This window comes from Lissotriton vulgaris, chromosome 3_1, assembly GCF_964263255.1.
Source record: "Lissotriton vulgaris chromosome 3_1, aLisVul1.2, whole genome shotgun sequence".
NCBI classification, from domain to species: domain Eukaryota; kingdom Metazoa; phylum Chordata; class Amphibia; order Caudata; family Salamandridae; genus Lissotriton; species Lissotriton vulgaris.
Genome location: NC_141689.1, coordinates 615,116,199 through 615,188,287, shown reverse-complemented (window position 1 = coordinate 615,188,287; position 72,089 = coordinate 615,116,199). Strand labels below are relative to the sequence as shown.

General features: G+C 44.0%; 1 protein-coding gene across 2 annotated transcripts; it reads left to right on the top strand.

The window, feature by feature from the left end:
• The first annotated feature begins 25,274 nt into the window (after positions 1 to 25,274).
• On the top strand, positions 25,275 to 51,687 carry ARRDC3 (arrestin domain containing 3). 2 transcript variants are annotated; one of them, XM_086960911.1, is made up of 8 exons: positions 25,286 to 25,798; positions 30,196 to 30,277; positions 30,919 to 31,066; positions 32,981 to 33,083; positions 33,251 to 33,507; positions 35,303 to 35,465; positions 46,105 to 46,253; positions 48,968 to 51,687. In XM_086960911.1, exons 1-8 carry the CDS (start codon positions 25,519 to 25,521, stop codon positions 49,022 to 49,024), a joined length of 1,239 nt encoding a protein of 412 aa, XP_086817037.1. In that variant the 5' UTR covers positions 25,286 to 25,518; the 3' UTR covers positions 49,025 to 51,687. The 2 variants fall into 2 exon arrangements, with proteins under 2 accessions (XP_086817038.1, XP_086817037.1); XM_086960912.1 differs by lacking the exons at positions 30,196 to 30,277; positions 30,919 to 31,066 and having other exon boundaries at positions 25,275 to 25,798.
• Positions 51,688 to 72,089: the final 20,402 nt, after the last annotated feature.

Genomic DNA, 72,089 nt, shown 5'->3' with positions numbered 1-72,089 from the left:
CGTCATTCAAGCTGTGGCACAGGCTAAACTCAAGCATGCCAGCAAAGGCAAACTAGTAAGCCTTCTCCGATTGATGCTTTCACTTATGGCTTCTACTCAATAGCCTAGATCCTTCCACACAGTTAGTGATACGGATTTAAACGAGTAAGCCTGAATAATAAACAAGTATTTCCTTTTGAATTCTGCAACTCAACTGCGTCAGTTGCTTCTATAAAATGTCCCTGATTGTTGTGTCTAGGCCGGGGTCTCGATCTTGTGAAACATCTTGTCCTGATGATGGTATCATAGATTCATCTCAGCAGAGACCCAAATGTCAACACCTTAACCAATTTTCCTTTAGTTGTTGTTAAGATTAAATTCAGGAGGCTTTGTTCCTATGTGTAGGACAGTCACTACCTTGTTAATGTATGGGAAATGTGCCTCTGAGTACTGATGACTAGTGAAATGTCAGAGTTAAATAGTTATTGTTTGTGTCATGAATACCTTTGAAGAACCCCCCTCCCGCCCCATTTTTTAGGTTTTTGGAAACTCTTGTATCATTTTTATTTTTCAAATACAATATGATTGATCCAAGTAAAGACAACAGGTTGTTTTTGCTCTATTCTTTATCCTTGAATGTAATTGACTATTGTGGTTTTCATTTATTGTGGATGTGAGTAAGACACATTAAAGGTACTTATTTAGTTTATTTAAATGTACTTTCAAATAGATCTCTTGTTGGCATCATTAACTGAGACTTTACTCTACATCATTGCACTCTATGCCACTGTACTCTACTCTTCATCACTCTACTCTAAGCCACTCCACTTTACTCTTTGCATCCCTCCATGTCACTGCAGTTTATGCCACTACACTCTATGACACTGCTGTGCATCATTCTACTCTATGCCACTGCACTTGACACCACTGCACTTTATGCCACAACACTCTATTTTAGGCCACAACACTCTATGCCACTGCACTGTGCGTCACTCTACTCTACTTTGCACTACTCTGATCTATGCCACTGGTCTTTACGCCACTCTACTCTGCACTCACAGCACTCAAAGCTACTGCACTCTACACCACTTCACTCTACACCATGGGTACTCACAAACTTTCTCTCGGGGGCCAAATTTACAGTGTGGTTTGTGGCCGAGGGCCGCACCGGTGGCGGCAGGGGGAGGGAGGAGGTGGCTAAAGCAAAAAAGAATTGTGACCATGAGGTTGAACACAGGTCCCTGCAGCAGACACCTTTGTCCACTGAGCCACCAGACCCCGCATACACGCATATGTCTATCTGTCTGTCTGTCTCTATATCTATCTCTCTCTATATCTGTCTCTCTATATCTGTCTCTCTCTGTCTCCGTCCCTATGTCTCCGTCCCTCTGTCTCTGTCCCTCTGTTTCCCTCCCTCTGTCTCTCTCCCTGTCTCCCTCTCTCGGTATCCCTCCCCCTGTCTCCCTCCCTCCGTCTGTCTCCCTCCCTCTGTCTGTGTCCCTCTGTCGCTCTCTCTCTGTCTCCCTCTATCTGTCTCCCTCTCTCTGTCTCCCTCCCTCTGTCTCCGTCCCTCTGTTTCCGTCCCTCTGTCTCTGTCCCTCTGTCTCTGTCCCTCTGTTTCCCTCCCTCTGTCTCTCTCACGCAGCTGCACCCGAGTACTTCACAGGTTTTTAAAAGACCATTTACATGTTAATAAAGCTTTGTTGTATTTGACCTCTTAGCGCCCAGGCATCTCCACTCTGACAATCACTGGAATCACTGGAATCCCCCAGCCCCCACAGAGCAGAGTCTCTCAGAGTACAGGCTGCTGCAACCGGCAGTGTTTGCTAACACTATTTAAAAAAAAAAATGTTAAACACAGGTAGGATGTCTGCAAGGTCTGCAGGCCGCCAAGGAAGGCTTGCCGGGCCGCTGGTGGCCCGCAGGCCGTAATATGAGTACCTGTGCTCTACACTATGCCTTTGCACTGTATGCCACTGCAGTCTACTCTATGTAACTGCACTCTATGACACTGAACCCTATACCACTGCACTCCACACCATTCTAAGCTGCACCACTCCATGACATTGGACTTTATGCCACTGCACTCTATGACACTCTACTCTACGTGTTAGCGCCAATTCAGGAAAGACCTCGTAATCTGGTTCTTCGACTGAATTACAGTGCCAAGACAGATCAGCGGTACAAAAGGGGGTGGTGATGGACGGAGCATCTGAATCAATCAAACACTCACACCTATTCAAAAGATCAGGGTTTAATCCATCACCGTTCTTTAGCCCACTCTGCCACCCCAGTTCACACCCCAGTTCAGACATGGCTATATGCAAATCAGTCTGACCCTGTGCCTCATGGGAACAGTCCAGCCCGAACTGCCAAGCCATGTCGTCCCTGGACCGGAAAAAAGCTTCCGAGGACCGGTTTCTGGCATTCCAGCCGTCTTCAGCCCAGCTTGCTTGAATCCAGTGGCAAAGTGAGCAAGGGACTCACGTCTGAGCATACCCTGCCACACTTATGGCGGCCAAAAGCGGTACAAAAGGGGGTGGTGATGGACGGAGCATCCAGCTGTACTCAGCTTAGGGTCAATATCAGGGGTCAATGCCTCCTTCCCTGGTAAGGAAGGGTAAAGGCATACGACTCGAGTTTCTTACGTTTATCTTGCGTACCAAACCCGTGGATAGTTGTGTTGTTTATTCATATGTTTTTGGGGGAATGTATCCATGCTAGGTCTATAAACTTTTCCCTGAGGCCTTCTTCACCTAGTAGTTTTTCTTGATTATCAAAAGGAAACAGTGTAGAAAGCACAAAGCTACGGGTCGAATAAGCTGAGGGTGCGACCACGTGCCGAGACCCATGGAGGCACAGATGCTTTGAAAGACTAGCGATCCTCTGATAACCAAGACAAGGGCTCCACAGGACACTGGCTCCACTAGCGGAGGAGAGAAAGAGGGTGAAGCCCTCTGGTGGTAGCCATGGCCCGCTGAAGCATTGAAGCTATTCCACAAAATAGTGGCAGCCCCAGAAACACTTCTATGGGGCTGTGAGGACTTGCACCAGCAGGGACAATTAAACGGAGAAAAGAATGCAGCCGACTGGCAGATCCTCTTGGTGGACAGAAGCTGCAACGTATTAAGTGCACAATAGCAAACAGTCAGGAAAATCAATAATTGGCAATAATTAATTAACATTAGTACATATTAAGACATAGTGAGAAAGGTAGTTGATGTGACTTGGCAACTATGTACATGACCATATTGGCAATGGCTGTTAGATTGTAGCTTAACCCTTTATGCATTTTGGGTATTGTAGTCATTGACTGTTTATACCCATTTCTCTATGGTCTTTACATGACTGCTGCTTAAATAAAGCAAAGACAGGAATGCATAATCTGAAGCCCATGGTACTGACTTAGATGCTTCGTGTCCACCGTGAAAAATGTCACATTGGTTTATCGCTTCAGTGCGGGTCTATTAAGGAAATTAAGGGCTTAAACAAAATGTGTGTGTTGGATGATTTATTCTTATTTTAGAATGTTGTTTCAAGAGTCTTTTAATACTTAGGGCATCTGTAGCTTCTAGCATTGTCAGGGTATCAAAATGAGTTTCTGCCTAGGGTGCTCTGACCATGCTTGATCCTGCGGTTTCTCCTTGCACGATTGTAGATCTTCATAAGCGAACTACAAATTAATGTCTTTCCTTCCAGGGAAGAGAGTAGAAGTCTTATTTTCTTTGTGCGTTTGTCCTCACACGTATCTCTGCATATTTGTTCACCTTTGCAGTTATTCTGAGTACTTTCACTATCCTGTGGATCTCCACACTTCTCAGCACAAGCATTTGAATATACATTTTTATAGTTATTGCCTCAAAGAATTTTCAATTCTATTAAGGATATGGAGGCGAGGATTATACAAACTCATACTTTACAGCAAAAAACACCACTGCTAATAAAAACAACCATTTTACAATAAAAAAATCATTTCCCATGAACATCTTCTATGACATCATAATACCATACGCCTATCTGGCCCAATAAGATGTGTTTCCCCCCATAGCCCTTCCTCTTTCTTTGCAAGAGTCCAACGTTAACCATTGAGAACTACAGTGATTCTCCTCCTCTGAAGACCTCATTTGGGATCCGGTGATGGAACGTCGATCGTCATCTGCAAAGAATCCAGATTGAATTGATCTTAAACTTTAACCAGAATTTTGTGTTGCAGCACAATGTTCAGCAATGTTTTCTATCAGAGTCTGGGGTGAAAGAACATCATGTATGTAAGCCACAACATATCATACACATAAAACCTTGGGGGGTGACCATGTAACAATTCAACATAGACTTGCCGATTAAGTGGCATATGACAGAATATTATGTTTAAATACATACAGAATATACATGGGTGGGATAATCACCCCTGTGTCCTTAAAATAATTGGAATTTCTTTGATGCAATAGCTATAAAATGTTCTATTCTATATCAGGACCGTAGGCTTCGAATTATGCTTGTTTAAAGCAGACTCACAAGAATCAGTGCAACATCCACAATCAGTTTATAATATAACATTTTAAACATAGACTCAGCAACCATTCGGCCACCACCATGATATGGTCCAAACGGGAACCCAGATTAAAAGCGTTAAAGGACATAGCCCCCCTAACTGAACGTGCAACAAAATGAGAAGCATCAATTCCTGCTTCAGAAAGTAACCACCTAACCCATCTTGCCATGATGGCAGACTTTACCAGACCAAAAGGTTTCTGAAGAACAATAAGACCTTAACCACAACGAGAATTGTGCAATTCCCTGGTACAATCTTCATACGTTTTTAAACATCGCACAAAACAAAGCGTTTGATTATCTGGAACAGCATGATAACTTATACATCTACAATGGGTTTTGGTACGGTTAGAAATTCGGAAAAGAACTCCTGAAGGAGAAAATACTCTACCCATTAGATCCAGGGTCCTGACATCAGAAACCCACTGACAAGATATGAGGCATAATAATAATGTACGTTTTGCCGACAGTTGCTTCCTGGACCAATCCTCATTAGCTGGATAGGCCTTCAAAAACCTAAGACCAATGTCAACTTCCCATAAAGTTAAGTACTTTGCATCAAGTGAATACCTCGTAACAGCTTACAGGTCAAAGGATACCAACCCACTGAACGGCCTTCAACAGGATGATGACCAGCGGAATTAGCTGAGCAATAGTAGTTAATTGATCTATCTTTGAGACCCTCATCTGCTAATTGGGATAAGAAATTAATGATTAAAGGCAAATCCAGACCCCGTTCATCGCACCAGCAAACGCATCTCTTCCAGGCTGAAGCAAATCATTTGTGGGTTCCAGGAGTGAATGATTGTTTGAGATAGAAAGAAGAGACAGCATTTGTCAGCATCCTCCGAAACCCTCCAAGTGACTAATACCAGTTGATTGGATTAGACAAGAGGATGATGAGAGCTTGTGGGATCCATGAGAAGGTCCTCAAAGCTGGGAATCTGAATGGGAGCTTTACAGGACAACTCCAATAATAAAGGGAATCATGGCTGATGTCTCCACAGAGAGGAAATGAGAATCAATGCCCCCCTCTGTCCTCTCATTGCGATATTACACTGAGAATCATGGTGAGAGGGAGAAACAAGTAGTGGAGATTTCCTGGCCAGGGCTGCAGAAATGCATCCGAGCTCACTGCTAGAGGATCTAGTCTTCAGTTGAAGAAGGTTGGAAGTTGAGAAGTCAGGTGAAACACAAAGAGGTGCACTGAACAGGGGCTCCAGATCCGGCTGAGTTGGTGAAAAATGTGTTGATGTACTTGTCAATCTCTCGAGTCCCTTAGGAAGCGAGAATTCCAGTCCACTATTACATTTGTTCACCCTGGAATATATTCCACAATGACGGCGATCTTGTTCAGGATACAAAAATTCCAGAAATGTATGGCAATTTCTGCCAGTGGGTGGCATCTGGTTCCCCACAATCTGTTGCTATGCCTTACCACAGAGACATTGTCCATCCGCAGGCACATACAGCATTATGTCTTGCACAGGGACAGAGTCTGAATCGCAAACCAGTTGGCTAACAGCTCTAGGCAGTTGATGTGAAGCTTGAATTTGTCTGGAGACGACCAGCCCCCTGTGGAGATCAGACCAACACCCCCCCCAGCCCCAAAACCTGGTGTCAGACTCCATTACCACATCCAGTGTACTACCAAATGGTCCTGTCATTCCATGCTTCCCTGTGATGCAACCAGAAGGATATTTCCCATCTGACTTTCTCTGACAGACAAACCAGCTTCGAGTAGGAAAGGACCTTCTAAAGTGACAAATATTTATCCTTTGAAGGGCACAATAATGAGAGACCCCAGAAAATAGCCTGAATATTGGACACTCGAAGCCCCACAATCTTGGCCGGGGATCTCAAAAACACAGTCGAAGATGAGAGGGTTCACATTAATTCCCTCTTTATTGATGAAATCTTTAGGGCAGGAAGTCGAAGTAAAACCTGGACAGAGTCTATCTGTCTTCCCAAGACGTTCATCTGCTGAGATAGGAACAGGCAGGATTTGGGAATATTTATGAAGAAACCTCAGACCCTAATGCAATTGATTTGTCCATTGAAGGTGCTAAAGCACCACCTCGCGCTTCGTTTCCATTTTTTGAGGTCGTCTAGATAAATGATCATACGGGTGCCTCTTAGTCTGAGGGATTCCACCATGGGTTGCATCCATTTGGTTAAACACCAAGGGGAGGAGGAAATGCCGAATTGGATGTCTACAAGTTCGTACCATTTGTGATCCCAGAAAAACTGAAGAAAACACTGGTGTGGAGAAAAGATAGGAACTGTGAAACAGGCATCCTTCAGACAGAGTCTAACAAACCAATTGTTCTCTTGCAACAGATGCCTTAGCAATTGAGTGCCTTCCATCTTGAAGAAGTGGTAAACCACTCAAGAATTGAATTGTTTTAGGTTGAGAACTAGTCCGGAGCGTCCTCCCTTCTATTGCACCAGAAGAATTGTGCTGCCCGACCCCCTGGGATGGGGAGTCATATGCGCTATGGGTCCTTTGTGCAACACTCCAAAATCACCCTGTTGTAAAAACGTTTTCTTGTTGGGAAAAATACAGAGGAGGGGGCTTGTCTGTTTGGAACTGGATCCTGTACAAATCTATTTTGAACCTCTGCACCGAATCCAGAACCCAAAGCCTGTTTGGTAGACTTTGTCAATTGGATAGGAAGTGTCTTATTCTGCCCCTTAGAATCACTCCTGAATGAGGAATAATAGATACCTGAATAAAATTAGTCTCCTGAGTCTGATGATCCTCCACGACATCCAGCCCTGTTGAAACGTCTGCGTTCCTATCTTTGCCTTGTGGGTTAGAAAGTTTCCTGACTGTAGTTGTTGTTGTAGACACCTCTGCCTCTCGGGTTGAAAACCTTGGAATGAGGTCTAGGCAAATTCCCAGCCTACCGCTTGACCTCTGTAGCCCTGGCAAAAAGTGGAGTGTGAAACCTTTTTGAGTGACGTTTGAGCTTTGTCTATGGTGGAGTAGGTGGCAACAAACTTTCCCAGCTCCTTCACAAATCTGTCACCGAAACATGACCATAAGCCAATGGTCCGGCATCAGTGGTAGCCAGCTCTGTCAGTTTGGGATCTAAATGCATAAACAGAGATCAGCGCCTTTTGGAGGAAATTGCACAATTTGCATTCCCTATGAGACAAATAACTTGTTGTGCCCATTCCATCAGGACATCTATATCGACTGGGGAATTGGATTTGTTTGAGTGGACCACAGAGAACCAGAAATGTCTAACAATTTATCTTGACACCTCCTCCATGCTCGGTCAATGCCTTCTTTGAATACTGGGAATATTTATGCATGAAGACAGCCAAGCTCTGATCAATCTCTGGCATCTCAGCCACTTTGCCAGTGAAAGAAGGTTTTGGGCATTCAGTTTGCAGCTTTTTCCTGACCGCTTTTTAGTAAGCTAGACTGGATATAATCAGCCACTTCTGAGGAAATGTTCCATTCAGAAGGTTTGGGGTGAAATATTTTATCTGTATGATTGGGACTGAGGTTCCATATAATGTGTTTTACATTTGCGCTTTTTGGTGGATTAGAAAGCCTCATCCTGGGAAACATCAGATTTGGAAAAAATAGAGGAAACCTTATGTGGTTCCGTTTCTGAGGGGATTTTAGCAGAGGAAGTGCCAGGGTGGTCATTGGCCCCATAACCGTGGAATAAAAGTGTGTTGTTGGTCAATCTATGTAGTGCCTTCTTAAGTGGCCTTACAGATTCAGGATTCAGGAATACTGGAGTTCAATAAAACAGGAGGGACACCAGAGCCGTCTTGGCACATTTAATGGAGCGCATTGTACTTTAAGGGATGCTGGAACAGGTGCAGAGCCATGGCCAAAGCCATATTAACTGACTCCTGAATGGAGTTATCAATGGCTTTATTTTATTTTTTATTTATTTAATTTGTATAGCGCGTTATAACCACCGGGGTCTCTAAGCGCTGATTGTCCAAATTACCTAGTGGGGCTCAGCATATTACTTGATCTTAGCGGTGCACCTAGTGGCTGCTCCATGCTTGCTTAAACAAAACAGTTTTTAGCTTTTTTCTGAAGGTTAACAAATTGCGTTCCTTCCTTAGTTCTGGGGTCAGTTTGTTCCACAGAGCTGGGAGTGCTTTAGAAAAAGCACGTCCCCCCACCGTGGCCAATTTAAACCGGGATTGGGATAGGAGAGTAGCATCTGATGAACGTAAAGTCCTACTCAGCGTATAGAGGGATATTCGGGACTTCAGATATTTTGGTGCATTCCCGTACAGCGCCTTATGCACTATACACAGTCCTTTGAATGCTACTCTCTGCCGAATTGGGAGCCAATGAAGCTCCTGCATCAGAGGGGACGAGTGGGTCATCCTGGGTTTCTTGTAAATCAGCTTGGCTGCGTCGTTCATAACCCCCTGTAGCTTATCCAGCAGCCGCTGGGGTAGCCCTATGTACAGAGAGTTTCCATAATCCAGCCTGGCCAAGATTATAGCTGAAACCACATGTTTCAGGGTGGAAAATGATAGCAGTGCCGATATTTTTCTTAATTGCCGCATTAAGCCAATACAGGTACCCACTACAGTCGTGACCTGTTTTTCCATGGAAAGTTTTCCATCCATGTACAGACCCAGACTTTTAACTGCAACCGCTGGTTTCGGTGGTACACCCAGCTCTACAGGCCAGAATTTCTCGTTCCAGGGGTTGCCCGTGATGGAAATGGGCAACACTTCCGTCTTGTCCGGGTTAATTTTTAGGGAGTTTTTAGACATCCAATTAACCGTGGCTTTAAGTATGTCCTGTAGCCTGGTAGACGCTCCTGGACCTTCATCCAACCGGATGATAATCTGGGTGTCATCAGCGTAGTTATATACTAGGCAGTCCATCCTGTTCAGGAGTGCAATCAATGGCTGCAAATAGATGTTAAAGAGTAGGGGTGACAAAGCAGAGCCCTGTGGGACCCCGCAAGTAATAGGCGCGGAGGTGGAAAGCAGGTCCCCCAGCTGTACTCTTTGTGTCCTACCCTGCAGAAATGATGCAAGCCATGCCAGAGCTGTACCCCTGATACCAAAAGACCTCAACCGCGACAAGAGTTGTTCATGACACACGGTATCAAAGGCCGCGGAGAGATCTAGTAGTACCAGGGCGCTAGGTGTTTTTGTATCCGCCCGGCTCCTCAATTCATCCAGAATTGATAGCATGACTAGTTCCGTGCTATGGTTAGCACGGAACCCTGCCTGATTGGCCTCCAGCAGGTTGTTACTCTCTAGATGTTTTGAGAGCGATACCAACACATGCTGCTCAATTACCTTAGCCAGAAAAGGCAACTGGGAGATGGGACGAAAGTTCTTTAGACACTTTGTGTCCGAACCAGGTTTTTTTAATAAAGGGATCAGTCGAGCCTCTTTAAATGCTAGAGGGACCTGTCCTGTGTAGAGAGAAGTATTCAGTAGGTGCAAAACTTCTTCCTCGATGCCCGGTAGTGCTAGCTTGAATACTTCAGGCGGGCATGGATCCACCAATGAACCGGATTTAACTCGGTCCGTAATCCTGGCCAGTTCCTGCTTTACAATTGAAGGGAACTCGGCTAAAGGAGTGAGAACCGGCGGAACAGTGTGGTCGGGTGGGCTAGGACAATCGAGGGGTATAGTTGCAGCGATTTCTCCCAGAATATCGGATATCTTCTACAAGTTGTTCCTTTAGCCGGCAGATTAATGCCAGCCCGGTCACCTCCAGCTCCTATTCTGAACACTTGGCACAGGTTGTAAATAAAGAAACGCGCACATTTTAAAATTTTGCTGCCTAATCCACAAAGCTGTGTATCTTGTACTTGAAACAAAAATTGTCGATTTTTACACAAGCCCGAGCACATATATGGTGTTTATCCTGTCTACAATAAAGACTAGTACATTGCACACAACAGTTTAACAAGCTTAATTGTATATTTAATTTTTCTTTCTTCGGTTGATTCAGCCAACACGTGTTTCGTAATCCGAGATTAACCCACGGCTTCATCAGGACTGGAAAGACATTTATAAAACAGATCATAGTATCTTGCATCAGTTTACATTGGTAAATAAGTGGTAACCACATTTCATATCATATCAATGTACACCGGTAGGATGGAACTGTGGTGTAAAAGTGGAGATCCAAATCCTTTTCCATGTCACTATATGTCTAAAATTCAGATATTGATGAACATATAAAGTATTTGGAGAATGTGTACCATAACATGTGCTTATGTTCTAGTCGGGTACAGCTAGAGTCTTGGAAGATTTCATAGATTTCCTAAATGACAACACCTATAACGTACATTTTACACATCAGTCAAGTGACGAGGGTATCGACTACCTAGACAACACTTTGTATGTGGCGGAGCAACATATTTGGTCTGAGCTTTTTTGAAAAAAAAAAGCATCTAATTCAGTATTGCATGCGTCGAGTGCCCATTCACAAACACAGATTACAGCAATCCCATTTGGGGAAATGATTAGGGTGCAGCGTAAATGTAGCTTAGACTCTGACTTCGAGATAGAATTGAAGAACCTAGAAAAAAGGTTTACCAATAGGGGCTATTCCGGACAGATTCTAGCAAAAGCACAAAATAGGATTAGCAAAGTAAAATGTACTGATCTCCTACAGAACAGACAAAATTCAGAGAAGACCAGCATTAGGGATAGAAAACAGAAGCCTGCCATAGTGGCTCCTTTCAGTGCAGCTAGCTCTGATCTTCATAAGATTTTGCCAAACATTGGCATATTCTGAAGATGGATGAAAGATTGCGTAAGGCCATCACAGAAAAGCCAAATATCATACACAGTCGGGGGAAAACACTCAGACAAACCTTATGTCATACCTATCTGAGACCCAACCCAGTTAATACTTGGCTACCAGCGTTGCCGTCTGACTTCTACAAATGAGGGCAATGTAATATGTGTTGCTTAGTGAAAGACAAAATGACTGAGTTTCAATTCAAAACACAATTTTTTTCAAAATCAATGACTATCAATTGCAATTTGAAATGTGTGGTATACTGCATTGTGTGCTGTTGCTGCTGAAAGAATGGACCAAAGAGCATGCGCGGGCGATTAAAAATAGAAACACTGAATACTCCTTGGCAATACACTATAACAGCACGCACACAATTGAGGGACAAATGAAAATTAGTTTCCTTGACATTGAAACACTGTAGACCTCCAACAGGGGTGGGGACAGAAAACTACACCTTAGACAACTTGGGAGCAGGTGGCTCATTAGACTCAGGGTAGTGGACATGGGTCTGAATTTAGACAGGGAACTTCACACTTTCTTGCAGCAATAAGTCTGATTGGAGTTCAGTAGCTATCTGCATTTGAACTAAATGGTTGCTACGGCTCTTTTTTTTAATGCCTAAGGACATACTAACATCTCCAAAGGGGTAACAAGGACCCTATTGGGTAAAAAAGGGCCCACTGTAAGTCTTGAAAGATGTATTCTTATATGGTTCTACTGTCCTACTTGTGTGGGTTTTGGATATATATGCCAATGTTTGACAAGTGTTCTGTGTTTAATGTGATCCTCATCACTTAACAATGTTAAATGCTTTGAGAAATGTATATACGCAATTTATATATTATAGGGGACCTTCCGTTTCATGTATGACAAATGATCTGTGTTGTCTATGACCCCATCACCTAACAATGTTAAATGTCTTGAGAAATGTATATAGTTGATTTATTTCTAAACTATATGGGGACCTTTCGCTGGGCGGATTGTAATATGTGTCTTACCAAATTATATTCTGCAGGTACTATTGGACGATGATTGACCCGGGGACCTTGTATCAGGATTTTGTGTTGTAGTGTAGCCATGCTTAAATCTAGTGCTCCACTTTGGACATTAGAAAACAGTGTATCATTCATTGGGCGATGTAAACACTAAGTCAGGCATGTCTATTTTTACTACAAAGTGCACAAAACCGTATAAACTTATTTGTTGGGCCAGAGAATATGGGTGGATTTTCTGTCACCTCACGCTACATAGCAAATATGTGCAAAAGTTTTATGCCAACTTGCCTCGTTTACAATCTTTTGAGAGTAGAATATACTTCCTTTCATTCACTGGGTGTCTGTAGACTATAGTAACTTTCTTTCTACCCTAATATGTGTTTTTAGAGCAGGGATTTGGATACTTATTATCAATGGTTTTAACAACACTTTTCACAGTGTGCATATCACAATGATGTGCTCTATCCATTCTTGATGAATCATGTTTTGTACATCATTCAAACATGATACTCGGTTGGAGGTGACGCTCCGGCTCTGCTGCCTTATGTGTCATTCTTAAAGGTTCTAATTTGAACTCTGTTCAAGCTGTCTTACCGTATTCTATCATTCTAAGATGGCGCACATGTCAAGGGACGCAAGTTTCTCGCACCTTGTCTATGTCTATAGCCATGCCTATCAAATTTAAAATGCATGTCTCTTGGTGGTGTCTCGGTGCATCGAATCAGGACGCGAGCCGAGTCAACACCGTTAAAGGTAATTTGATAGATGAAGTTTGTTACCGTGCTTGTGACACTATGCAGCCTATTAAGGCCAGATGACCTGCATTTTTCATGTGTGTCTGCTATTAGTTTGCAGGCTTATCAAGGCTTGTCTTGTGGAATTGAGGTAGAGGGAGCGGATACATACCGGCTCCTATCGCTACAGGTAACATTTGTTTACATTAATAAATCTTGTGTTTTCTTCTTTTTTATGCACAGGTTCATTGCCCCTTTTTTTAGCATGTGTAGACCGATGGGGAAATACTGTCACCCTCACAGGAGCAAATGAATGAAACTCACCAGACATAGCAGGTTTGCTCAGAAACAGAGTGAAATGTATTTATTGGTACCAAATGCATGCATCATTGCTAATTAGCAAGGAAGAAGTAAGGTCTCCTGCCTTAGGGGCTCTCACACTGCTTCTTCTCAGAGTGGCTGGTTTCTGGGTGCTATATATGTTTAGTAATGCCATGTCAGCGGAACTAGAATAAGGCAACAAGCCAAATATGGCTAACATGAATGTGAAAGATCTGCAAGATGCCAAATATAAACAGGTGGATATGGGCAAAACAGAAAGGCTGACTCTGCACTGTGTAAGCGCCTTGCACAACCAGATTAAGAAATATCATGTATTCAGGACAAGCAAGGTGACCTCTAAGGAGGTACAGAATAGCTGTTGAAGCTTGTCCAGTCAAGGTCAGATAGGAAGCCCTTTGGAGCTCCAGGCCTCATGTTAGTATGATATATCTAACCATGATATCTTTTGAAGTGCATACACATGAATGTATATGGATATTCATATATATTTTGCAACATAGACTCCTCCTCTTATGATGCATAACCATGCTTGGATGTTGCTGTACTTAATCGGTGTTTTGATTTCTTTGTAGGGAAACTAGATTTTAACCCCATTCAGGACGGTTTGCACCCATAGGGAGCATAGCGGTGATAACATACTGAGGGAATAGGTTATTGCTATATAATTTGTATATAATGGCTACAGTAGCTGTTTTTCGCTAAATCTATTTACTTTGTAATTGACAGCTGCACTTTTTGTTGTTATTATATGTGTGCATCTGTTTAACCTAAGTAGTTCTGTAGAATTATCCATCACCCAAATGGACTAGTGCTGCGCATTTTTTAGGATTTCTTCGTTTTAATTATGCACTTTTCGGGTTTGAGACCCTTGTTTATAAGTTATTATTCACGGTCAGTCCATAGCTGGGTTAACTTTGGGATTTGACATGTTCGTCATACAATAAGTCCCTAACATTCTTATTAGACTGAGTGGTTACAGTAGGTTCTTTGACCAATGGGACAATTAGAGATTGATATTGGAGCATTCGGGTTGTCATCCCACATTACTGCTGACTTTCTTGCACAGATGACATGTTATATGTATACCATGTTTTATATCTGCATATTTACTAGGTTTTAAACCGCCAATGCGGTTAGGATCTTTTTCAAACACATTAACTTTGGAGTTACGACTCGCTCTGGAATTCCTGTTAGGTTAGCTGTAGTTTGTTACTGCACATTGCCAGCATAGCATGTTATGGAGATTGGCATTCTTAATCTTTATGTTGATCAAGGTCTTGGTGGTGGATCTTTTGGTGTCACACATTTTTTATGGGCATGTCACACTATAATAGGGCAACTATGTACAACTCTGCATTTATGCGCTCATTCTTTTCTATAATTAAAATCTCTAGTGGGGAACTATTAACACTGGGATTGTAGCACTTCCTTTTCTGGAAAATACAGCATCCGGGTATATACAACAGTGTTTTCCAGACTCGTGGTGCAAGATATTCTCCATCTTTTCTTGTCTTTATCACAGCGCTAGATTGGGTTGTTTTGGTAGCAAATGAGCACAAGTCCAATATGTTGGGCTTTTGTGCCAATTAAAGTTTTTAACTTTTGTCATTGGTATTTTCATATCACAAACTGTTTTAATGTATATTTAAATTGTTTGCAGCCTTGAAAAAGTCCTTTCGGATGAAACACGTTTCAAGGCTGCCTGTTTCTTATGTAAGGGGATTTTGACATGAAATTAATGATATACAGAAGGAAACAAAGATCGACTTATGGACTTCCTCTTTCTTACCATGATGGTTAATGCCTACTTTACAGATTTGGACTGATTTTCAATGTGCCTCAGCATTTGTGCAGATACCATATCATTGCTGGTGCAGAGTTGTGGTTGTAGTTACTAAAACCATTGTTAGTTCGAACACAAATGCTCATATCCATATCGTAATTGGTGTTACCATGTCATCATATCGAGTATGGGGTGCAGGTGCTCATATCAATTATTTTATGGTGCCAGTAAGCCCAGTTTAGAGGGCAAAGAAGTGAGAAGAGGCATACCTTTGTAGAAGAAGAGCGGTCAGTAAGCCTACAAAAATTTGTATAGGTATTACAGTTGCCATTGTAAGAACCTCTTCTATTGTATGCAGACAGTGTTGCATTTAATACGAGTATGTCCTACCGCTAAGCCGGTCATAATTCCGTCCTGGCCAGGAAGGCAGGGAAATATCAGGAAGTGTCAAATCTAAAGTCATTATATCCTCAGGCGAGATCTGAAGTATAAAGAATATGTGTGCTTGCTGTAATTAATAGTCATGATTAGCATGCAGTAATTAGCCAGCATGTGTAGAATGTATTTTTTTTAATTAATGTACAGAAATGTGCATCATAAATTATGAGTTCCAATATTTCGCAGGGTTTTGAGCTTGCACACTCCATTATAGTGTACCGCTATATCTCAGTCCAATAATGTCCTGTTTATCTCAGCTAAGTAGGGCAGATCTCTTTTATCTATATGTATTTGGTCTAAATTCTTTCATTTCCATAGTGTTGAACACACAATATGTGTACGTTCCCATCACCCCCGGCTTGTTTTTTATTATTATGGCAGACATCACATATCTATGTTTGTGGTTAAGAACATCTCATCTCATAGTGTGAACGGAACACACAATATTTGTAATCTCCCATCATCTCTGACTTTTATTGTACTACCTACTTATCACCATATACCCAGTAGACCATATAAATAAAAACACCTTTCAAGAAATCTTACTCGACATCCACGTGCAGTTGCATAGTGTCAGGGTCGAGGAGGGTCAAATATGCTATAGGAAATGCACTGTGAAGTAGAATGCATGTGTCAGAGAATAGTATCTAAAGTCTAGAAACAGTGGTTAACCCTCTTGATAGTCCGAAACCCACCTTTCATGCACAGATGTTTCCGTGTCTCACAACGGCTCCCAGTATGGCCGCTGTTTGAGTTATGAACCGGAAGACATCATCATATACATCCGGTTTGAACCGGCACTGGGGGAAGAAACCTGAAAGGGGAGGAGTGAAGGAGCAGCATTAACAGACAGCGGAAGGGTAAACAAAACAAGAGAGGTGCAGGGAAGGAGAGAATACCAGGTCAGGGTAAGAGGAGAGGGAGAAAATAAGTAATACCCCAATCACGTCAGGAGCAGCAGGTGGGTATTGATTACGTTTGAATCAATCTGTGCTTTGTCTGTGCTCTAAAGAAAGGAACAGAAGTGACACTTGGCATGCGCTGGCAATTTTGAGACTGCAAAGAAGAGTAACACTGAAGCCAACAAATGGTAAGGAATGGGCGGGCTCCAAGTCCTTTATTCTAAACAGTGTCTCACATGTAAGAGAAAATGCTGCGCATGAGCTATGGCAGGCTTGATCTAAAAAATTTCACGTTTCTAAATTGAGGCAGCTTTAAACTTGTAAGGAAAAGATTTGTGTTTTACAATGTGTTGTGTGCTGGTGCCGGGGTGCACACAGGCCCACGCTGGGGCTATTGGGCTAGCGCGGGGGTCGAAGCCCGCTAGCAGGCACACAATGACCACACCGGTGGTATAGTTGGAAGTGACGTGCCCCGAGCGGCCGCCTTCCATTTATTAACTCCCCGCAGGCCACGCCTGGCCTGCGGATGTGGTGGATGGCAGGAGGCAGCCACTAGACCGCCAACTATTACATCCCTATCCAACTCAGTTCTTTTGTCAAAACATTTTATCAACATAGTTATACAAAATCACATATCAACCTTCAGTCCAGTCTATGACTACGGTACTTGCGTGAGTCTCAGCTGGTGAGATCCAGGTCCTCAGCAGGCATAGTCTCTCAGTCGCTGGCTCGGGTGGAGGTTGGGCCTCAGGCTGTATCTTAGGGTGCCATTTCGCCATCCCGTTCCACTCCAGCCGGAGTCGTTGGGGCAAACCCCGCGTTGTGGTGAGGTGCTTAGCGCTGGGGTTTCCTCTACTGGGTCATTCACCGAGTTATCCACCCGTTCTTTAGGTTCGCTCGTGGCCACGGGACTTGGAGGACTGCTGGCAGTCTCCTGATGTTGTTCTTGTGGGACTTCTTTGAACCACAAGATATTTCGGGACACTTCCTCCGCTCCTCTGCGCGCCGTTACCATGGAGCCATGATTGGCGGTGACCGTCCAGGTGCCCGGCTCGTAGGCTGTTTGGAACTTCCCTCCTTGACGCCGGCTCTGTAGGATGACTGTCGCCCCTTGGCTAAAACTTTGCTGGGTGGCTCGGCGTCGAACACTTGCATCCTGGTTCTGTCGCACCCTCCTCTCTTGTACTTCCTCAACGTCCAGTTGAAGCGGTGACCATCCTGGACAGGTGGGGAGCAGGTCACGGCGGGGGCAATGGAGCATGAGGGCCCATGGGCTTCGCTGAGTGGTACAGTGAGGAGTGCTTCGGTACTCTCTCTAGAATTCATGGAGCCTCTGTTCAGAGTCTACTTACTCCACCACTGCTATACGGAACATTTTGTTCAGAGTTCGCATGAAGCGTTCGACGTCCCCTTTAGCTTGGGGCCATTGTGGGGTGATGCGGCGAAAGGGATATGCCTCGTTGTTGGAGGAATGTAGCAAACACGGCCCCTTGGAACGGGGGAACGTTGTCACTGCGTACTTCTTGAGGGAAACCAAACATAGCGAAGATTTTCTCTAATACTGGTCCGACATGGTTGAAGGCCGTCGACATGATGGGCTCTTCTACGGGATACTTGGAGTATGCATCTACGATGACAAGGGTGTTTTTCCCTCCTGGGAAGCTTCCAAAATCCACACTTACTTTGGACCATGGGACAGTGCAGGCTTCTTCAGTGATGATCGGGAGAGGTTTCTATGGGCCGCTTGTTAATTGGCACAATGAGCACCGTCTAACATATTCCTCTACCAATCCTTGAGCTCTGGGAACCGGACTTTCTCCTGCATCCGTGCCTTATTTATTTATTTATTTTATTTTAAGAATTTATAAAGCGCAACACTGTCACCATTTCAGGCATCCTGGCGCTGACAGAGTCTGAGGAGGGTGGGGGGTGAAACAGAAAAGGATGTGAAACAGAAAAAGGGCTTGGGCTAGCCCGGGAAGAGCCACGTTTTGACCTTTTTTCTAAAAGGTAGGAGTTCATCGATCTGTCTGATCTCGGTGGGAAGGGAGTTCCAGAGCCTGGCGGCGGCCTTCATCTTGGTTATGCCCAGGTGCCCTCCGTGGGCTAGTTGGACGGCCCATTGTTTGAGGCTCTGCAGGATCACCAGCCGGGGTACTCTCAGCAGGATACCACTGCCGGTGGCGCTCAGTTCATGACGGACCCACCGCATTTTTGTTAGGGTCTCGCGATCTTCCGGGGTCCACAAATTGGACTGGTGGAGGTAGTCCGTCCACGAACCTTGTTGTGGAAAAAAGACCCAAACACCAGCACCAGGGACGCCTTCAAAAACGCCACCTGCATACACCACCAACTGATCCGGAAGGCCAAGAAAACCGCATTCAAAGACCGACTAGACAACAACGCCCACAACAGCAAGGAATTATTCAACATCGTCAAAGAGTTCACCAACCCCACTGCCAACTCCAACAACATCACTCCCTCTCAAACCCTCTGCGACTCCCTAGCTTCGTTCTTCCACGACAAAATCGCCGACATCCACAACAGCTTCAACAACCAACCCGGAGACCATCCCACACAACCTTCTGCCATACCTTCACCCCCCTTGAACATCCTTAATGACTGGAACCCAATCTCCACTGAGGACACCATCCGCCTGATGAACTCCATCCGCTCAGGATCCCCCACAGACCCATGCCCTCACCACATCTTCAACAAAGCAGATTCCATCATAGCACCACACCTCCGACACGTCATCAACTGCTCTCTCATCTCCGCCACCTTCCCGGAAAGCTGGAAACACGCCGAACTCAGCGCCCTTCTGAAAAAACCCACAGCGGACCCCACTGAACTCAAAAACTACTGCCCCATCTCGCTCCTTCCATTCCCGGCCAAAGTCATCGAGAAAGCTGTAAACAACCAGCTCGCCGCCTTCCTCGAAACCAATAAATCCCTTGACTCCTCACAGTCCGGCTTCCGAGCCAAACATAGCACTGAGACCGCAATCATCGCAGCAACAGACGACATTCGAACTCTACTGGACAATGGAGACACAGTCGCCCTCATCCTCCTCGACCTCTCCGCGGCCTTTGACACAGTCTGTCAGAGCACCCTGTTACAACGCCTCAGTAACATCGGAATCCAAGGAAAAGCACTGGAATGGATCACCTCGTTCCTTGCCGGAAGAACTCAGAGAGTCCGCCTCCCACCATTCAAGTCAGAGGCCACTGAAGTCATTTGCGGCGTACCACAAGGATCTTCACTCAGCCCCACCCTCTTCAACGTATAAATGAGCCCCCTCGCGGCCATCGCACGCCAACACAACCTCAACATCATCTCCTACGCTGATGACACTCAACTGATCCTCTCACTCACCAAAGACCCCAACACCGCCAAAACCAACCTACATGAAGGAATGAAAGAAGTTGCCGAGTGGATGAAGCACAGCCGTCTGAAACTGAATTCAGACAAAACAGAAGTACTTATCTTAGGTACCTCCCCCTCCGCCTGGGACGACTCATGGTGGCCAGAGGCCCTTGGAAAAGCACCCATCCCGACGGACCACGCACGGAACTTGGGCGTCATCTTGGACTCCTCACTCTCGATGACCAGACAAGTCAACGCCGTTTCATCATCTTGCTTCAACATTCTTCGCATGCTCAAAAAAACTTTTCACTGGATCCCCACCTAAACGAGAAAAGCGGTCACCCACGCACTGGTTACAAGCCGCCTGGCCTACGGAAACACCCTATATGCCGGTACCACCGCAAAACTTCAGAGAAAACTCCAACGCATCCAGAACGCATCAGCAAGACTCATACTAGACATCCCGCGTAAAGACCACATTTCTGGCCACCTGAAAGACCTCCACTGGCTCCCCGTCAATAAGAGGATAACATTCCACCTCCTAACCCACGCACACAAAGCACTCTACGATCTTGGACCCGAATGCCTCAACACACGACTTTCCTTCTACACCCCCTCCCGCCAGCTCCGCTCTTCCAAACAAGCCCTTGCTGCTGTACCTCGCATCAACAAAACCACCATGGGAGGAAGATCCTTCTCCTACCTGGCGGCTAAATCCTGGAACTCACTTCCCATTCACCTTCGCCTCACTCAAAACCACCTAGCATTCAGAAAGCAACTTAAAACCTGGATATTTGACAAGTAATTCCCCACCCCTCCTCAAGCGCCTTGAGACCCTCTGGGTATGTAGCGCGCTATATAAATGACTTGACTTGACTTGACTCGTACCTCATCTAGGAACATGCTCTGGGGGCATGATGCTAGGGCTACCAGGTGGGCATATTCTTCGACATCTTTTTCTTCTTCCCGTTTCTCAGACTGAACTGGGTGTCGTGAGAGGAAATCTGCTGGGTTCTTGGAACCTGGATGGTACACCACCTCCATTTCATACGGTTGTAGCTGGACTGCCCAGCGTTCGATCCGCTGGGGCGGATGCGGTGTGGTTCCTTTGAAGAGGGGCACCAGTGGCTGATGGTCGGTGACCATTGTGAACGGATGGCCGTGGAGGTACAGATGGAAATGACTGCATGCCCACCTGATCACGAGCGCTTCGCACTCGATTTGGGCGTATCTTGCTTCTGTGGAGGTGAGCGATTTACTGGCGAACGGCATGGCGGCCCACTGGCCAGGCTCACGCGGATGTATGACGGTACAACGCCTACCGTCACAACGCATCCCTTTACACCGCATCCCTTACAACGCAAGTTGTTACCACGACTTGCGTTGGAGGCGCGGATTTCGAATAGTATAATTTACTATTCTAACACCAGTCCCCGTGGACCCTAGGGAAGGTGTTGGGATAGTAAATTTACTATTTTTAATCCTTTAGCGCCCTCCAGCGCAAGTCGTGGTAACGACTTTCGTTGTAATGGACGCGTTGTAAAGGTCACGCGTAGTAAAATCCGCGTGGTAAAGGATGTTTACCGGCTCACGCTCCTGGGCCAACACTGCACCTAATCCTACCCGGCTGGCAACGACCAACACCTCCGTCCGCTTCGCGGGATCGAAGTATGCGAGAGTGGCCTCTCCTAGGAGGGAGTCCTTTATTCCCTGGAATGCTTCTTCCTCCTTTGGGCCCCAGTGCCAGGGTGCGTCAGCTTTTGTGAGTGCCTGCAGCGGCTCGCTCAGGGTGGCCAGCCCTGGTATGAACTGCCCACAGTATGTGGCCATTACCAGGAAGCTCCGTACCTCCATCGGTGTCGTCGGTGCGGGGGCATCCTTGATGGCTTGCGACTTCCTCAGGTCTACCTGTATGCCTTCCTGGTTGAATACGTAGCCGTAGAACTCAAGGGAGAGCTAAAAGAATTGGCACTTGTTCTTATGTAGGGTGGCTCTGTGCTCGCTGAGGCATTTCATTGTGTCGGGGAGATGTTTGTGGTGGTCTGCGGCCGTTGCGGAGTGAATGAGGATATCATCACTCATGTTCAATACTCCTGGCAACCCCTATAGTAGTTCCCGTATTGTGTTTTGGAAAACCTCGGCTGCCGAGGAGATCCCAAAGTTCAAACGCTTGTACCTCCTGAGCCCTAGGTGGGTGCTGAAGGTGGTGATGAACCTGCTCTCCTCTGACAGGGGTAGTTGGTGATATCCTGCGTTCAAGTCAATTTTCGAGAACCACTTGGATCCGTTCATATCCGCAATGATGTTGTCCATTGTTGGTGTTAAGTGGCGTTCTCTTTTAATTGCTTTATTGGGCAGCCGCATATCGATGAACAGGCATATGGCTCCTGGCTGTTTGGGCTTTTACGCGATGACCATCGGGGATGCTCATGGCGTCGGTCCCGTTACCTTTTCAATGACCCCTTGTCCTTCTAAGGCTTCCAGCTCCTTTTCGACGAGTGGTCGCAGGTGGAAAGGAACTCTCCTGTGTGGCAGGGCAACCGGGGTGACCGACTTGTCAATGTGTAGCTTGATGGGGTCACACTTGATGCACCCAAGGCTTTTGAACAGCTCGGGGAATTGCCCAAGGAGTTCTTCTACCTGATATGCCTGGATCCACCTCGCGAAGGCGATTAGCTTCAGGTCTTCAGCAGTGTGGCTGCTCAGAAGGGTGTCTGCTTCCCTGTCGATGACGTGGATTGTGGCCATCGCCTCAAGGTCGTCTGCCTTGATAGGCACCGAGATTTTTCCTTTCAGCTGTAGGGGCGTGTCTGCTCCATATGCGTAGATCCTTGTTTTGGATGGTATCACTGGAGGGCGAGAGCGTAGACTTCGGTATTGTTGTAGGCCCATGACATTTACCGTTGCTCCTGTGTCGATAACTGCTTTCACTTCAGTTCCCGCGACCTGCACTATGCATGTGGGCTGTGGTCGGCGGCGTTGCTTGAGCTCCCTTGCAAAAGACACGATGTATACCTCTTCATCGTCCTTCTCTGAGGAGTCCTCAATGGTTGGTAGGTGCCTTGTGGGTCTTCTATGTGCGTGGTCAGATGGCGCGGTGTTTGTTACCGACAGCTGCCGAACGGCTCGCATTGGGGGCTTTTGCCCTCTGCCTTCTCAGTTTCTGTTACGCCTCCTACAGCAGATGCGAAATTGTTGGGTATTCCGCAATTGGTGCAGGTTTTCCCTTGGGCGGGACAGTCTTTAGCCGCATGCGGCTCGTGGCCACAGTATCCGCATCTTGACTTGGGGGCATCTCCTTTTGGCCCTCTGTACATATCTCCCCTGGGCTTAGTCCTTACGGCATCGGCTCGCTCTGTTTCGATGGAGACTGGCTTGGCATGGGGCTTGGTCAGGGCTTAGTACTTTTTGTTCGCCCTAGCTGCGGACAAGTCGTGTGATCTGGCCAGTATCAGTATGTCTTCCAGTGTGATTCTTGGTTTGCGCAGTATGAGGCCTCTCGGGGTCTTGTCGCGGCACCCCTGGATTAGCTGTCTCCTGATTTATTTGGGCTGGTCTTTATCTGTGCATGTGCTGGCCAGCTCCCGAAGCTGTGCCTAGAACGAGTCCATGGATTCTCCTTCCCTCTGGTGGGCTTGTCCGAGTTTGAAAACCTCAAAATCCGGGTTTAGTTGCGGGTCAAAATGGCCTTTTAGCGCCATCACTGCCACGTTGTAGTCGTTCGCAGCCCCTGTGTTGGGCAGGTGCTGGAAGAGTTTGAAGATTTCATCTCCGGCGTAGTGTAGTAGCAGGGACTTCTTTACCTCCTCATCTGTTTCCCTGGTCGCGACGAAGTAGTTGTTGAGGCGTTCTATCCATGTCCTCCACCGGGGGGAGGCTGAGGCGGGATCTTCCAGTTCACTGAAAGGAGTTCCCTGATGCTGCGTGCTGGAAGGGGACACGGGCAGGTGCAATGGCGTTGTTGTTGTCCACCATGGCACCTGGCAGTGAGTGTTCTGGAACGTTCTGGATGAATCAAAGACAAAATGGCGTCGGATGCTCCACGTGGTGCTGTGTCGCAGTGTTCTCCCGCTCCCTGGGCACTCCAGTACGTGACTCCCCACTATCTCCTTACTTTGCTTGCAGGCTGTCATGGTACACCGTCTGTGTAGTCCCTTTCTCTTTCTGTCTTTTTTTTTGAGTGGCCAATGCTTGATGTCTTTTCAGTTTTCCTTTTATCTTTTCCTTGCAGTGCCCGATGCTTGATGGGCAGCAGGAGGGGCGGGGCAGGGCAGCTAACATTGGCAGAGGCATGCAGTGCTGGTGAGGCCCCTCAACAGCTCAGGCGCCAGGCCAAAGATCAGAGACAGTGTAGAGAGGCAGGGTGTGAATCTCGCGGACAGCCCGACTTGGGCTCTGCAATTTGCCAGTAGCCGGTAATCCTCCTGGCAGCAGGTGGGGGGGCGCGTTACTGAAAACGCAGCTGCCGTAAATGCAGGGAGCGGCGCGTGTGAGCACTGCGGACACACAGCAGCTCTGGTTACTCGCGGTGCACCGCTGCGGTGCTGCGTACAGGAGACAGATGTTCTCCTGTACAGGGTGAAGTGCGAGCGAGGGTTGAGCCCCCTTCGCTCGTCGCCAGTGTTGTGTGCCGGTCCCGGGGTGCAGACAGGCCCACGCTGGGGTTATTGGGCTAGAGCGGGGTGGAAGCGCGCTAGCAGGCACACAATGGCCACACCGGTGGTATAGTCGGAAGTGGCGTGCCCAGAGCGGCCGCCTTCCATTTATTAACTCCCCGCGCGGCGACCACTAAACCAAAAATTATTACACAATGTATGAAAGACTGCATTTACTTTAGCTTGCTGCAGGCAATGCTTGTTTTAATATTGGGGAAAGAAACAGTATAAAAGTAGGCTCAGCAGACCAAACAAGGCCCACAAACAGCCAAACAACGGCCCCCAGACTTACTTATTATACTAGACCGATGGACACTGCTTGACTGCCCTATAGGCCTGTACAACCCTACCCACATACACTTAAGTGTGCACCCACCACCGATGAGCAATATGCATTGCAAGTGTAGAATTGCTGTCACATCTGCGTATAGTGTCCGCAGCTAGCATGGGGAACAAAAACCATCCATTTCCGGTTTGAACTTTCAAAGTATTTCTAGGCGTCACAAATATCGTACAGCTCTTGCCGATTATATAATGATCGACTGCGCACATTAATGTTGCTTGCAGCAAAATCAGGGTCCTGTCGTTTCTTGTGTGCTCCGAAAGGATAAGATTATAAACCTTTGGACGCAACAGTGTCCTCGATCAGCTGTTGCAGCTGTTGGCAATTGTCCCATTTAGCTCTGGACTGTAGCAGCAGGGAGAGTCCGCGCATGCGCAGACAGGTTGTTTTTCACAAAGCTGCCTCTTAAAGTGAGCTGGCAGCTCGAAGCCACCCTGTCTTTGTACAGAGACCGCAGAGCTGTGAGTAGCATGACAGCGGCGTCCAGTGCTGTGACTTTTTTACACGAAACCCCAATGAACTCGTTACAGGAGAAACACTGATCCCTGCCAGCATTTTTCCTGCAAGGCAAAGTAATTAATCAGTGCAATACGAGAGATCACATTTTTATATGAGATCTGAAACGTTTTTTCTTAATCTATTTTTCTAAGCTTTTGTTACAACCATGGTGCTGGGTAAGGTGAAGAGCTTGACCATAACATTTGACTGTCTAAATGACAGTAATGTCCCCGTCTTCTCCAGCGGGGACACCGTCTCAGGGAGGGTGAATCTCGAAGTGACTGGAGAAATAAGGGTCAAATCTCTGAAGATTCAAGGAAGGGGACACGTAAAAGTGCGCTGGACTGAATCACGGAATGCCGGATCCAACACTGCCTACACGCAAAATTACTCCGAAGAAGTAGAATATTTCAATCACAAAGATATCCTGATTGGGCACGAAAGAGGTAAGTGATAAAAGATGTGGAAATGTGCATTGCTCCTAACACCATTTTCCCCTCCGGTACTGGCACCTCTACATAAGCGCTTTAAAATGCACCGGATGGAGGGTGCACATCTCGTGCTTCTGCTGTTTTACGTCTCACTGCCAGTTGCAGGAATCTTAGCATAAAAATAAGAAACATTTGTGTCACACATATTTTAATATAAATTGCACTATGTGCAAAAACAGTATATGTGCATGTCCACGATTGCTTCATTGTTTAATAGTCTAAATGTGTTACTTTAAAGCAAGGGCATCTGACATGCGTAACTCACTACACGTGTTTTTTTTATGTTGCCTATAGTTTAAAACTGAAATGCGTATAAAATGTGAAATTACTCGCCCTTTATTCGGGGAGAGGGTAATCTTAAATACGGCTCACTCGACTTTGTAAAGTGCAATACACATGGTAATGGATCTATACATATGTATATTGCAACTTGCTGTGATTAAAGGTGCTGTTTTATAGATATTACGGCGGAGTACTTGCCGGTTCTAGACAATTACACTTGTGAACAGCCTCGTAGAGAGCTTATCTCGCTGTGGAGATATGGGGAAGTGAGACTCTTCTTGTTTTTCTCAAGTTTCTACCCTTTGTTAGAAGCGGTTCAATCCTGTTTGGGACCAGTGGTTGGTGTGCAGACTGGGGGTGGGGGCTGCTGCGCCTCTGCCTTACATTGGCTGGAAGCGTCATGTGTTGCTGACCTCTCCAGGAGTGTTCCATAAGACAGCGACATACAAGTTTTAAGTTGCATTTATTGATTTAATACTGATCAAAGTTACATTGTATGATTAATTCGTGTTTGCGAAGAACGAGGATTCCCATTTACTACAGTTTGATGATCGGAACGGAACTTTGTTTTCTTCTCGCGTGGTTTCTAATCAACCTAAATTGATTACTGGGTACATTCGGGGGATGGGATGGCTCTGGTTTGATTTCTTGCACTAACTATCGGCTCATCAAACTGGCACTGAAGGGTCGAGTTGTCTGCAACGTAGGGTTTTATTTCAACGTCACTGCTTCTCACACTATCTTTGCCCTGATCTCACCACGCGTTCTCCGCCCCTTCCTTCCTGTGGATTGGCGGAGCACATTTGTTTGTGCGTTGCCAAGGCGACGTTGAAATTTTGTCATTGGCTGACGCTGTTGCCAAGCCCGAGGTGGACAGGTTTTCTTACCCAACTCTTCTCAAGAATGAGCGCATAGCAGCTATTAATAGAATAACTATTGCCCACGTTTTGTCTGTTTAAGCGGCTCCTGGAATGATCCAGAGGATGTATAGGTTCTCAATAGGCGTGAATCCGCCGACAGATTGTGAGCACTGGAGTCAACTAGCCACGTTTTCCAATACACACTTTTCGTTGCAATCATAAGAAGTGGTATGCTTTAACGTTTCCCATTCTTAAGCGTATTATTCTATAATATTCATTAAAATAGTTATGGATTAAGAATTCATAACCAAATACGCTATTAATTGCAAACCACGCGTTTTTAGTCGTACGTCGACTATCACACCATAATTATTTAACGGAAACGGCGTTTTAGCGGCGCTGTTCATGCCTGATCTTAGAATGGATTCCATTCAATATCTATCCCGCCCTCGGGAAACGACATTGGTTAGGTTTGTACTATACCGCATCTCCGGAAGTAGGGGCCGGGGCGGTGCTTGGAGGCAAGTAGGCTAGGCTGTGCTTTTACGTCACGTTCTTTGCATATGAGGCGGTGCTGCTTGCTGCCTGGATCTGCTCTCACCGGTTTAGGCCGGTCCTCTCCTGCTCCAGTTCCAGCCTGTGCGTGATTGACGTCTCTGCAGCACTTGTTTACCACATTCTGCCCGAGACTCAGCCGAAAACTGCTGAGGTGGCATAGCAAATGAATAAGAACTTTAAAAAGGTCGTAAATACACGCTTTTTATTAGAAACTGAACAGCCCGTGATAATATACGAAATATATGTTTTTAAAATGTGCAAATAAAGGTCGCTCCCCAGGCTGTTATTAACTAATGGCAGAATTATTGACGTTATATCTGCCCGAATAAGTATGTTCATTCGTATAACCCCCTGTTGGTTTGTCATTTGATAAATCCTAACATAATCGAATTTCGATTATCTCCAATTGAACAAGCCCAGCGCCGCGCCTTTAAGACACCTTGACATCGGTACCTTCGAGGCCACGCTGTATGCGCTGTCGCTTTTGTTGACCCGTCTCGCTGTCTTTTACCAGGTAACCCTACTGGGAAATATTGTTTCCTGGCAAACATTCTTTTTGTCATAACTCGCCAAGTTATTCTAGCAAATCATTTACCGTGTTTTAAATCGAGTGCTACTAGTAAAATATGCTTAAACATGAACACACACGTATATCACGAAAAATCAAATCATACATTCGAACAGGATAAAATGGGACTGAAATACATAATTAAATATTTTGTTGTTTTATTTCAATGCAACTAGATCGCTCGCCATCCTGCCCACGCCTACAAGAGCCTTCGAGACCAGCCTCTGTAAGAAGGATGGGCAAGTTGTTTACTGCAAGTATTGGCCCCTCCCAAGCAGCCTCGGGCGATAAGTCTTCATTGGTTTAACAGAAACCTGGGGCAACGGTTACTGCTTAAGAAAATAGACATATTTGTTCGATGCAAAAATGATAGGCTACGAGTTGCAAATGTAAAACCGACCGTTGTTTTGATTTTGGGTTAGCCTCAATCTATCTGCAGCATATAGTCCTTGTGGTGTGGGGTAAGGAGAAGGGCGCTCGAAGGCGAAGGCACACGAACCACTAAGACACTACAAGGAATGCCGCGGAGTGGAAAGGATGAAACACTTGGGATACGGTTGAACAGTTTTACATGGTACCAACAACACCGCCTGCTGCAAACTCTCAAAACCGAGGCACACACATTGGCGTTTCTATGGTCGTGGGACTGGCGTTACACATGCCAGATATTGAAAAAGAAACGATGGGTATTTTTAAGAAAGCTAAAATAACTCCGTTTTTGTCCTGGAAAGTAAAACGTCTCCTGTTTATATCGTAAGTGTTCGCATTTATGACACGGGCAACAAACATTCATGGGACTGAGAAACGGTAAAGGGCAGCATGCTATCATGTAACTAAGGAACATTCATAGGGATACCTAGATTTCAGGTGACTGAAAAAATAGATGCATGCAGATTGTACCGAAACGTACATTTCGACTCGCCCTTTTTTGTTGCTGGATGCAACCCACCCTTGAATCCCTTTCACTCTGTCTAAAGCTAATTAGTGCCAATGGGATCACCTGTCCATTAGGCCTTCCTCACCCTTCAGGAGAATTCTCCAGCTTCTTTGATTTTTGAACACTGCAAATATCTGACTAATTTCTCTTTGGAGATTCAGTTCGGTCAGAGATATGACTTGATAAACTTGCCTCATGTGTAGGTTCAGGAAGTAGGCACACAAGGTCTGTTGATTATCATGGGGTTTAGAATGATAAACGGGCGTGCCCAGGCCATCAGCCACACGAGAGGAAGGATAAGTAGCTGTGAACTGTCGGGGCTTAAACCAGATGGCTGGATGAATTTAGGTGCTGAGGGAGACCAAAGTAGGCACATGGTGCACTTTTGTCAATGGCCACCACATAAGTACCATTTATTTTTCCGTGACCAAGATGTCACTTTTCTTCTATGCCAGCAGCATGTCCCAGTTTTCAGGTTTGGAAATCAGGCCAACCTAGGTTCGCAACACAGTTGCAAGTTGCAGTTATATTTGGATTAAGATCTCTAAATGTTTGAACCACATTTAATATGCGTTTTACAATTAGAAATCTCTTGAGCACAAACCTCTGTTAACCATTTATTACCACCTGACAGGTCACCTGGAAAATGTGTCTTGGACGGACCATTTGTTTTTATACGATTGATATTTAATTTGGTTCTACAGTGTCCCACAACAGACCTCCCTCACACGTGGTATTTTAAAGTACCCTATAGGATGCTCTACAAAGAATGTTAATGACAAGGCGAGTGGAATGGTTGACCCGTTCCGAAATGTAGAATCTGCTGATAGAAAATAAGCACCATACATACTTAGCCTATTTTTATAGAATGTGTGCTATCTTTCAGTTAACAGATGGTATATTGTGTATGCCTTATCCATAATACCGGAACTTTATGAATCTTGAGAGCAGTTTGAAGTAGTAGTCTCCAGTACCCTCCCAATTTCCAAAGTTATCTGTCCTTTTTTTTTTCTTCTCAATTTCTTTAAATGCCCATCGTTTATTCTGACCTAAATCCACAGTGCTTGGTAAAATGTGCATAGATATATAAGGAGCTTTAAAGTGGTATGATTTATGCATGGTAACATCATTCTATTTTAATCCCTAGATGATGACAACTCTGAAGAAGGTCTCACCACTATTCATTCAGGAAGGCATGAATATGCATTCAGCTTTGAGCTTCCACAAACGTTAGTATTTTTTTTTTAGTAAAAAAAAAAGAAATACAATCAGTAATTGAAAATCTGATATGTGGAATGTTCATTTTAATTAAACCTTTTCAGTGGTAGCAGGTTAATATATGTATATTTGCTGCACCATTGTAAACTTTGAAAGGCAATTTATTTCATGGGCCTTTAACAATCTCTTATTAATGGGTATTCACAAGTAATAACTTTATATTCTCTTTAGAATGGTATCCCATTCTCTGTTACTATATAATTTGATTCATAAATGTGCTCCTTATTATTAGTCAAGTAGAGCAACATTTTTCATTTAGATGGGGATATATGTTATCTGATCAGTCGTAATTATTTTAACGAATTAAGAACAAACTGATCATGATGTAAGCCATTTATTTCTTGGCCACACATTCTAGCTTAATTTATATATTTGGAAAAAAGACTGAAATCCCCCCCCATTGCTATGCCGTTCTATGTTATTACTGTACCATGCAAAGCATGAATACCTGTTTGGCTTCTTAATTTATTCTTGACACTTTGCCAGACAGTAGTGTTGTGTTATCTGTATGAAGTCATATGCTTATGCTCCACTCGAATGCGATTCAGTTTCTTGAAAGACTAACCGCTTTTGACCTTTTTATCTTGCACAGACCACTTGCTACCTCATTTGAAGGCAGACATGGCAGTGTACGCTATTGGGTGAAGGCTGAATTACACAGGGCTTGGCTACTACCAGTAAAACTGAAGAAGGAATTTACAGTCTTTGAACACATAGATATCAACACTCCTTTGTTACTGGTAAGAAATGAGGCTTTTTTTTCAATCTGCACTTAGTGTATTGTCGAAAATGCCTCAACCTTGAAGGAGTGCAAAGTATTGTCCAATTGTGTAATTCATAAGGGTGGTTGAAAAACCAGTTATTCACTGGTTTCTAGAACTGAGGAGGTCTCCAATTTGATTACCACTGCCTTCTAGATATGTTATTACTAAGACATGCCTCCCAGTAAACATTATTCCTATTATTAGAATCATAGTTATGTACACTGCCTTCCTGGTATGCCCTCGGTGAATCATGACCACAAATACAACTTTTTTTGGTATATTGTCCACATAGCTGTAGTCTTCTGAAGGCTGATCATTCTGTATGGAATGTGCACTGTGACTGGCTGAAACATGGAGAAAATAAAAACCATAGTGTATGGCTGAATATTTGCCTCCCATATTGTGAACCGAGGCAGTAGAATCCTATTAGGCCATAGTGCTTATGAAGTTGGAAGAGGCCCACACTATTAGTATACAGTCCTGTACTGTGGCTTAAAAATGATACAACTGTAAGAAAGTCGTTGAACTAGTTTTGGTTTATTTGATTTTACATCCCGTGGGCATGATATGCACCTAGTACAATTCATATTTGCAAGGGAACTGTTGTTAATGTGTGTTTTTTATAGTTAACGTTTTGGTACACATTGGCTGTTATGCTCAAGATTATGTAGTTCATTATATTACCAACATACATTATAAATCTTACAGCCTGGACCCTTACAGTGAATATTCCAAGAAAACGTAATTTTCATATCTTGGTTTGGTTTTTTTTTTTTTTTTTTTTTTTTTTTGGTTTGAGTTTTTGCAGCCGCTTTATGAATCTTGCAAGTATGTTTTTGGTCTGATACATTTTTCAAAACCAACCCATTACCCTGCCAATAAAGCATTCTCTTGCCAATAAAGTAAGGGATCTGATTTCAAGGTTTAAAGCACAGGCTAAAACGTGCAAGTTTCTTTCACAGCACCCGTCACTATTTACCCACTGCAACATCTTTGGCTAACCATGTTTGGATTTATTTGGGCATCATCTGTACACTTTAGACGTTGAAGTTTCAAACCTCTTCTGAGACATTGGTCTTTTTCTCATTTTATTCTAGATGTTGGGATCTACAAGTTCAGGATTTATTTTTTAGCACGGAGTGAATGAGTGAATCTCACCCGAAACTTAGGCATATTTAGCTACTGCTTGTACGATAAGCAGAAGGCCTTGTCCTAATTTTTTTGCCTTATTGCTTTTATGTGTTTGAATTGTAATCCCAGCCATTTGTCGAAAGAGTTAGTTCTAGGGTGCATGAACACTACACCAAGGATGTTGGTTTTCTTGCGTTGCCAGCACCTCAACCAAGGTTGGTAAAACGCACATATTAATGCAGGTAACACATGGTTATTTCTTTGCCCGAGGTTTGGTATACATCTTGTTAAGCTAATCTTACTGTGAGAAATTATTTAGCTGAGACTTAAGGTTGGCAGTATATATGCAGTTAGTCACATGAAGATATTAAGAAACCCTCAATTTCTTGGTTTTTATTGTATTGCTCTCCCTGAAATGGCTATCATTCCATCCACTTCAGTGTTGGCTGCATGTAATCTGTCCGTTACCACCAGTTTCTGAACTGTTTTTAAATGCAAGACTAGCTGTACAACTATTAGTCCTTGACAATAAGGCTTCTTTGTTTTGTTAAACAAAATGCATTTTTACACACATTTGTAACAATGCTGAAAAGTTGTTTTTCAAACCTGAAAGTTTGGGAAATAATTTTCTGTCTTGCAAATACATCGCTGCTGCCTTAATCTTATTAAAATAAGCACAGTTTTAAACAACCGACCACTTAATAAGCTTGAAGTATTCTTCAGAACATATGTTCATGCAATTGTTTTCCTTTCTTGCAGTCACCCCAGGCTGGCACAAAAGAGAAGACGCTATGCTGCTGGTTCTGTACCTCAGGCCCAATATCCTTAAGTGCCAAAATAGAAAGGAAGGGCTATACACCTGGTAAGTTGCACATACTTTTTCTCTGAAATTAAGTTTTATTAACCACACTGTATGTGGTAGAACCAGTTGTCCCTTAATATAGTTATGGTGACCATGACTGTGTACGGTTGTACTTCGTTAAACTCTAGATTATTACACTTATGGTATTTTCTTTGTTTTTTGTGCAGGTGAATCAATTCAAATTTTTGCTGAAATTGAAAACTGCTCTTCCCGAATGGTAGTGCCAAAGGCAGCCATTTACCAAACTCAGACCTTCTATGCCAAAGGGAAAATGAAAGAAGTGAAACAGCTTGTCGCCAACTTGCGTGGGGAATCGCTGTCTTCTGGAAAAACTGAGACCTGGAATGGCAAACAGTTGAAAATTCCTCCAGTTTCTCCCTCCATTCTAGACTGTAGTATCATCCGTGTGGAATATTCGTTAATGGTAGGAATCTGTACATCATTTTTAATGATCCTGTTTATTGGCTAGCGTTCCCTCCAGTGAATTTGAGTAGTAAATAGTAACCCAATGCAAATCAGGAAAACAGTTAGACTGGAACTTGTAACTAACCCTGGGCAAAGCACTACGCTACTGTAGTCTGCGCAAATTCGCACTACGCAAACTGCACGTAGCACAGTGCAAACATGCGTAGCATAGTGCAGCGGTCATTTTTTGCTTGTTAGCGGTCCTCAACGTCAAATTGGCGACCGCAAGCAAAATAACATCCTGGTGAGACTTTTTCCTCGTTCGCAATCGGCAACATCAAGTTGCAGATCGCAAGCGTGGGAAAAAACTCCTGGCGAGATTCTCAATGCGGGGAGGTCAGGTTTCTCATAGCGAGTGGTCGCAACCGCTTGCGATGAGAAACTAATAGTCCGCGCTGAGAAAGCTGCCGCTCGAGTAAAAATCTACTTGAGCGGAAGAAAACTGCAGCTCGCACTGCAAGATGCCGTTCTCAATAATTGCACAGTGCGGACAGCATCCGGCACTGTGCAATCATTGAAAACTGCATCTTGCACAGTGCGAACAGGGTACTACGCAGTTCGCGTAGTGCACTGCGGGTAGATACGCGTAGCACAATACTTTGCGAACTACGCCCAGCCCTACTTGTAACCAAACTATTGGTATGCAGAGATGAGGGATGTGTGTTTTGCCATTTATTTGTTGGTGTGTGTACTTTCTCGAATGGTTATGTAATGTTGAGTTTAGCTGTGATTCTCTTGTCATGTCTGACACTGGAAGTTCCTTCCTGTGGTTCTTCAACCCCTACCCAGTGATGTTATAGTTGGCTTCCTGGAGGACTAATCCACTCAATTTGTTGTCTCTCAGGCACCCTCACTTTAGTATTTTTCTTCTTAATTACAGTTTTTTTCGTTTTTTTTGTTATGCTGCATAAACGTCTTATGGAGGGTGTAATTCTCTGTGCCAATGGACCTTGGCAACCCATTCCTTTGTCACAGTCCAATCTCAGGGCAACAACACCTGATTGTGATGGAGTGCCACTCTCCACTTAAACCAATCTCACAGCGAAAACTTACATCTTTCTCAGTGTAATCATTTGGGGACTTTAAAATGTAGGTAAAAGTAAAATGCTGAAAATGGTATAGGAGAGGGGGGAAAAAGCTATAGAGATGGACCATATTGCAGTAACCAATTAAAGTGTAATTTTGCTATTTTGTGAGGAAATATTATGACGTTTCTTGCACAGTAAATGTGAGCAGAATATACTATTCAACGATAGCCTGTCCAGAACCTTTTTTAGGCCAGTGATTTGACAGTGTAGCTGGCAAGGTGGTGTGATGACAACAATATACCTAGTGTGATTTGAGTCTGCCCCTTACATCTATTGGCTTTCTTCAACTAATCTTATTTCATCCCCATGGCTTGAGACTTTGTTCAGATCTTGGCCCAGCCGTATTCGTCTCTTACCTGATGTAATTGGCTGATTTCAGTTTTCTGCCTCCACTTTAGTGCTTGCATTAAACTCTGTGAGGAAATTCTTTAAAACTATAGGCCATCTTTCTGTTGTTGCTGGGTCCTTCTAATGTGTCTTGCTGTAATATGCTAAGTCTGTATGCAGTAGCACTCTAAATACAAACACGTTCGCTTTGCCAATGCTAAATTATTTAATGATGTTCAATGTTTCCACACAAACTAAAATGTAGTCTTTAGATATGAAAGTGCAAAAAGCCAAATAATGCACTTTTCTAATCTTGCTATTTTATGATGCTTTTTGCAGGTATATGTGGACATTCCTGGCGCAATGGATTTATTTCTTAATTTGCCGCTTGTCATTGGTACTATCCCATTACATCCTTTTGGTAGCAGGACTTCAAGTGTCAGCAGTCAGTGCAGTGCAAACATGAACTGGTTGGGATTTGCGCTTCCTGAAAGACCTGAAGGTAATTTATTTTTCCTTCGTAAAATGCCGTGCATACTTTTAGTGCTGACCATTGTGCCTGGCTGTTTTGTGTGTGTATGTGCACAACACTAGCAAGGGCTGTCTCGGTTTGAGACTAGAACATACATTTTCGCCATAAATTATTTTAATGGAATTAAGTTTCCAACACAACCGTTGTAAAATTCCTTGAAAAGCCAGGTGACTCGTCTGGGAAATTTGAGAGTGCTAGATTTTGTTGCATCATAATTTCAAGTTGGAACAAGACAGCATATTTTACCAGTTCTACATCTTATGAAGGGATTGAACATAGGATTCCAGTCTGATCGCAATAAAATGACTTACAAAACAGTGAGAGCCTACTGTTGTTGCCTATTAAGCAACTCAAGGATGCATTATCGACGTTTTTTTTTCCATTCCGGTAGAAGTAACCAGTACATTGACACACTGACATTTTTATATCTCTCATTTCTGGGAAGGAAGTTATAGGACAGCAGTGCTGTATTGCACATGTAAACTGTTAAGTACCTAAAAGCGTCCCCATGGCAGAGTACCTAAAATTAATACACTACAGGGGAGGGTTTATGTGCAGAGGGCCGGGTAATACCGAAATAAAAAGCGCTAATGTTGGCAGGTTTTGTGAAAATCTTAAATTAGGTTTACTTTCTGCTTGCCTCCTATCGGGAAGTCATTTCCGGAGTGTGCTTTCAAAACTTCTTGCACATCTCAACGTAACAAGGATCTAAGGGCATATTACCAACAACTAGCGATAATTATCGCTATGTTGGCTTAGCGGCAATATTTTTATCACCGAGCTGCGGTGAATTTTTTTTTTTTTTTTTTATCGCTTAGGAACCTTGCTATTATCAATGTTTATCTCCTAAGCCAGTGGTTCCCAAACTTTTTTGACCCGTGGCTCCCTTGATCAAATTGGCAGTTGGCCGTGGCTCCCCCCCATTTTTTTATCGGTGGACGGGTGGGTGGGGATGTAAGCCTGACCTTGAGAGTACTTCCTGTTGTTTTCCTTAAATTAATTGGGATGCAATGAAGGTATTTAATCATATTTGTAACAAAATAAAAAGATAACAGTTGAAAAAGGGGAAAAACAAACTTTTGTTTTTTGTGCTGATACGTTTTCTCTCATCGAGAGTAAATGCGTTGTGAACTCAGGCGTGGGAGGCTGTATTGGAGCCAGTGACCATACTGATGTTTCAGCAATATTTTAATGCCCTCCCCTTTCAAGGACCATTCGAGAGTTCTACTGGGTTTGGCCTAGAATAGTTTAGAAAAATGACGATGGCCCTGTCTGTAAACGCACATTTGAAGATGTTTTTTTTAAACAAAATACACTTTCTTTTTATGTAATTGTAAATGCATATTCCCTATTGAATACATGGAATATGCATTTACAATGACATTTTTAAAAAGTGTATTTTGTTGAAAAAATCTTCAAATGTGCGTTTACAGACAGGTCCATCGTCATTTTTCTAATCTATTCTAGACCAAACCCAGTAGAACTCTAGGTTAATCTGGAGTTAAATTCCACCAGGTTAAGACTGAGCCACTCGGTGTTATCATTGCATACTGGAGGAAACATGCACCCAACAGGCAAACACGCATGCGAAAATTCATTTAATACACCCCTGTCAACACTCTCCCCCTGTCTGCCAGAACCCTACCAACACTCTCTCCCCTGCCACCCTCTCCCCCTGCCTGCCAGAACCCTACCAACACTCTCCCCCTGCCCCCGGATATCTCCCCGTCTCTTGTTTTATGCCTTGTGGCTGCCCATGCTTGCTCCCTTCATGACCTCTCCTGCCCCCTCTACCCATGTCTGTCCCCTTCGTGTCTTGAGACTGTCACTTCTTTCCATGCCTGCTCCATTCGTGTCCTCTGACTGTGTCTTCTATCCATGCTGCTCCCTTTGTGTCTTCAGACTACCCTACTCTCCATGCCTGCTCCCTTCATGCCCTGAGACTGCCCCTTTCCTCTGTGCCTGCTCCCTTCATGCCCTGAGACTGCCCCTTTCCTCCATGCCTGCTCCCTTTGTGCCCGAGAGTGCCCCTTTCCTCCATGCCCTCTCCCTTCGTGCCTTGAGACTGCCCCTTTACTCCATGCCTGCTCCCTTCGTGCCCTGAGAATACCCCTTTCCTCCATGCCTGCTCCCTTCGTGCCCTGAGACTGCCCCTTTCCTCCATGCCTGCTCCCTTCGTGCCCTGAGACTGCCCCTTTCCTCCGTGCCTGCTCCCTTCGTGCCCTGAGACTGCCCCTTTCCTCCATGCTTCTCCCTTCGTGCCCTGAGACTGCCCCTTTCCTCCATGCTTCTCCCTTCGTGCCCTGAGAGTGCCCCTTTCCTCCATGCTTCTCCCTTCGTGCCCTGAGACTGCCCCTTTCCTCCATGCCTGCTCCCTTCGTGCCCTGAGAATGCCCCTTTCCTCCATGCCTGCTCCCTTCGTGCCCTGAGACTGCCCCTTTCCTCCGTGCCTGCTCCTTTCGTGCCCTGAGACTGCCCCTCTCCTCCATGCTTCTCCCTTCGTGCCCTGAGACTGCCCCTTTCCTCCAAGTTGGTAATAGGAGATAGCGATGTTAGCGACTGTTTCCAGTCGCTAACATCTTGGCACGCCCACTTTGCATGTCATTAGTGATAAATTTCCCAATTGCCCAAGATGGTCGCTATCTCCTACTAGCTGTCCCTAACTGGTGTTAGCGACAGCTAGGTAATAGGGAGATAATTTTATCTCCACTTTCTTGGCTTTTAAAGCCAAAAAAGCGGAGATAAACCCACTTGATAATATGCCCCCCAGTTCGCCAACGCCTTGTAAACTGAGGCCGTATTCTTTCATGTTCTCGCTCAGGAAACGCACTTTCTGCAGCTTTCAGCAGGGTTCGCTTTATATGCGCTTCAAAGTTAGAAAACCCCGCGGATATTTTTGGGGGAATATCCACAAAAGTATGACTTTAAAGTAGGAGATGTCATGGTCCGCATCACAGTAACACATGTTCCCTCTTTTAATGCAGTGCATATGCCGTGCTCAACAGTAAGTAGGCCAGTGTTTTGCTTGGATTTTCTAATCTGAAAAACCTACAAATTCCCAGACAATAAATCGGAAGCTTTAGAAATTGTAAATGCAACTGTGTGAAGCAACCTTTTTTTTTTTTCATTTCAAGAAAATTTTATTGATGAGAATAATGGTAAGAATAATGAATATATAATGCAATACAAGTGATACAATCGATGCAATAGAGATATGCAAAAAGGGCTAAAATTGATAGGAAAATCAAGATATTAAATATAGATAATGAACAATAGCCCATGAGAGCTATAGATTTCATTCAAGTAAAAACCTCTACCAAGGCCTTAAAACATATGTATCACTATAAAATGTGGAGAAGGGGATAGGGGAGGAAACAGAGAGAGGAAGAGAGGAGAAAAAGAGAAAGAGTAAAGAAAGAATGAGTAGGAAAAGAAGACAGGAAAGAGAGAAGAGAAAAAAGAGAGAAGAAGGATTCCCACATGACTAACCCAGCCTAGAGACCAAATAGCAGACAACAATTAGACAGACACATCAAAAGGAAATTGAGGAACCAACCCCTTGGAAGACAATTCCATATAATCATCCAAAGCTTTCCAAACCCCACTAGAGATAGATGGAGAGAGGTGAGCTTGATCAACCGAAGTATGAGCACTACGTAAAAAGGAGACCCAAGCCCACCACGTATGATAGGAAACCGATGAAAAGGATTTCCACTCCATAAGAATAATTTTCACCGCTACAGTCAGGAGAAGATCCAACAACTGTAACTCCAATGGGTCTAAACAAAGAGGAGTAGGGGCAGCCAGTGGGCCTAATAAAATTACGGGGAAGGGAAGTTGGAGCTCAATACCAAAGATAAGAGAGAGATGTTTCTGAATGAGGTTCCAAAAAGGTTGAAGCAAGGAACAATGAAAGAACATATGAGGAAAGTCGCCTGCCACCAGGCCACAGCTCCAGCATAAGTTGTCTTCTTTAAGGTGAAGTGAGTGAAGCCGTACAGGCGTCCAATGAAGAAGATTAATAGAAAAAAACTTAGACTGCATTAAAGAAGGTGCGATTTTATTACGAAGAGAGAATTTACCAATTGATTGCCAAGTTTCAGAGGAAATATGTTCTGTAGTGGCATGATCAAAATGATGTAACCATTTACGATGGGCCACCGTCTGGTCAGGGAGTGAAGCAGAGGACAAAAATTTATAAATTTTGGAGGCAACATGACCAGATTTGATCCAAATATTAAAAAGAGAGATAGTAGAAGAAGTAGGATGAAGACGAACTTTAGCAATGGCCACCTTAATTTTAAGAAAAGTATAAAAATCAAGATTTGTTAAGGAATGGTTCTGAGCCAAGGTAGAGAAGGGTAATGGTTCGTCAGAAGCACCATATAAATGTTTAACAAGAGAGATTCCTTTGTCTGCCCAATAAGAGATGAGGGTGGGAGAAATGATAAGCTTAAATTTGGAATTCCTCCAGATAGATGTCCACCTGGTTTTATGCAACGGAATTGCCACCTTCTTATCTATTTTACGAACCGCCGCAATTGTATCAAGAATTATAGACCGGGAAAATAGGATATGCAAAGTGGATGCAGTGCAAAAAGAGGCAGTAGGCAAAGGAGATGCTAAATGCTGTTCTATGAGCAGCCAAGAAGGAACATGCAGAGATGGCGGAGAAAACCATAAAGCACCTTGAGACGCCAAAAAAGCAGTCTGATATTTCTCCCAGTCAGGAAAATTACAACCTCCCATATCACAAGGACGACGCAAAAATTTGTAGGCAAGTCGAGCACGTTTGTCATTCCACAAAAATTTAGAGGTCAGAATATCGATTTCGCGAAAAAAGGAATCTGACAATTTAATCGGCAGCATGGATGAAACAAAATTAATAATCGGAGTGATCATCATTTTGAGAGTTTGGAGGCGACCCCACCAAGAAATATGTTTCGGAGACCATGTATCCAAAAGACGACGCACCTTAAGTATAGTCTGAGATTCATTATAGGCAATAGTGGTAGTCAAAGTAGAACAAAAATAAATCCCTAAGTATTTCAAGCGTGTAGACTGCCATTTAAAGCCCGCTGATCCCATATGCGAGGGGAAACAATAGGCATTTAAAGGGAACATTTCCGTCTTGTCTTTATTTAGGGTATATCCGGAAACCGAAGAGAATAGAGAAATGATGTTAGAAATAGCCGGGATTGCCAGAGCGATATCATCCGAAAAAATAAGAACATCATCTGCGTATGCAGCAGTTTTAATACAGTGAGGGCCAAAAGAGAAACCCTTGATATCAGGATGTAGGTCAATCAAACGAAGAAGAGGATCAATGGATAATAAAAATAAGAGTGGGGATAAGGGACAACCCTGTCGAGTGCCCTGACTAAGATTGAAAAAAGAGGACGTCGCACCATTAACTCTAATGTTAGCTTTGGGTTGAGAATATAAGGACATAATCATATTAATGAAAGAGTCACCAAGATTGTGCGCGCATAAAACCGCACGAAGAAACGGCCAAGAAACCTTGTCGAAAGCCTTTTCCGCATCAAGGGCCAAGGCCGCGGCAGGAAGTAGAGAGCGTTTGGCAACACCGAGAACATGACAGAAAGTGCGGACATTGTCTCGCGCAAGACGGCCTTTCACAAATCCATTTTGGGAAGGATGAACAAGAAGAGGGACAAAGGATTCTAGTCTTTTGGCCAGGATTTTAGCAAAAATCTTTGCTTCCATGTTAAGGAGAGAGATAGGTCGGAAGTTTTTAGGATCCGAATGATCTTTCCCCTCTTTCGGAATCACTACAATAGTAGCTTCAGCGGACGTACCCGATACAGACCCATCTTTAATAAAAGAGTCAAAAACAGATTTTAATTTGGGGACAAGTGTAGGGAGAAAAGTTTTATAAAATAAGATTGGATACCCATCAGGACCTGGAGCTTTACCAGACCGAGTAGCTTTAATCGCAGACTCGATTTCGTCGGGGGAAATCGGTTTATTCAAAAAAGAGCGATCAGCATCAGAGACCGACTGAATCGGAACCGATTGTAAAAAAGCTTGACACTGGTCAAAAGAGGACTGATTAGAGGGAGTATACAACTTATTATAAAAGTCACGAAAGACTTCCAGTATCTCTTGTGTTTGGAATTTTTTAGAACCGGCGTGGTCAGTAATAGAAGAGATCTGCGAGGATTTAAAAGAAGAGTCCTGAAATTTTAGTGTAGCAGCCAAGATTTTCCCAGCTCGATTTTTTAACAGCAACTTCTTTGATTTTTGAGCTTGTACCCCAATATAGGCTCTTTTAGTAACAATGGTATTATATTTGTATTTAAGTAACTTTATTTGTTGTAAACAAGTCGGATCCTTAGAATGCCTGAAGGAAGCTTCCAAAGTCTTTATTTCAGATGACAAGTCCGTAAGTTCTTTTTTAATAGCCGAATTACGTTTGGACATACATTTAATGACCTGACCACGGAAAGTACATTTAAAGGAATCCCATAGAACAATTGGGGAAGAGACAGAGCCTTCGTTCTCACAAAAAAAGGTATCAATATCTTCAGAGAATTCAGCAACCTGAGAAGAATCATGTAAAACTTCGGGATTCAATCTCCACGAGCGAGCTCGTGAACGAGGGGCAAACGATGATAAAGTAAAAGTGACAGCAGCATGATCAGAGATTAAAATAGGATGTATAAGCGGAGAAGAAGAAGATGAAACAAGAGAAGAATGAACTAAGAGATAGTCAATACGAGAGAAGGAAGAGTGAGGCGAAGAGAAGAAAGAGAAATCACTACCAGTGGGGTTATGAAGACGCCAAATGTCTTGAAGCTGAGTAATGGAACACATGTTGAGCATTTGTTTGTGGGATTTAGGAGGACGAAACTGGAATGCAGAATTCCTGTCTAACAGAGGGTCCATTGGTAAATTGAAATCACCACCAACAATAAGATTGCCAGAGTGCGGGGTGTCATTTAGTTTTTTGGTAACCGATTTCCAAAAGGACGAATCATCAATATTAGGTGCATAAATATTCATCACATACAAATCATGCTGGCCATCCGACAATTTAGATAATAACCAACGACCCTCAGAGTCATGCTCAGAAGAAAGGAGCGATAACCCAGAATTCTTTGAGACTAATGTAATAACTCCATTTCGTTTACCCAGGGCATCAGAACAACAAACATCCGAAACCCATTCCTTCCTCAAAAACAACGCTTCTTTGTTAGTGAGCTTGGTCTCTTGAAAAAGAACCAAATCAGACGACAGGGATTTACAATAATCTAAAATTTTTGACCTCTTCACCGGATGAGTTAACCCCTTAACATTAAGGGATAATACATTCAAACCCGGCATGGAAAAACATAAAAATCGAAAAAAGACAACATGGGTGACAGAAACAAGACCAACGACAGAACTACAAGGAGCCAATCATCAAACAAAAGAACCACATTAGGCGGGTAAATTTGGGGAATCCAAGAAAAAGAGAAAGGGAGAAGAGAAGAAAAGAGAAAAGAAAGGAGGGAGAGAAGAAACAGGAGGGAAGGCCTAAAAGAGACCACCATCATATTAGGGAGAACGTGGAGAGGTGAGTAAGGGACCCGTACTAGGCAAATAAATAGGTAATAGCAATAGCCCCAAAGAGATATGGTGACCAAATAACAGGAATAGGGGAACTGGTAAGAAACAAAAGTAGCAGCACACAACAACTGAAGAAGATAAATAAGTAAACTATAGCTAATAAAATACATAAACACATTTAGCTAACAGTCTAATAAAGAGAAACATAGTTATAGTACCAAATATAAGAGAACAAATTCTAAAGAGAATAATCAGCAAGATGTAAAGCATGAACACTAGAGTACAGCATGGCAAACAAAATTTAAGTCCTACAAAAGAAAACTGCATAGTGAATAAGCAATTCATAACTGCATATAATAGCACTAAGACGTCGACAGCATATCAGGGAGAACGTGGAAAGGCAAGTAAGGGACCGTACTAGTCGAAAAAACAGTTGATAACAATAGCCCCAAAAAACTATAATATCCGGATGGCAGGAAAAAAGAAACTGGTAACAAACAAAAAACAGTCCCGCCAAGCAGCTTAATAACGTAAATGAGCATACTCTAACTGAGATAATGTATAAGCACATATAAAGCAGTCAATGTCTCGAAACATAGCTATATTACTAAATATTATTAGAAAACCTGATAAGAAAAAAAAACATGAGGAAAATCATGAACAGTAGATTAATGCATGACACGCAATATGTATATCCTAAAAAAAAAAAATAACTACATATTCAATGAATACACTATAACTATATATAAAAAAAAAACATTATATATGTGAGAGAAGAAAAGTAGGAAAATATCAGAATAGGAGGAAAAAAGAGAAAAAAGAAGGATAGAAAAAATCCCCTACAGAAAAAGCAAAGTAACTATAAAGAGAGGAGCATCAAAAAAATGGAGAAATAAGTCGAAAGAAAAGATGACAGAGATGAGAAATAAGAATAATGGAAGACAACTAAAAGAGCAGCATAGAAGAAATGATTAAATGAGTAAGAAGAAAGAACGAAAAGTTGAAGAAGCGGAGTAAAATAGGGGAGAAGAACACATTAAAGAGATACTAAGAGGTACTATTAGAAAGAGAGCGATAAAGGGAACAGACAAGTATGAATGTCAGAAAGAAGGATAGAACGGAAATGAGTGTGAACATAAGAAGAACAGAAAAATATCATGACCATTTATGGACATTAAGGTCGGCCCATAAGCACAACAGGAGAGAAGAGAGAACCAAACATGCAGAGAGATACATCCAGAGATAAGAAGAAGACAGTTCAAGTGCCCGAGGCACCAGGAGACTGTGCAGTCGCTTTTTGAATCTCCATCTCTATCTCCAACTGGTTGTCCAGGAAAGTATTTAGATCAGCCGGTTCCTCAAAAATTTTAGAACGTCCTTTATAAGTAATGCGGAATTTCGATGGACCAGAAAACGAGAAGGGAATACCCATCTCAGAAAGACGTTTACGAAGATTCAGGAAGCCTTTTCTCCTTATAACCGTATCTCTGGCAAAGTCCTGAGAAATTGAGATCCGATGACCTTCCCAGACGACTTGTTTAGCTTTCCGCATATGAGAGAGAATCAGTTCAGTATGCTGATGCCTCAATGGTTTAAAAATGATTGCTCTTGGCTGGGTAGCTGTCTTAGACCGAAACGTTGGAACACGGTGTGCTCTTTCTATCTCAAAGTCTCTGTGGAAAGAGATTTGTAGGGTATCCGGAATCCAATGGGATAAGAACTCTATCATAGATGAAGATGATTTCTCTGAATCCTCCGGCAGCCCAAAAATGCGTAGGTTAGATCTACGATTACGGTCCTCCTGCTCAGTTAGGTCTCTGCGCAACGCCGCCATTGAGCGCTCCAAGTGGTTGAGGGATCTGGATTGCTTATGCATACCATCCTCTGCACAACTGATTCGAGATTCCGTAGCAGATACACGAAGAGAGAGGGCTTTAAAGTCATTCCTGATAGCAGACACCTCCACTTGTAATAAATCCGTGTTAGTTTTCGTGGACTGCGCAATATCATGTACCTCATTAAGGCGCGTTAAGATGGTGTCCAGCGTGGAGGTAGTGTCTGACTGAGCAGACTCAGGCGTAGGAGACACCGCCTTAGGTCTTTTCAGTGACGTACCAACATCTTTAGCGTCTTTGTTACTCATGGAGCGACCCATACTTGTAGCCATGAAGGAGTAACCACAAAGAAAAAGTATATAGCCACTGGAAGGAGAGAGAAGAGCCAAAACTGCGCAGCCTTCAGCCCAAAATAAGAAATACAGCACACTGAGCTGAATGGGCACTTATAATAAAATAGCGGCGGACTTATATGCAAGGCAGACAGGTAGCCAAAGAATGATAAAGCTACAATTAATGCAGGAGGGCACAGCACGGAGTTCGCAGGAAAAAATCTCCACACCTGAATGAGAAAGTTGCACTGAGAGAAAAATAGCGCGTAGACAGTCTAATTCCCAGCCAAGCAGCAAGAAAATAGCATAAAATAGACAAAAACGTTACCAAGTGCAGGCATCATAAAAGAAACTCACTGGGCAACCCCCACGACCTGCAACATTGTAGCGAAGCTGGCATTCCTGAGGAGAAAATGTCACTGCGTCAGGGGAAGGAAATGGCGGCCATCCGTGAGGAAAACGAGCGTCAGATACAAAACATGCAGCCGGTGTCAAAAGCAGCAGGAAAACCTCAGCAAACAGCTCCCCTCACATTCCGCTGTTGCAGGCTGCCTTTTCCGCTCACAGGGGCAGTCGGGGAACGGATAAATCAGCCCGACGGGAGAACTCGCCTCGGAGCTCAAGCGCAGTCCGCCATGCAGAAGCGGCGCGCAAGCCACGCCCCCGTGTGAAGCAACCTTTTGGTATCATCTAAGCTTTGTGAATGAGGCTCACAGAAGTTACATTTTCTTGGGGTCTATTTCAGAAGTATAGCGGCTTAGATTTAAGCGTCTTTTGAATTAGTATGTGGATGTCCCTGTTTTTGAATGTGTGAAAACTGGCATGCTGTTTGTAGAATAAACCTAACAGTCCTTTGTATTTTTCTTCCAGCACCCCCTAGCTATGCAGAAGTAGTTACAGATGAGCAAAGGCAGTGCCTGTCACCTGCATCTGCGTGTGATTTTGAGAGGGCGCTTCCAGGGCCACTGTTCGCATATATCCAAGAATTCCGCTTCCTGCCACCACCCTTATACTCTGAGGTAGGTTTTCCGAATCTAGGGAAAGAGACTACTTATTTTTGTGCAACATCTCATGGTGTTAGAGGTGGCTAATCTTCTTTTGGTGTTTTTTTTTTTTTTTTTTTAATATTCCAAGCCTCAAAAATGAACCAAAAATACAATTAAAATGTATTGATTAATTTGGGGTGTAAACGCATGAGGTTATGTAAAATGTCTGAAGTGGAAAACCAGTTGCAATGGCATTCTATCTGAGAAAGCTTCAAGAACGTCAGAGGGGTGGTAGGTTTCTAAAAACGTATAAAGGCAGTGAGCAGTAAGCTCTAAAAGAACCTAGACTGAGCGATCCAGAACCTAGAAACAGATTCCAAAAAGCATTCTTAAAGGGAAGTTAGAATGTGTGACTCAAAAGAAATAACGCTTAATGTTAAATTACATTGATGTGTTTTAATTTAAAAGTAATTGAACTGAATTGCAGAGACGGCCATAAGGCTCGATACTAAACCTTATAGCACGTCAAAGTAATTTCTGGCCTCCACAGCTTATCATAATCCATGTGAGCTCATGAGCAGTGCATTGAGGGGAGAGAGTTACAATGACTTTGATTACCACAGCCATTAAACTTCAGTGGTTATGTGTTGTAACCATAATGTCCTTTCAATTAAATCCAGTTTGGGGGGGGGGGGGGGGGGGGGTAAAGTGGTACATACTATTACAAAAAGCAGCAGTGTAAAGAATACAACCGCACGAATACCTCCCTATAGCTGTGGTCAGTAAGAGACCAGTGATACTAAACAGTGCTACCGCAGGCTGCTCCCCTGCTGTTATAAAGTGCAAATAAGTCTACTGCAAGAGAAAAGGACTTCTACAACATATCACTAATTCCTGGCGCAGATAATATTTAAAATAATAGGCAGTCATTTGTAATTTGAAGCAAAAGAGAGCTCATTTATTAATAATATTGGTGAAATGTATTGACTTCTAACAATATCATAATTGTACTTGAAGCTTTGACATTTAGCAAGACCTAATGAACACAATCCTTCAAAGTAACTTTATCCACAAGGTGTAATTTAGGTTGGATGACATAAAATAGAACTGGATGAAATCAGCACAGCCAACACGTTTCTTCTTCTAAAAAAAAAAAAAAAACTTGCTCAGGGCCACTATCGTGTAGCACCAAAGGTTGCTAGCACTTAGGATAGGTATCAATTTTGAAGCTGCGTCTAGATAAAGTAAGTCTCCAAAAAGTGAAGACACTGATGTGGTGTATTCCACCAATCCAGGGTGAAGGGTGTCACGGTTGACAGCAATTAGTGTAAGTCAATTAGTCAAGATGCACATGGATATTGTACAAGCAAGTCACTAGGAAATTAAGCCTCTGATGTGGTGTGATGTTCCACAAATCCAAGGTGAAGCGTGGCACGGTAATAAACAGTAATGTAAAATTCACTGACCACCTCCTTGATGAGGGGTTTCTTTGTGTCAACTCCACTTATTAAGTCCAGAGCTCTCATATCTTTCATAAGACACAGAGAAAACATTCTTAACAGGAATTTAGAATTTGTGACTTAGAAGAAATAACGCTTGTTAAAAAAAAGATATTACATTTCAGGGCTTTTTTATTTATTATTTCATGGGTATATTTTTGTGATGTACCACACTCCCGTTCCATGTATCCATGTTGTTGCCTTCAGACAGTCCCTGGGCCTGCCTGGCCTTGCACTGGGCATATTTTGCTAGCTGCCAAATTTAATGCGTAATCAGCAAACCGTGCCAAAGTTATTAGAGTTTTTGCCCTCCATTTTTCTATTCCCCTGACAGATCTGCTCAAAACACAACATAAAGCAACACGTTCTAAACATCATACACGTTTTGTGTAGATTCATCAAATAGTGTCAAATTGTTTAGCAGAAACATTTGTTTAACCCTTCCACCCCTCCCCTATTGAACATAGCCCTATCACCCCCTCAATGGATCCGCATGCAACTACTGATCAGAGTTACACCAAGCCAACACAAAGACACTTTCTTACTTCGATTGATGACGGGAGAAAAAGCTACATATTCTAATTTTTAATTGGATTTGCAAATCTTGATTTGCGCATTACTGGCCCAGATCTAAAATGTCACATTTTTGTCACTGGGGCAGGTTTTAAACGCAAATTTCTGAAACTATGGAAAAATTTTACACCAAATTTTGTGTAAAGTTCTATATACAAGTTAAATGTATTATTATTTAGCTGTTCGGCGGTGCAAAATAAAACTATCACGGTTAAAATCATTCCACTTTTGGTGTGTTGCCCCTGAAATGTGTTAGTCCCCTGCATAATGGATCTGCATGCAACTTGCCTTGAGAAACCCAACGTGGATGTCCCTATGTCCCTTGTTTAGTTTTTGTAGGATTTGTCGTGGAATGTATATTGCATGCATAATCCATGTATGCCTTAGGTCAAGCAGTTTTGTCAAGTTGACTAGCTTTAAACCAAGGTCTTTAACTAAAAGCTGGAGTTGCAGGTTCTTGTAACATGCACTCTTTACGGCAATAAGCAGTATGTGAGGTGTAATAACAAGGTTCCACTGCAGCAATAAATGTGTAATATGTGTTGCATAACTAGAAAATCATTGCATACTGCCTCTCAGTTAGTAGGACCTTTTGAACAGAAGGCAATTTACATTTAAAAGGAAGACCAGTTTGCTTTACTTACATTTTAATATGTTCTATTTTTTTTAATGTAGGTTGACCCTAACCCGGATCAGCCCACAGACGAGCATCCATCGTGTCCTTCTCGTTGAAGAGATCAATAAAAAGCAAGTTCTGAAGAAAGGACTGAAGTTTACTGACGGTTCTCAACTGAGAAAGGAGTGTGGAAGACGTATCAGGGAGATATGTTTTCTAAGAGATTGATTTGCCGTTTCCAAGAAAACATGGAATACGTGGCATCAGCAACCTGTGGTTATGAGTTAAAATCCACAGCATACCCAAAAGACTGCTCGTCATGCTTCGAGTTGAGCTTTCTTTCCTCATGTCTGCACATGCGAGTAGTCCTGTCATTGGCAGCCGGGCATGTAGTTCGTATCGGGGAACTCGCCACGTTGTTAAAAAGAGGGGTCTATACCCTCCCTATTTGCACTTGTTCAGTGCTCATGTTGTGTGGTTCAGTATCACTACAGCTTTTGCTCATTAACACCATACTGATCTTAACATGTTTGACTTGCCTGCGATCTGCACAACCAGGAGCTTAAGAACGCGTCGAGAAGCTAAAAGAAGAGAAATGCACTGACGTTTTTTGTACGTTGATGTAGCTTGGACATTATCTGCCTATATACATGCTCAGTATCGTCCTTTTTGGCTGACCATATTTCTGTTGCCTCCTCGCCTTGGCTCAAGTGGTGGATTTATTTACAGACATCAACTTCCTTCAAGTCAGTCCTTGTTTTGTTTTAATAGAACGCAAACATATTTATTATGTTTAAAAAAAAAAGACAAAATTATGGAATGTAATAAGAAATACTTTTCACTGTTGTTTCTCTACAGAAATATGTCGCTTTACTGCTGTTTCCACAAGCAGCAGCCAGTTAAAAGATGTACACAGTGGCTGAATCTCAGGTGGACACATAATTTGCAAAAGAATGAGGTCTTTTTATGCTCTTTTGATGTCGAGGTTGATGCCCTGTTGGCCTGGGATTGAAGTCGGTGTGGATAAAATCACATCCACATGCTGTACCGCTCTGTAGATCTAATGATGGAGGAAGTGGCCTGCACCAGAATATGCACAAGGCAGCAGCACCAGCATATGCATTGCATAGGCATCAAAGGGGACAGACCACACTAGCGTGTACACACGCCACCGTGCACACAGGCTTCAAGGGGTACTTCAGCTATATTCTCTTTGTAAGACAAAAGGCTACCCCTCAACAGTCCAGTCGAAGTGCTCAGTTTTAATTGAACACCTAAAACACATATATGTGCTTGGTCGTTAGGATGAAAGATGCATATGGGTTAAAAGATTCATGAGTTGTGCAAGAGGATCTTTTATATTGTGCCACTATCAGGTTTACAAATAAGCTTTTTTTGGTCAGATTTATAGCACAGGGGCCACATTCTGAATGTCAGCACTAATACATTCAGAATGCCAAGAAGTTTATCAATGCATTTTTGCATTCACATTTTTGGTGCCCTTTAATCTGCAAAAACGTAAGGAGGAATAGGGCAACTGTGGCACGTGCTTGTTTTTCTCAGTAAAACTTGGAGTGTGTATTCTGCAAGGCTTCACTAGGGGAGCTTGTTCTAATATTAGCTGCAGCCGACGTGTGTTAGGCAGTGGTTGCACAAATGTGATCCAGAGAGGTAGCACATACCAACAGCACAAATGCTTTTGTGCGCTTTCAGAAATACTCATTCTACACGTGCAGTTATTCAGAGTTGAGACTTAGTTTAAAATGGTTAAATGCAGTGTTTTCACCATTGAACCCAGGAAATGAAGCGTTACAACAAGAAAAAGGCATTGATAATGGGCTGTCCACTTTCTGGTGAAATGCTTTCTTGCTTTGAAATCTCTTTTGGGCTTCACATGGGTTTTTGTAATAAGTGTCCTTTAAGAAAACATGTAAACTTCTTTTGAAAGTGTTGCCGGCAGAAGAGTATCAAATATTCGATTGAGTCGCGTTTTATGTGATTCAAGTTTAAGGACTACGTATTCACCAGGCTAAAGTTACACAAACAACTGCAGGGTGGCATTTTAAATGTTGCTCGCCTTTTGTGGTAATGTCATCACACTTCTCTAACTACTGCTATCATATGAAATACTTGGTGGGCATTCAGTGAGATTTTGGTTGGGCACGCCCCATGTTATTGTTCAATCTTTTTTGTTTTTTCTTTTTTTTAAAACCGACATGGGAACAAATCCTCATGCATAGCTTTGAAACAACTCTCGCAGAGAAAGTAGGGTTCATCAGTAGCCTATGGAACACTTTCTAGGATAGAGCAGTCGTATAGCCATTATTACTATCGCTTGACAGTGTGGTCAGACAAACATTTCTTAAAACTTTATTAAATAAAGTTAATGGGAATATTTCTTTACTCTGTTTTTAGAGGCATTATTTTTTTACCTAATTTCCTAAGCATTGGTCAAATCCTGAACGGAAGCTAGAGGTTCTCCAGTATTCAGATAGTTTCCTGATCTTGAATTGGGAACAAATAAGAAAGACCCAAATAGTTTCCTGATTTTGAATTGGGAGCACATAAGAACGATCCAAAATCACAGACAAAGTGCAATATTAAATGTTTGCTTTTTAGAATATATTCCATGGTTATTTGTAAACATATTTGTATACATTTTTTTTTGTTTGGTGCTGAACATGTCGTGTAGGCTCTGTTTAAAGGAAACATATGTGGAAAATTGTGGATATTTTCCCATTGCACTTCCTTATGGAAAAAATAAACAATTTTGTATAAACCCTTGTGTTACTTGTGACTTTTTATGGATATATTTGGAATGATCTGTTAGTAGAAGTTTTAAATGTATTAAACATGTCTGCGGCCAATAATACAAAGCATAGCTGCCTTTCAAACAGTGTTTTATTTCCTCTTTAGCTGCACAAGAGCATTTGTTCGAGGCCGCTGGATATATTCTGTCTAGTCGTTTAACATTGGGCAGCTGCATCCTGCTAGATCAAGCCTCCTTTCTCAGTGATTAGACAACAAAGTGAGTTATTCTTGAGTGCTCTGTGAGGGGTTCCAGCATAGGTCTGCAGGGAGAGGTTTTACAGAGCTCTGAATTTCTCGAAGAATAAAAATTGTGGATGATAGAGGTCATGTTCTCTTTTTTTTTTTTTTTTTTTTTTTTTTTTAAGTAGCACAAGATTGTTGGAAGAAGATGGTAATGCCAAATTGAGTCTATTTACCTCTTTTGCCCAATGCATTGCAATAGGTGGCTTGCCGTTCATAGAGGTGCTCTTTCCATGACCTGTCTGCCAGGTTATCTTGGGGTGCTCATTGTTTTATTAGCATGGGCTATCTATGGGGATCGTCTGGCTACTATCTTCCACTGAGAGATAGCCTATGTCTTATTCTATGGTATCAGTGGGAAATCTTGACGGCAGATTGGGCAATGATTTCCAACCTTTCCTCTCTAAGCAGTCTAGACGGGTTGCAGTCGTATCCAGAACCCGTAGATCGGCTCCTTTTTAAAATACAGCTTCCAACATTGCTTGGAAACATTTTGGGTGTTCAATAGAGAGACTCTTTCCATGTTTCCGGACCATCCTTAAAATGGCGTTGGCTTCGGCCTCCATTTTGTTTGGATGCGAGTATTCTATTTGCGATTTCTACTAATTGTTACCCCAGGTATTTAAATTAATCAACGTATTCCAGTTTTGTTATTTATGACATGTTATGGCGGTTTTGTTTTGAAATTAATTACATTTGTTTTTCCTGTGTTCATATGGTTTTTGTTTTTTAAGTTGTTTGCTTAACAGTGTTTTTGCATGGCTTTGAGATATACCTGAAGGTCCTTGGGTCTTGGAGATCAGAATTGAATCATCTGGATGTAAGAGCTGATATCTTGAAGCCATTTATTACCAGGATATTATTGGTGGCTTTTCGGACTACCTGATACAGATCGTTGAAAAAAGTGAAAACAGAAGTACCAAAAGGCAACCTTATTTACTCCTTTCTGATATGGATTTTCTTACTGATCAGACAGGATTTCTTTTTTTCTTAACCTGTGATGTTCAAGTGTACACCAGTTTGAGTAGAGACAGGAGGGCTGGGTCGATGTGAAGTTTTAACAGTTTATCCAAGAGGTGATATTTTGCACCAAATTAAAGGCCGAAAATAAATCTTAAAAACGCCATAACTTTTTATTGCTACGCTAGATTTATTGATAATTAGGGCTCCCTGTATTCCGCTTTTACTGATTTTTACAGATAAATGGACAGAAAACCATTTATTTTCCTGTCTGTGTTTATTTTTAAATGTGGATGAAAATGGAAATTGGGTTGTTTTTTGAGTTATTCTAAATGCTTTCATTCAGGACTACCAGCCAATAGCTCTGTCGATCGAAAGGTAAGGGGGTTAAAATAATAAATGAATTTTAGTAAACAGCCTTAAACAGCAATAGATATGCACAACCTTGATATTAAAATATACATGTTTTCCTATAAGAGCATATTTTATCATCTGAGTGTGTGTATATCATTGAAACCTGTCAGTCGTTCAGGCGTAAAGACCTATTTATTGGTTAATAAATGTAGACGTATTTTCATTTCAGATTAATTTTTTCAAAAATAAAAATGAATACAGATAAAATCAGCAAAAAATAAATATGGATAAATGCAGACGGAAATGTCGACAAAAAATCCATAAAACCGGGAGCCCTATTCATCGTTTTGAACTCACCCTCTCCCCCTTGTATATTGGTACACTGATGCTGTTTTGCTTGGAGGTCGAACGCAGATTTTTTTGTTGCTGATGTCAGAAAAAATATTATTAGGGGTATTCCAGCCCTGCAATCTGGATCAGAAAGTTACACCTCTGGTGGTATCTTATTGGGGCCTTGGCTTTTCCCTTTGTTTCTTCCCCTTTATCTTTGGTCAGTATCTTGGTCCATATGTCATCATAGATGGTGCTAATTTTTTATGTTTATCCTGCATGCATGCATCTTGTGAGTGGACAGCTACGATATTGCCAATTGTGGAGAGATGGGTTATCCGAGCATTTTCAGTGATGTTTGTTTCTAAATAGTATTTCTTGCCTCCTAGACTTACTCCATTTTTTTTGCCAGAAGCTGCTTGAATCCTTATCCAAAGCTGCATTTTTGATTTCTTCCCACTTTGTATTCAAAGCATCATTGTTGTTCTTCATAATTGGGGATTTGTAGTTCATTATTTTTTTTTTTTACGTGAGCCACTGTGTACTGTTGATTGTAATACCACCTTTTTTTCCGTACCTTTCTCGTCAAACCATACATCTTGGTTTTTTTTTTAAATAACTGATCGGTTGTTGGTGGTACATCTTCTAGAAAGTATTGGAGTTAATGTTTTTAATAATGCGTCATACAGGTATAGTTTGTCATTATCAGCAGGATATTTTACTATGCACTCCGGAATAGTGACAGTAATTGGTTCGGTTTTCCATCCCTCTACATTAGACTCTAGGTTGGAATTCCATCTCGTTCTCACTTGCCCTCCAATGTCCCAGGTGTTGCTCAAATTGTGGACTTCTCATCTCTGATGATACCTTACTTTTTATGTCCAGGGATCGTGCATTCTGATCGCTTTCTAGCTTCCACTGTATCCTCAGATTTTCATATCTGGACCAGTCCGTTGCTCGTAGCTGACTGTTGTCAATTACAGATTGGGTTTTTTCGGCATTAGATGGTGGAACATTGTGGTCGACGTTATCTTACGACTTGAGAGCTAAAGTAAGACCCTCGTTTGCATAGAAACTGGCCGGCAGTTGGCATCTGTTGTCAGTAGAGCAAATGAAATATGAGAAAGAAAGGTATATTCCTGAATCAAATTTTTTGCTGAAGATGTTAAAAACACAAAAACAGTTTGAGCTCCTCTTTGCACTGTTTGCAACTCTTTCTCTCGTCTCATTAAGGGTTTTCCTGTGATTAAGTAGATAAAAATGGTGGCATCCTTCGCCAGTGATCCACAAAAGACCATACAATTCCCATCTACAATATACATGATAGCTCCTCAAGGAAATCTTTAAAGTTCCTCTCCCACACCCCCTTCACAGAAATATCCCCTCACTACACAAAGCACATCTGCACACCTGTTTCTCGTAAGTCCCATAGACTACTACGACAATGTGAATTTTTGCTTTTAGCCAATGTGTATTTTTTTCTAGATTAATAAGGGCCTGGCAAAGTCTACAACAACAACATAGTGGTAAATACGAACACCGACACCGCCAAAAGTCTTGCATTGTCAATGCTGGTTTTCTTAATGTGTATCAATGAATTATTTTTTAAAGCTTTTGATTTTATTGTTACCCAGTGCTGCAGCATCTGTTGCTGCGAGATTAATTTGAGGTTCAGGACATGCAATAAATGAACATATCTGTGTATTTCATGAGGGTGCAGACCTTTTGCAAGATCGTATACATCAAGTGGGGATGTCATACATTTAGGCACAGGGAGATTAGGAGATTTTCCCAGAATTACAAGAAGTTGAGCCCGGCATGAAGGCCAGGTTTCGACCTGGGTCCCCAAGTTATAAAATCTGCAGTTCTAACCACTAGTCCTCCTGTACTGCCGTGTGGCTGTTATACAGAGTACAATAAACTCTGGTTGCCATATGCGGCATGTATTCGATTGCTCTCTGCTTACCACATTTAGTAAGAGGCAAGATATAGCAGATGGCAGAGGAACTAAGTATGGGGGGGGGGGGTCTTTTTTCTTTTAATAGGACAACATTTCAACGCCCATTCCCACTCGAATAAACTTTAAACAAGCATAGTCTAAAATATTTCATTTGGAACATCACTGACGAAAAACTTGATGGCGTGGTAAGTGAGCAATAGGAAATGCCTTTGGGGAATTAATTCCCAGTTGTTCAAGTGACAGACATTTGACCTTACATAATGGTCATCTCCTAAATTTGCCGCCTAGGAGAAAGCGGCACGAACATGGAAAGTCAGCCCTTCGTTTTCTAAGTAATCGTGCCTTGTTGAACCTCACTGCGCGGCTGGCTTTCTTTTTTTAGAACTAGACCCTCCTCGTGAACCCGATAACATTACAACTCAGCGAATCCTTTTCTGAAGCAGCCCGAAAGCCCAGACACTAGAACCGTGTGTGTCCCGGGGTTCTTTCCTTTGACGTGACCCATCTTAAATATACCGCAAGGAGTGACTCGGCAAGCAGAAAAACCAAGGAGGGGCGGCATTCCAGCCGCCCAAGCATGCGGGACTGGAGGTTCCAGTCTGCAATAGTGTCATCCTACGGAAATACCTCCCCATGAAAACCTAATGGGAGACCGTGATCAAACCTCGCAAAATGCAGCCAAGCACTTAGAAAAATATAGGGGAAATGGGTGTTGCAGCATTTAAATGAGCTTGAAACCACTGTAAAAGACCACTCTTTCTGCGGGATTCAAGGAGAGAAAGCACAACAAAACTGATTTGTCAGTATTGCCCTCCAGTTTTCAAATGCAGCCTACAAATGAATCGGTTGTCTGCTAACAACTTATTTTACTGCCGATGCGCTTGAGTGTTTCGCCTTATGGGCGAGCTGTAAATAAGGCTTTTTATATGTGACCAAAAAGCTGAAGCAGTATATAGACCCTGTATTTCCCCCCCCCCCCCCCCCCCCCCACACTCAAAAGTGAGAAGTATATTTTTTTGGAGGAAGGGGTGTGGGGGGGTGTGGACATGGCTCCATATAATGATAAGGGATGGTTTGCAGTAGGAATTGATGGTTTCTATCCACCGTATCTGGTTTAAAAAAAAACGCATTTTGTTTATTTTATTTTGGGCTATGGTGTTGAAAGGGTTTTTTGAGGAAATAGGCAAAAAAATCACCATGTTACCTTTGGGACGCTTTCTGGTGGATACTCTTCTCTATCTGCAGATTCCTCACCTTTATAATTTTCCCCAGACACTAGACCCAATCCGGAAATTTTTCATTGCAGTTTTCCCACTTGCTGCTAGAGGGCTCTGAACAACTCCACATAGGTTTTGTTTTTCCCTAGAAGTGATGAAGCGGAACCCATATAGGAGCCACACCTGCACGACAACATCAGTTTCATGTTTCACTATCCACAACCTCTGACACAGAGTACAAAATTATTGTCAGTATTGGTGTGCAGATCCCTTATTTGGAGCCTTTTTAGGTGTAAAAAGAGATCACTCCAAGGAATGGGGTGGTGGAAGGGTGGTAGTAAATTTGCAGTTAGAGTACCAAACAGAAAGAGGGTTATCAAAAGGTAAGTAACTTGTTCTTCTGATGGATAACTTCAACCACAGATTACTCGCCTTATAATAAAAGCAATGGTGTCAGATTTAGTCCTGGTGGAATGGGCTCTCAGAACTTTCAATGGATGCGTTTTGGCCCCTGCATAGCTGATCTTAAAGCAGAGGACTATCCCCCTCGACAGAGTCCTTTGCTACAAGCCTTTCCCTTCTTTGCCCCCGAGGATCCCCACAAAAAGCTGATCGTTTATCTGATGGTTCTTGATGCGATTAATGTGAAAGTTTCTCTTTCAACTGATGGAGCCTCTCCTTTCGAGGGGTGAGGCGGTGCCAAGAAAGCTGGAAAAGTGCTCAATTCCCCAATGTGGTATGGAGTCACGACTTAGGCAACAAGACCATCTGAATTTTCAGTACCAGGTTTTCCAGGAAAAAAAGTGGTGTAGAGAGGTTGAACTGATATAGCATAGAATTCAGTCAAGCAACAAGTTGAAGTGATCGCAATGAGGATGACCGTCTTTAAGGTCAGAAGACGCACAAAGCGATGTACTTTGGCACAAAGGGAAGAGGAACATCAAGACTAAGTTAGGGTCCCTTTGTGGCCTCACAAACAGTTTCAGAAGGAACATGCTTGTCAAACCTTAAATAATCCACATTATGTGATATAAGCAAAGACAAATGGTCTGACAAAAGGCAGACACCCTTTAATAATGCCCACTGCAAGGCCTTGCTGTTCCAAAGATTAAACAAAACAATAAAACATTCAACAATTTGGCTTGTCAAGGGTCTTTTTTGTGAACTCTACATCAGGCTACACATTTGTCTCGCCACCAGTCATAAGTAGACTTCATAGACAGTTGCCAGGCAAGAAGGATGGCATTTACCATCTCAGGTAGTAGATTGAACACAGTCAACTGCTGCCCTTCAATCTCCACTCATGGAGGTGTAGTTTGTGCATGTTTGGGTGAAAAATCCTTCCCTGCTTTTGCAAGAAAGGGTCCTACCAAACTTGAAACCTGATTGGTGACTGTTAGACCTGACATAATTGGCGTGGGATACCCCTGTATTTTTTACCCTGACCTGTGTTTTTGTTGTGTGTGGGACTCCGGTATGCTGATCTAGATACTTTGGGCGCTTTGCCACTACTGTTCAGTGCCAAAGTGCTAGTGCTCCTTTTGTAAATTATTGTTATGGATTGGTGTTTCCATGATTGGCATATTTGATTTACTAGTCCCTAGTACAGGTCACTGTGTGTGCCCAGGGCCCGTAAATCTAATGCTGCTTGTAGGCTTGTAGCACACATTGTGTCACCTATATAAGCAGTCTGTAAATGTAACTCAGGCCTGCCATTGCTGTGCCTGTGGGCAGTCTAATACTGCCATGTCACCTTGGCAAGTGCACTCACTTGCCAGGCCCTAACCTTCCCTTTTCTTACATGTTAGTCACACCTAAGTGCACTCACTTGCCAGGCCCTAACCTTCCCTTTTCTTACATGTTAGTCACGCCTAAGGTAGGCCCAAGGAAACTCCTGTGGGTAGAGTGTAGTGTATGTGAAAGGTAGGACATGCCCTGGTGTGTGTGGCATGTACTGATCGTGAAATACTGCCAATTTAGTTTTTCACTATTGTAAGTCTACCTGTTCCCGTAGGATTGAATGGGGAATTTGCTTATAACATCTTAAAAGTCTAACTACCCCTGGGAACAAGGTAGGAAAATAAAGTTTAGTATGCCTGAACTCAGAATGTTAAAATGCATCTTTTAGTGAGGGTGATGTTTACATTCTGTGTTTTCTTGCTTAGCCATCCCTTGTGCCTCTGCTAGGATGTGGATTGACTCTGGGGTTGAAATGTCAAGGGCTGGGTAGGTGCAGTGGCTCCAGAGAGTCTGATGAGTCAGGGCTGGGCTGAATAGACCTGGGCTGCATTTAGAGTAGGGGGAAGAGAATCCCTTTCACCTGAATGGGCCTGGTCTGCCTTCCACAATGCTGTCTCCACCTGCTGTCAGGAAGCTGCACCAGAGAGGACAGATCTGGTTTTGACTGAGCACAGGGCTTCTCTGACACCATAGAACAAAGGATTTTGTAGTATAAATATACTTCAAAACTTCAGACACTTCTGGCAATCAAGAGGAACCTTTGCCAAGGAGAAGAGAGCAACCGCGGCCCGTGGAGGGAGTTCCGGTGGGGAAGAAAGGTGGGGAGGGGCAGGGTGGGGGGTGCAAAAAACAGAATAAGGATAATTGGAGGCAAGTAAACAATTTATTTAATAAAAAAAATTTCGTAGCACACGCATCGCATTTTGCGATGCAGGGCGCGCTATGAAATTCGTTTGCATCGTGCTGCATCGATTCCAAAGCTGTCACCAAGGCCTATGCCTGCACCGGAGCCGAGGCACTGCTCGTGTGGTCCACGATGCACCATCCCGACTCGCACCGCAGCCCTTACTTAACAAACGGCGGTGTTTCATAAATGCGAAGCCGATACTCGACGTGGGTGACTCCGGATTCCATCAACACCGCACCGTCGTAAGGAACCGAAGTTTCACCTCCCCTGCATTGCAGTAAGGAACCGAGGCTTCACCTCTCCTGGTGTCCTAAGAAACTGACGCCGCCCTGCACCAATGCACATCACCTTCCCGACGCCGTGCACCAACTTTTCTTTTATTGTTTCCAAGGTACTGTTCTTTGGTAGTCTGCTTGACTCTGCGTCTGACGCGGCATACTGTGCGGTCGGCGCAGTACTTTGGGATTTTTATCTGTCACAACGCGGTAATAACTCCAGGTGGAGTTATTTGTTGCTACAGACTTTATTTGAGTAAATAATCTATTTTTAAGGATATCTTGATAGCTTTCCGAGCGCGTGTGGAATGCCGTCGGCCAATGGCCGACTGCAGCACTGGGGAGGTAGCGTTGCCAGGGGTTAAGATTACTTATTTTTCTAAACTGGTGTGGTGTCCATTTGTAGTGTTTTCACTGTATTGCTGAACGTTTATTTTATTTGGAAGATTTTGTATAGCCGAGCAAGACCCTTGCGGGCATTGGAGTGCTTTACACGGCATCTATAGGTGAAAGACTTACACAAAAATAGTATATGTTATGTTAATACAGCAGTGGTAACTGTTACAGAGTAACAGATTCCTAAACAAATGTATAAAATAGTTCAAGGGAATTTGGCTAAGAGAATTGATTTCACTTCTTTGTGGAAAGATGCCTCTGCTGGGTTCTGTCTTGTTTCTGGGGGCAAGGCTTTCCAAGAAATGTGTGTTCACAAATGCGTTACACACTGCCTCTGAGATAAGCTTATCAGCCCGTGCCAAGCTACCAAGGGCAGGGTATCTACAATACCCTGACTAGAAAGAAGGGCCCCTACTTGGTCAAAGGTTTACTAGCTCTGCCAACTAGAGACCCCCATTTCTAACTGGGACAGATGCTCATGCCAGGAAGTTCAGGGTACCATACTCTTGTGGCTCAATCTGGAGCCTCAGGGATGACTTGGGCACTGTCATTTCATGTCTTATGCAGGCAGAAGACGCAGAAGCAACAAGGTGTACAGGAGTACTGTGCTCCACTCCATCCGGAATCCATCTCCTAACAAGAGTTTTCAAGGGCAAATGTTTTGACACTGCATTATCAGCGGTGGAGAAAAGATCTCGCCAGGGAGTCCTCCTCCCACTGTTGGAAGATGCCAGTGCCACCGCAGGATGCAGATGCCATCTGTAATCTGACGAGCGACCATGGCTGAGTTTATACGCCTTGGCATTCAAGAGTCCTGCTAAGTGGTTCATGATCAGGGTGATAGCCTGTGTGGAAATCTTGGTCCGATTTTGGAAAAGGGGGTGGTGATGGACAGAGTTTCTGAATGATGCAGAATACTCCTACCCAGTCAAGAGATCAGGGCTTGATCCATCACAGTTTTTTAGCTCACTGCCCCATCCCAGCTCAGAACCTGGCTACATGCAAATTAGTCTGTTCCTGTCCCAGTGCATGATGGGAACAGGGCAAACCAAACTACCAAGCCAATTCTTATACTGGGAAGGAAACAAGCTTCTGGGGACCGGTTTCTGGCATTTCAGCCGTCGTCGGCCCGGCTTGCTTGAATCCTGATCGTGCAATGAGCAAGGGACTCGCGTCTGAGTATACCCTCCCACACTTAGTGTGGACAAAATTGATTTTGGAAAAGGGGGTGGTGATGGACAGAGTTTCTGAATGATGCAGAATACTCCTACTGAGTCAAGAGATCAGGGCTTGATCCATCACCGTTTTTTAGCTCACTGCACCATCCCAGCTCAGAACCTGGCTACATGCAAATTAGCCTGTTCCTGTCCCAGTGCATGATGGGAACAGGGCAAACCAAACTACCAAGCCAATTCTTATACTGGGAAGGAAACAAGCTTCCGGGGACCGGTTTCTGGCATTTCAGCCATCGTCGGCCCGGCTTGCTTGAATCCTGATGGTGCAATGAGCAAGGGACTCACGTCTGAGTATACCCTCCCACACTTAGTGTGGATAAAATCGATTTTGGAAAAGGGGGTGGTGATGGACAGAGTTTCTGAATGATGCAGAATACTCCTACCCAGTCAAGAGATCAGGGCTTGATCCATCACCGTTTTTTAGCTCACTGCACCATCCCAGCTCAGAACCTGGCTACATGCAAATTAGTCTGTTCCTGTCCCAGTGCATGATGGGAACAGGGCAAACCAAATTACCAAGCCAATTCTTATACTGGAAAGGAAACAAGCTTCCGGGGACTGGTTTCTGGCATTTCAGCCGTTGTCGGCCCGGCTTGCTTGAATCCTGATGGTGCAATGAGCAAGGGACTCACGTCTGAGTATACCCTCCCACACTTAGTGTGGACAAAATCGATTTTGGAAAAGGGGGTGGTGATGGACAGAGTTTCTGAATGATGCAGAATACTCCTACCCAGTCAAGAGATCAGGGCTTGATCCATCACCGTTTTTTAGCTCACTGCACCATCCCAGCTCAGTACCTGGCTACATGCAAATTAGTCTGTTCCTGTCCCAGTGCATGATGGGAACAGGGCAAACCAAATTACCAAGCCAATTCTTATACTGGAAAGGAAACAAGCTTCCGGGGACTGGTTTCTGGCATTTCAGCCGTTGTCGGCCTGGCTTGCTTGAATCCTGATGGTGCAATGAGCAAGGGACTCACGTCTGAGTATACCCTCCCACACTTAGTGTGGACAAAATCGATTTTGGAAAAGGGGGTGGTGATGGACAGAGTTTCTGAATGATGCAGAATACTCTTACCCAGTCAAGAGATCAGGGCTTGATCCATCACCGTTTTTTAGCTCACTGCACCATCCCAGCTCAGAACTTGGCTACATGCAAATTAGTCTGTTCCTGTCCCAGTGCTTGATGGGAACAGGGCAAACCAAACTACCAAGCCAATTCTTATACTGGGAAGGAAACAAGCTTCTGGGGACCGGTTTCTGGCATTTCAGCCGTCGTCGGCCCGGCTTGCTTGAATCCTGATCGTGCAATGAGCAAGGGACTCGCGTCTGAGTATACCCTCCCACACTTAGTGTGGACAAAATTGATTTTGGAAAAGGGGGTGGTGATGGACAGAGTTTCTGAATGATGCAGAATACTCCTACTGAGTCAAGAGATCAGGGCTTGATCCATCACCGTTTTTTAGCTCACTGCACCATCCCAGCTCAGAACCTGGCTACATGCAAATTAGTCTGTTCCTGTCCCAGTGCATGATGGGAACAGGGCAAACCAAACTACCAAGCCAATTCTTATACTGGGAAGGAAACAAGCTTCCGGGGACCGGTTTCTGGCATTTCAGCCATCGTCGGCCCGGCTTGCTTGAATCCTGATGGTGCAATGAGCAAGGGACTCACGTCTGAGTATACCCTCCCACACTTAGTGTGGATAAAATCGATTTTGGAAAAGGGGGTGGTGATGGACAGAGTTTCTGAATGATGCAGAATACTCCTACCCAGTCAAGAGATTAGGGCTTGATCCATCACAGTTTTTTAGCTCACTGCACCATCCCAGCTCAGAACCTGGCTACATGCAAATTAGTCTGTTCCTGTCCCAGTGCATGATGGGAACAGGGCAAACCAAACTACCAAGCCAATTCTTATACTAGGAAGGAAACAAGCTTCCGGGAACCGGTTTCTGGCATTTCAGCCGTCGTCGGCCCGGCTTGCTTGAATCCTGATGGTGCAATGAGCAAGGGACTCACGTCTGAGTATACCCTCCCACACTTAGTGTGGACAAAATCGATTTTGGAAAAGGGGGTGGTGATGGACAGAGTTTCTGAATGATGCAGAATACTCCTACCCAGTCAAGAGATCAGGGCTTGATCCATCACCGTTTTTTAGCTAACTGCACCATCCCAGCTCAGAACCTGGCTACATGCAAATTAGTCTGTTCCTGTCCCAGTGCATGATGGGAACAGGGCAAACCAAACTACCAAGCCAATTCTTATACTGGGAAGGAAACAAGCTTCCGGGGACCGGTTTCTGGCATTTCAGCCGTCGTCGGCCCGGCTTGCTTGAATCCTGATGGTGCAATGAGCAAGGGACTCACGTCTGAGTATACCCTCCCACACTTAGTGTGGACAAAATCGATTTTGGAAAAGGGGGTGGTGATGGACAGAGTTTCTGAATGATGCAGAATACTCCTACCCAGTCAAGAGATCAGGGCTTGATCCATCACCGTTTTTTAGCTCACTGCACCATCCCAGCGATATTCATGCATTTTGGCCGATTTCTATCGCTTAGGAGATAAACCTGGATAATATCAAGGCTCCTAAGCGATAAAAATCGTCGCTACACAGCGATAAAATTATTGCCGCTAAGCCAACCTAGCGATAATTATCGCTAGTTGTTGGTAATATGCCCCTAAGTGTGGGAGGGTATACTCAGACGTGAGTCCCTTAATTTTGATACTCGGCAGCCTGGCCGTGGGGAGATGCACCATCACTATCTGGATGAGAACAGAATCACCGGAGAGTTGAGGCCGTAAATCTGAACCTTCAGGAATTACCAGCACAGCGTTCTTTATGCAAATAAGCCTGCCCGATCACCATACAACCTACTTAAGGTAATAAACACTGCAAAATGATTACGAACGAACATTTGAACTGACTTTCAGGTAATATATCATGCTTGTATCTGGCACTTCACATCCCAGGAGGCACCAAGAAAACCTGCGCTAGAGACACGCCCTGTGGGGGTGGTAACGCATAGAAATAAAGCCAATTTTTTTACACAAGCCTCAGATGTCGTTTGTTTGCAGCCCAGAAGAAGAGGTGGTGACACCTTGAAACGCGTTGGCACATTAAAGAGAAGTGAAGTGGGAAGTCAGGCTGCAAGTCAAAGCCAGATGGTTAGAGCGCTGTCGTGTGCGTTCCCCAATGCTTCAGGGCAATTTGTGTTTAAAAAAGTTATATATATATATTAGACAATGTTCCTGTTTCCCAATGCACAGCGAGGGAAAACCAGGTGAAGACCTCGAAATCACCTCCAACACCCGCAGCAATAAGGACACGGTAAGCAGTTGTCAAGTGAAAAGCAGAGTGAAAATTTATTCACAAGGAAAATAAAGACTCAATGTCAATCCATGACGCGTTTCGCTCCACAAGGGATATATTATACTTACCAACAAACTTGCCAGCAGTCAGCTGAAAAGAGAAGAAGACAAGGAAGATTATTAAACAGTATAATATTCAATACCACAACACAATATTGCTAGAAGAGAGAGGCTAACCATTGTAGAAAGTCAGGTAATATTTAGGGGAGCGTTTAGTCCATAGCTTTAGCGTAGGAATCAAGTAGGTCAAGGAAAGTATTAAAGTTGTTATTTGTGTTCGCAGATGCCGAGCTGTCCCTTGCTGAGATACCTGTGAGGAAGAGGCACAAAAGTGGAGTCTCTCTTGTCATTCCCATTCCCCTTTCCCCTGCTTTACAGAAAGTGAATCAGGTGTTTGCTGGCAATGGAGCGTGGGAGTTGGAGAAAAGTTCTTCTGCTCCTATAGAAGCCCAAGTAATTAAGGTGCGTGGTTCTTCTCGTTCTGACATACTTGACACATGGCTGGAGAAAATATTTGCAGTCTATTACCGGAGGAGAATTCTAAGGTGATGTGCCTACAGATAGTAGTATCAATCAGAAAATCTGCTTTACAGAAAGGCCAATAAAGACAAAGAAATGTCTGCTTCAGAAATTATCTTCTGAAATATTTGTTAGTTAACTGAAAAAGCATGCCCTTCATTTTGTATCCCCCTTTCTGTCTCACATTCAACCCATTAGCTCCTTCCTTTCCTTTTCTTTTCTTATGTTTTTCTTTGAAAATCTTGTTAAGTTCTTTGCCATCCTTTCTCCTCTTTCACATTACTCTACGTACCCTAATTTGCTATCCCACTAATTTATGATAGAGGTGCAATTTCAATCCATGGCAGCAGAAGATCCTGGGGTTGGCTCCACTTTCTGACCAAGGATCCTTGCTTGACCGAATATGGGTCCCTGCTTTATAGAGGGAACGAAGCAAGAACCCTTAAAATATGTCAACGGCTTTTTAGGTTGAGGCTGAGTTGCACTGCTGAATGATCTGAGATATGTTCTGGTATATGCTCAACCTTCCTTGTACAGTCAACCAGGTTTCTATCAATTAGAAAAAAGTCAATTCTGGAGGCATGACCTAGCCTTTTGTTTTTGAGGGTAAATTTATGATTTTTCTTTCCATACATCTACTGTTAGAACTGGCTATTTCTGGTTGGCTAAGGCTGACGCCAAAGCTAGGCAGAAACCACCATTCTAGTCAGGGCAAGGAAGTCACACGCCAAGATAACCCCTGCTCACCCCCTTGGTAGCTTGGCACGAGCATTAAGGCTAAACTCGGAGGCAATGTGTAAAGCATTTGCGCCAGCGCACAACAGCAGCAACATACTAGGCACACCACAAAAGGAACTCCACACAAGGTTATTTATAAAATAACTTTTGTATTGTAAAAACACATCAGATAGTAATCACACATGTACATTGTGCCAACTGGCACGGGCAATATTCACAAGGGATTATGTACAGGACAGGGCCACATGGGCCACTGTCAGAATCAGAAATAGCACTTTTAGAACTTAGAATAAGTATAGCACAAGATAACAGTTATAAAATACATCCAGTAACTACTGGGAACAGGTACCAGGACCTCACTAGGACCACCTGTACTAAAAAGAACAACCACCGAAGAATAAAATACATTTAGGGGTATAAACCAGAACACATTACCCATGATGCATGAAACACATTCAGAGGAGTAATAAAGGAAAACACATGATGCCTAAAACATTAAGAGGTGTAAAGACAACCACCTAAGTATCACACAGCGTTTAGGGGTCTAAGAAGGAACACATTACCCATGATGCATAAATATACATTCAGAGGAGTAGTAAAGAGAAACACATGATGCATAAACCTACACATTCAGCGGTGTTCAGAACAAAGCACATGATGCAATAAACTACATTCAGAGGTGCAGGGCAAGAAGACACATGATGCCTAAAACATTCAGAGGTGCAGCGCAGGGAAAGAAAGGAAGACACATGATGCATAGAAATACATTCAGAGGTGCACAACAACTCAATAGCGCAAAAATACACAGTAGGCAGTTACCATCCTAGACATAGCAGATAACTACATTGCGCACAACTTACATAAGCCACCACCTGTGGCAGTCCCTAGGCCAACTGGCCTTGTTGGGGCTCAGACGCCCTGTGTCCAAACGTCAGGGCGCGTGGCCATGCAGCGCCAGTCTCAAGAAAAGAAAGCCTAAACGTAGCAGCTGGCACTAAGTGTCGCAAAGCTGTGAAGGCCTGGCACCACTATGCCCTCTCTGTCCCACACAGGGACTCTCTCCTTAAATTGCGCCTAAACGGTGCAGCTGCCCACTAATTGCTGGGCAGCTGGGAGTCATCAAAGAAACTGCGACAGGGTTCTCACTGACCCTTGGGCGCAAACTGCACCCACTATGGGAGCCACACAGGAACTAAAAACACATTCCTCGCAGGCAGGAGAGGGCGGGCACCGGCAATGTGCCCCGACGCCCCCTCTATCTAATATGGCCCTTGAACCTCGTTGGGCTCGTAAATCATGTATGTCCCCTAGAGCCTCCGTGGCTCTAAACACACAAATGGCCCTCTGAGCCACGCTGGGCTCGTAACAAACATGCCCCCCAGTGAGCCTCTCGGGGCTCTAGACAACGTTGGGGCGACCCGCTGCCAACCGGTGCCGCCCTTCTTGCACCGCCAACACTGTGCCCCACGGGGCTCTCAAAACAAATCTGCCCCCATGTTGGAGCCATCAGGGCTCGGGAAGAACGGTGGGGCGACCCACTGCCATTCGGGGCCGCCCTAACTATCAGGGGCATCCCGGCCGTCAACGGCAGCACCACTTGGCCACCCAGAGCCCCCCCCCCCCCCTCAGCCCTATAACACTCACCGGGCTGTTGCGGGGGCAGGGGCTCCTCTCCCTTGGATGTGGCAGCGCTTCTCTCCCTCCATTCGGGGAGCCTCGCGCCGGACTTCTCTCTCCCTCCGGGGTCAGCGCTCAGCCAATCCATGCGCGGCTCTCGGGCCAAGCCTTTGGTGACGCCACACGCCTTCTTCTTCCCGGGGCTCCCTCAGCACACGGGAGCCCCGCAACGGGCCACGCTTACTCCTCTCTTCCCGGGGCTCCCTCCAGACCACGGGGGCCCGGGCGGCCATCACCACTCTCCCGCTCTTCTCCTTTCCCCCGGGCTGCGGGGCGGGACTTCCGGCCGGTCGCGCTAGGATTGGCTGGCCGGCCATCCACTTCCGGGTCACTGCGGGCAGCGCAGCGGCCCCGCTTAGGCAGGCAGGCTGGGAATCATTATCTGAGGGGTGGGCTCCCTCGAGATAAATAAATAAAAAAGTGAATACGCGGTGTGGGCAGCAGCGGAAGGCCAAAACAACGCTACCACGCGCAGAGGGGTAAAATCACAGCGCTCCCAGTGCTACAAATGAAATAAAGCGCTCATAAGCGCTAGCAGCCAGATAAAGCGCCCCCCAAGCGCCACAGGCAAAATAGAGCGCTCTCAAGCGCTGGAAGCAGAGCAAAGCGCTCCCAGGCGCTAGGGGGAATCAGGAAAAGTCCAGCAAAGTCCCCCCTCAGCCCAGGCAAGGCAGAGGGGTCCCTCAGGAGTCCTCCAGGCATCCAGGGGCTGGGCAGCGCCCGCCCCTGGTAGATTCAAGTCAGAAACAAGAACAAATTGGAAGGGGACACAGCCCCTTCTTATACAGGGAAAAGTCTTTGAAGTCTTTGTGCAGGCAGTGTGAGAACCAGCTAGAACTGGTTGTAGGGAAGTCCCTTCAGTATCAGGGACAGAGGTGACAGTCGCCCAGCAGGGGGGTGGAGCCAGCATTGTGGTCAGGCAGTCACAGCCCTTCACTATCAGGTGTCATCTCCTCCCACTTCCCTGGCAGCAGATGCTGCCTTTCATCCATGGGCTGACTCAGACAACCTCCTGGACTCTCCAGCCCCTGTCACCCTCAAACCAGACAGTCAATCCACAAGCAGGCCCAGGCACTCCTGGACCAGGCTCACCAGCCAATCACACGCCAGACACAAATTACACAAATATGCCAACTTCTAAAAGTGGCACTTCTAGACTAGACACAATCATGCCGCATATACCATTAAGCAGCATTCAATCTCACGAGTTGTCTCATACCAAACTCGCCCCTGCACTCCCCACACATCAGGAACTACCATGGGCATACATATTCCCCATTCATTCCTATGGGAGGGCAGGTCACTCACCACACATACACAGAGAGCTCAAGCACTTTACACTGTACCACAGTGAAAAAGTGCGCAGAGGCCTAAAATCACCACCACCAGGTTCCAGAAACAGGCTAGGAAAAAGCAAAAAGTCTCGGGGTGAACCTGCCTAAAGGGCCGGGTCCAACATCTACTATCCCCAAGTCCTTGATGCACATCCCGACCCATTCGCTCATTTTGGGTAGATTAGGGAACGTTTTTGTTGGGTATCGGTCCTCTTTGGGGTTTAGTATTATGTTAAAATCCCCACCCATTATTATCGGTGCTCGGGCCGTCATTAGATGAGAGTATATTTTTTGAAGAGGCTCAGAATCATCAACGTTGGGGTCATAATATCCCTCTACTATGTAGAGATTGTTGTGGACCCTTGCTTTTACAATTACCCATCTTCCTTTTTTGTCTATTTCTGCTTTTTCAATGACTGCTTTCAAAGATTTTTTAAATAGAATTGCTACCCCCTTTACGTTACACTCTTGGTTTGTACACATACAATGATCCATCCATCTTTGATTTTTACAAATCAACGCCCATTCTTCCTTTAGTAGATGTGTTTCCTGTAATATGATTATTTCGCAATCTGTTTTATAGATATTCCAGGATCTTCATTCTCTGTTTTTTATCCTTAGCCCATTTGTGTTCCACGTTAGGACGTTATGCCTCTTTTCTTTCGCTTCCTTACCAGCGGCTAGCATCTTCTTTAATCCACTGTGATCCATTTAGGGGCATTCCTCCTCCTCTTACTTTTAGGTCTTTTTCTTTTCTTTTTTCCCCATTTTGCTCCCCACACCGTGCTATGATTTTTTTCTTTTCAAAGTTTACTAGTGTGCACTCTTTACAGTACACCTCCCCCCTCCCTGGAGAAGCCTCCTTTTTATTTTTTTGGGGGGGCAGATTTTTTGCCCTTTTGAGCTCCTTGCCCTTCAACATGATCTAAAGATTTTTCTATCTATCGCCGTTGAAGACCTGCATTGTGGCTTATGTCTTGTATCTTAGCAGTGGTCTTTCTGTTGTGTTTTAATTCATTCAATGAGGCCTTCAACTTATTTTGGTTCTCTCATATTGTGCATCCTATTGTCCCACATGATTTTTAAAGACACTGGGAAGTACATTTGAACAGTAGCTCCAAGTGATCTTAGTTGTGGCATATACTGGCCCAATTCCCCTTGCCTATCTTGGGTTGTTATAGATATATCTGACCTGATTCTGCAGGGTCAATCATCCTTAGAGAACGAGCCAGCCTTAAGACTTTCACTAAGGATTTTCTCCTTCAGGGAATATGTCATGAAGATGATCAAAATATTTCTGTGGTTCCTCGGTTTCCCTTTCCTTAAGGGATCTCAATGTATCCTTTGAATATCCTCTTTGAGGTTAACTGATTTGGTCCAGGGAATCTTATCCTCTAATAGCTGATTGATGAATCTCTGTATACCTTCCCCTTCAACTCCTTCCGGGCACATTTAGGATTTTGAGATTGTTCCTCCTAGCGTGGTTCTCCAGGGATTCCATTGTTTCGCTAATTTCAATTTCTCTGGTTTTCAACCTGGTTATTTCAACATGGTTAGCCTCTGTCTTCTTGCTCAAGTGACCCTACTTCCCCCTCCACGTGTGTCACTCTGTGTTTGGTTGCGTGCCTCACAAGCTTATTGTATCTTTGTCTGATTCCTCTCTGAGATGGCAAAATTGGCTCTCATCTCCTTCATAATTTCTTCCAGGATTTTTTCTGCATGGGGACTTAGTTGGATCTTGTCTAGTGATTGGGATGTTGTCTGCTCCCCCTCGGGGACAGCACCTTCTGGAGCTGTTCCTCCTGTTTCTGTCTCTTGTGTAGTGAGAACTTGATATCTGTTACTCGTCACTAGATCTATACTTCCATCTTTGGGATTCTTTGCCATTCTTATTGCTTTTATTTTTCTGACACCTGTCTGGGCCGAAGAAGATGGCTGAAGATCCGCTTCTGTGGAGACGCAGATTTCCTCCAAGACTTTTGGTCCGCTCCTTCCTTTCTCTGGCTTGTATTCCTTCTCCTGGATCCTAAAGTAAGATCTCGGCGATGGAGTAATTTTCTATGTGTTGCTCAGACCTGGTGCTTTTAGGTTTGCACGACTTGCTGTGGACAATGTTTTTTTTGTTGTTGTTGCCTTCTTATCCCTTTGGGCAATATGTTTGCCAACTACTGGATTTTCTCTTTGGTGTCTTTAATACCTTTAATAACTGGGTGCGACCTGGTCTCAGAGCTCCCCTTAGCCAATAAGTACCTGATCCCCCTCCTTCACTAGGTTCATTCTCCAAGCCTCTATTAGTGTTAGTGGTAGGGGGAACCTTATTGCCTTCCAGATTCCCTGTTTCTGCTGCCCTTTGACTGCCGGGAGGGGGCCTGAAATTGCCCCTAGAAATGCCCCTGCAGAAGCTTTTCCCTTCCCTCCTCCCGTTGCTGTTATCTTCTTGCCAGACCCAAACCAAGAGCCAAAGCCAGAGCCTCACTCACTTACCGGCTCAAGCTCACGCTGTCCTGCAGTCACCTACTGTCCCGCTGTGGTACGGTCTATTTTCTCCCCGCCTGGGCTGCCGGGAATTCTGTATGCAGAGCCGCTCCTCCTCCTCCTTCTCTCCTCGGGGGCTTCCTCGACTGCGCCACCTCCCTCCCCCAGAAAGACAATCTGTAGGCGGCCCTCCTGCTGCTGCGGCGTGCCTCAATTGCTTCCGCCCACACTCCTACAGAGCGGCGCAACACTGCCTCGGGCTCCGCTTTCTTCTCTCTGCTCTCCCGCGCCAGGGGCAAGTGTCGGACCCCCCCTTCAGGGGGCTTCACACAGGTTCCAACTCCAAGAGACAGCCGACACCGCAGCACAGCGCTCTAACGGTCCCGATTGCCAGCTATACAAGGTGCGTAAATCCCTTTCGATTTCTTTTCCTTGCTCCCTTCTTCGTTTTTCCAGTCAATGCCTCCTTACGCTTCAAAAATGTATCCAGTGTTACCCGGTCCACATTACTTCATCTCCTTATCCTGACGGTGTTCAATTGTCGACGTAGATGAACATTTTACGACTGTTTGGTATAGCTCAGGGGGCGGAGCTCACGACTGAGCTCCTTAGTCGACCGCCATCTTCTCCCTTCGCCTCAA

Coding starts and splice junctions, on each gene's coding strand:
- ARRDC3 (XM_086960911.1), top strand. CDS start 25,519: ATGGTGCTGGGTAAGGTGAAGAGCTTGACCATAACATTTGACTGTCTA. Junction 31,067..32,980: donor TCAACACTCCTTTGTTACTG/GTAAGAAATGAG, acceptor CCTTTCTTGCAG/TCACCCCAGGCTGGCACAAA. Junction 46,254..48,967: donor CACCACCCTTATACTCTGAG/GTAGGTTTTCCG, acceptor TTTTTAATGTAG/GTTGACCCTAACCCGGATCA.